A 72089-nucleotide genomic window follows, 5' to 3' on the forward strand; every position below is an offset into this window, starting at 1 on the left:
TTTAAAGTCATAGTGGCTGCAAACAGTACTGAGGTCTTACAGGATAATGCTCAGTATTTGTGATTTGAACATTAGGTGGCAGTCTTCCTCTTCCTCAAATTGTAGTGAAAGCAAAAGCAGCAGGTGCATAATATGAACTTCTGTGCACAATGAATTTCCCTCTAACTTATAACCAGACAGAATAAACATTCAGTCCAGCCAATATACAGTGGCTCCCAACATTATTTGGGCTCTTAAGCAACACTTAAAAATGTGTGAATGTCACAGCATTAAAATAACAAAATATCAAACCATGGCATTAAAGGGATAGTTTATCTAAAAATCAAAATCCTTTTATCATTTTCTCACTCTCCGTTTACTCAGCTTAAACTTGTGTGAGCTTCTTTCTTCTAACGAACACCAAAGAAGATATTTTGAAGAATGTTGGTATCCAAACAAGTGGAGGGCAAATTATTATTATTATTATTTCTTTGTGGATTCACTTTTTGTAATTTAATATAATGGGGGATTTATTTCACAGTATTTCATACAAACAAATACATTTGTCTCCCTTAGAATTAGGCAAGAGGGCCTCTAATTGTTTTTGCTTCATAATTTCATAAGTATTATTTTATTAATTCATTGAGCTGTTTTATAATAATTCCATGAATTAGATTTACTTTTAAAACACCTTCAGTAATCACTATAGGCAATCTGAGCAGAATAATATGTGAATATGTGGCTATCATGATATCATTTAAGTTATGAAACCGTGTATAATTCATAGAATTAGAATAATTCACATGCATCTCTGGGATTCTGTTATTTTATATCATCAGTCAATTATTGAAATGTATTATTTGTCAACTTACATAAATTAACACAGAATCACATTTACCATTTAATGATACCTTTAATAAATAATATAGACATCAGATGGATTTTACATATACTGTAAAATTCAAATGATGGTTAGGCTAAGATTCTTGTTTCAAATATAATAGGCAATTTTAACTGATAAAAGATACACTTCTCCTTCATCATTTGAGAACAGTCTCATTTCAAAAAGACACACTAGTTTCTTTTACCTGAACTCCTATTTCAAACATCAAAAACAGGGTTCCTTAAAAAAAAAGGTTGACCAGCTAAGCCTTTCTCTCCTGCTTTGCCTCATGTTCGAGACTGTTTTTGAGGCCGCAGCTAGGGTACGTTTAGCCTCCATCAGAGCCCCTGTTCCCAGACACAATACAGAACCAGGATAAACACCACTGTGGCAGGCGTACACCTGCACAAACCCACTCTCTCTCTCCGTCATACCACAAACACTCTGCAGCACAATAAAACCACGTCATCCATCACAGAGAAACTCTCTACTGCATCTCTTCATCATCAGACAAAAGCAGGGAGAGAAGATGGTAGAAAATATGTGTGTAGATGGATCCTGATGTATTTTTGTTTTTGCGCAAGGCCTGCAAACAAATGTGGCGATGGATTTACTGTGGTACAGGGAGAAAAATGGCCAGCTTGAGAAAATCTAGTGTCGTGTTGACATGCGAATCAATGCAGTGCTGCTGGCTGGAGACCAACACTTGAGGTTACACACCAGAATAAATCTAATGCAGATATTAATTGGACACCTGTACGAGATACACTAGGCCAGAAATTCAATCAAGCGAGGCGGTAAGAACATAAAACATGTTTTTGAAAGAAGAACAGAGAACAGCACAAATGGAGAAGCAAGTTTAAAAAAAAAACACCACTCTATAATTTTACCAGATGCTCCGTTATGAAAATAACTCAACCATAAGCTGTTATTTTGAGGTCATTGCATGCAATAAACTCCGGAAACAGTGATGATCTAAGCATGAATCCGTTGTGTATTTAAATACACGAACCTGCTTATAAGTGACTAAATTTAGAATAACTAAAAATATTGCCTCTTCTAATTTAACACAATTTTACCATTAGCTGTTTTCCTCTTTTTTTTTTATATAGGTTTGTACATTGATACCACATTAGACAGCTCTCTTTTTAATGCCGTGTTAGCTAACAATTTCGTCTTGTGTTGTAAAATCATCTGCTTAAGTCTACTACAGGTATAGATATACTACGATGCAGACACACAGTGTTCAAGTGTTCACAGACCTGCTTTGAACTTTCCAATATGATGCGCATAGAAACAGCCACTAATGAGGCATCTATTTATATAAATATATCTATGATTTTTCCAGTAACAAGCTACTTTTTTTAAACAATTAAGGTCCGTTTACACCAAGAACGATAGCTATTAACCTCCATTTTTCTAAATCAGTTCTTCCTAAATTCCTAAATCCCTAGTTCTTCCTCTCATGTCTAGCAATGAAAAAGTCTGATTTATTCTAGCGAATCAGTTCATGCTAAAAGGTTTTTTCTCATATCTGGCGTTAAAAAGTCTGATTCATTCTAGTGAATCAGTTCATCCTAAATGGTTCTTTTTCAAGTTTAAGTGACCACACCTGTAGCGTTTTAAAGTCTGATTCAATAAATGGTTCATATAAATGAACAGATTAAAAATCAGATTCAAAGATTTTAGTCCATATACAATACACGTGCAGGCTATAACTTAACCATGTAAATATAGTGTGCGATTGTTTTACTTATAAATTTACATTCAAATTTGATGGTGCAATTGAGTGTCCTTTTAAAGGCAACAAAAATATGGTTCCTATTAAAATCTGACATTGCCCTATAATCATAAAGTAACTACAGTGTAATTAGCTACTTTTTGTTTGTAGCTTGTCCTTTATTTATGTTGGATCTGGGAATATTAAATTTAAAACATTAGTGAATGCGTACATTGACATGAAAAGCATTAGAAGCTTATTCAGTCTGTGATATGGGAAAGTAGTACATAAAAAAAAAAAAAACACTTCGCCAGATCAACATAGTCTCACTTTTAACTCAAGTGTTTGGATGATAATTAATCATGGTTCAGCAGTTCTGACAGAATGTGTGATGAAAGTCAAGAAATTACTGGTGACTAAAAAAAAAAAAAAACAACCACAGGACAGCTCAGTGGGAAGACTGACGACATCAGGTGTGACATGCCTAAAAAATTCCCCTGGGTAAAGTATTTTAATACCACAAATATACACATAGTCAGAAGGTCTGTGGTTCCGTTGACTCTCATTAAGCCTAACATGTTCTGTACAATGTATAGCCTTCCAAACACAGAGCAGCTTTTGCCTGATAAAGCCCAGCAGGTGTATGATTCTCCAGTCAGATGGCTTGAGGGGGCAGTGTCATCACCATACTGCCAACTAAAGTCCTTGTGAACCCAGGATCATTCTCACCACAGATTTGTGTCAGTTAGAAATGTAAGAACAACATATTCCAGCAAGTCTAGAATTACATAATGGCAACTACATAATTGAAGCTCTAATGACTTTCTTACAATTATGTGTCAGAACATCTGAACTGACAACACAAGTGTTATTTTTATCAACACTAGTGGTTAAAGTGGATAGGGATGTATTGTGGGAATTGTGTTTTATGTAAAAGTTTCTTTGGAACATCCACAGAAGAAAAAAGGATTTGGAAATTTAGGGGGAGTAAATGTTGACTGTATTTCATGCTTGGGTATTCCTTGCTATTACTTTAAATGAGAACTGAAAGTTTTCAGAGTAGCAGCAATGTACCTTTTCACTTCAATGCTGAGATTCACACACTGGTTCAAACTGTGCATCACGTAGCTTACAGATGTGAAAGAAATGAGAAATTATAACACTTTCTGTGAAAGCAGTATAGCTGTGCTGATATTCAGATCAACAGCAAGATCGCGAGTGTGATGTTGAAGTTAAGATTACTGTCCCTTTAAAGTCACTTAAATTTTAGATACAACATTGTTTTTGTCGAACTGGGCTACTTTTACACTGCTGCCACATGTTGCTTTTTAGTGAACTTTCCTCACTCCCCCTGGAATGATATTTCAATGTAAAACCATGAAAAAAAAGTGAATGGGCTAGTTTTGCTTAGCAATATAATTGTTTTTGTTTTACAGACCTGGCAACCCTGCCACTAATGAACACTGAATGAATCAGTGAATTGAATGAATCACTTGAGTAACTGATTTTAATGACTCATCATTTATGGTCAAACAGTCAAACAGAGATGCGGAGTGATGCAAACTGTGAAAGGTCCAGTGCTGTTATCAGCACTGTTAAGTACAAGATGAACAGCACTGTTAAGTACAACAGTTGGGTCACAAAAAATCCCACTGAAGTGTTTCGTTATACCAGAGTTTTTGGTTTTTGATGATAATTTACAAACCTTTTAACACAAACCTGTGATCTACAGTACAAGGATGTCAATCAGCAGTACTCGCTTCTGTTAAAGCAATCAGTTTACAAGTTATTTTAAATTTATTGATTTTTTAAAATAATTGTGTTTAAAGAGTCATTCAATTCTGCAAAAATCTCCACCAAAGAATTGAAACAGCAGATTGCTCCAAAAGAACTCTTTAGTGCCTGCCCACCCTCACAAAGCACTGTGAAGGACATAATTGAGTCAATATATGCATACTTTGCAATAAAAAAAAAAACTTTTATTATTTCATTTATAGAGCAGTTATTTTCCTCATTAAATCTGTTAAATACACAGACTTGTACCTTTCTGACTGATTTTAAAACATTTTTTTTATTTCAAATCAAAGTTTGAAATTATGAAATGTCACCTTGTAGTTTGTTGGATTGGTTCATGGCTTACAACTCTTGGCTTACAAAGGCATCTTGAAATCTCTTTTGTAAAAATAACTGGGAAAAATACTTCCAGAACCAAAGCCTCCGTAAAAGCACGCAGGTACTGTTGTACTGGTATTAGCACTAGGAAGCAACTCTGCCAATTAAATTCTGACTGGAACTAACTGTTGTATTATGCTTTTTATTACACAGGTGTTATGAGGTGTTACCGAAATATGTTGTAGTGTTGAAGCCGTGACAGTTTCTGACAGTAATGTGGGACCGTGAATGTGCTGTAATGTGTGACAGTAAGTGAGAGGCAGTCAGTGACTCACATCACTGCTGTTTCAATCCTTTCAAACCACTGTGATGGAGAAAGGGGAATTGTGAGAACGTGACTTTTTCATATCCTCAGATAATTTTAAGTGATCTTAGAACTTCAGATGGCCCTCAGACACCACTTCCTCTACGGGTGACATTCTGACAGGAATCCTCAGTGTATGAGTGTGTATGAATGAGGTGAGCGTGTGCTTGAATGATCTCAGATTAATAATAATGCAACAGAGACATGATTTCATCATGAAGATTAAGTGTGGTAAGTGCGCCATAAACTTGACTAATAGGAGCATTATGAATATACAAAACTCTTAGCATTATCATAAAATGATATGATTTGTATCATGATTTCAGTATAGTGTATTACTGTAGATTTTAAAGTAACATTGAAGCATGAATAACTGTTTGTTCTCTGTTCCACATTGTAAACATGATTCTCTTTCAAATTATTCCTGTAATAACAGGTTTAGGTGAAGGCTATGAAGACTACATGGTACACAGAATCTATGGGGCATCAGGATGGGGCAGAAGAGGTCACCCTTTTCCCTTTAAAACTCTAACCAGGCCAGGCCGCTCTGTCTGGGGCTACGGTGAGTGGAATCTATTATCTGTCTCTCTGAACTATGAAATGCTGTTAGACTTTATGACAAATAAATCACTTACTCAAAGAAACTACACATTGAAAAAAAAAACAAGTGACAGGAATGCTTCATTTTAAATCTGCAAACATGCAAAATAATTTAGATAACATTTGTTATCTAACTTATTATATATATTGATATATTTAAATATAGTATTAGTATGAGGTTAGTGTCTTAGAGGCACTTCTTTTGTTGCTGTTGCATATAGATACTGTAATAAACAAAGCGTTTACTGTCTTATGACATCATTTGCATTATTCACAGCTATTTTTATTTATTTATGGCAATTGGTTAAAATTCTACTTAAATATTTGACATATGGATGAGACTGTGTTAGCAGACACACAAGGGAACACGGAGGTAAGTAAAAGCAATGGGAGGTTTATTGACACAGCCTGGTAAAAATATGGCAATGCAAAGAGTCCAGGTGAGTATCGGGGGAATAGCAAGTATTCCGAGAGTCTTATATCTGTGAGTATCAGTCCTCTTTCCTTTTTGGGGGGATCCAGAGGGAACAATGCAGCGTGGAGATGGTGGAACACAGGAGCAATGGAGAATGCAGATCAAAACACAGGAACAACTAACATGCCTCTAATTAAAAAAATACTTGATGAGAATTACGGGCATCTTGGCAGTATTGGGTTCATTTGGGCACTCTGTAGGAGAGGGAACTGGGGTATGCTCTGGACGGGAGCCCTCCTTGGGCTAAACATGGGGACAGGAGCCCTCACTGGGCTAAGTTTGGGGAAAGGAGCCCTCACTGGGCTAAACTAGGGGGCAGGAGCCCTCACTGAGCTAAACTCGGGGAATGGAGCCCTCTTTGGGTCGTATTCAGCGGCTAAAGCCAACACTAGAGCGAGCTCTGGGGCTGGAGCTGACACTGGAGCGAGCTCTGGACCGAGGATGAGGGTGGAGAGTAGATTTGGGGTTCATCGGGTCAGCGGTCTTGAGTCAGTGGCAGCCTGCGGACTTGACGTAGGAGAGGCCAGCTGGCCTGACGTGGAAGCATCCACCGGGTTTGACAACGGAGACGCTGGCGGGTTTGAGTGAGCAGCACCCCCGTTTCTGGGCTGACAACGAGGCTGGAGTTTTGGAGGAAAGGGGGATATTTGGGGTTTGACTCAGGGTCTGGTGGTGCCTCCATTTCGCCAACTTTAAGTTCAGATATTGTGCAAATGACCACCCGGGATCTCCTCATGAAATTGGATTTTCTGAGAGTCTTATCTGTGAGTATCAGTCCTCTTTCCTTTTCCGGGGGTGAACCAAAGGGAACAACGGAGCGTGGAGACGGTGGAGCACAGAAGCGGTGGAGAACGGGGATCGGAACAAAGAAACAGCTAGTAGGTAGACCAACGTAAGTAAATCAGGTATGTTAACATACAATGTTTGTCTTGCGATTCAAACTGTAGACTGGACAATATGGTAGTGAGAGGAGTGCAGGGATAAACGAACTGAAGCAGGTGTGGGCAATCCATGCTGGGGCTGATGACTTTGGTGACTGTGACTGAGAACAGGTGTGAGCCAGGGAGGATTCTGGGACATGGAGTCCAGAGCTGGTGACCAGTGACAGAGACTCGCTGACACTTTGTGTTTTATCTTTAAATATATTTGATTTTTTATTTATTTTTAAAGAAAGTACTACTTTTATTCAGCATAGATGTATTAAATTGATTAGAAGTAAAGTAGTGGCCAGATTTCCATTTTTAATCTTTTTTTTTTGCTTGTTTGCTCAAAGTTTGCACAAAAATATTAAGCAACACAACTGTTTTCATCAGTAATGTAACACTAAGGACTGGAGTAATGGCTGCTAAAATGAAATATATTAAATTATAAAATATATTAAAATACGGATAGGATTCATTATAATAGTGTAATAGTAATATTGTGTAATAATTATAGGTTAGGTAATAACTGTTGAAAAACTTATTTTGTATTGTAATAATATGTTTGAATGTATTTTTGATCAAATAAATGCAGCCTTGGTGAGCATAAGAAACTTCTCTCAAAGACATTTAAAAAATCTTTTCAACCCCAGACTTTTGAAAATGTGTGTGTGTATATACAAACTCTTTTTTCCTAACTTGTATATCCTTTTGGTTCTTCATTGTGAAGTACTGGAGTGTGGGCAGGGATTCGGTAGCTGTTATTGTGAGAGAGAAACTTGGATGGGGAAGTGTAATGTGCCTGAAAGAGGAAACGCTGAAAGCTTCAACACATCCTTGCACAAATAAGATACAGTACATTCATAAGATGTCCTTTCATGAGCTTCCTGTTTGACTCTAAAAACTGAAAAGCTTTTGTAATTTGTTGGTTTCTCAGAAATGGAAGAAAGACACGTGTAGTAGGCCTGCTCTTACTCAGTGGGTGATTAGCCAGACCATATGAAAGACACATTCACCTCATCAGCCCTTGATATACTGAAGCGTGTACCTCGAAGTAAATATTTCCTAGTCAAACAGAGTTAGGATATAATGCACCCTGATAATGAGAGTAGCATGAGTCGATTTCTCATGCGTGGTCCGAAATGGATCAGAATATGTCATGAATCATTGTGCCCCCATAATGATGAGCTAACATACGTACGAGTGATCTAATCTTAGATTGAATCCATTTGGAGATCAATCAATAAGAGTGCAGACAGGGGTGGAGCTGAGCAGAATGAGAGCTATTGTGCTCTATATTGGGAGCCATTTCAGACTTGACGCAGAACATGGTCTCTAAGCAACAGTATCAGATTTAACAAGTAACAGAGCTGTCTATCTCCATAGCAGTAGGTAAACAACTTGCATTCACCAGAACACATCCCTGAATGCACAATTCAATGAGCAGATTTTTGGATAGTCTTTTGCCATAGACCCACTTTGGTTTTATGGTTATATATGCATTTGGGATTGAAAGAAGCCCTTGGAAACTTGTTGATGGTCTGTGCATTCTCAATCTACAGAATTGCCTGAGGAGTGACTGGATTGGTGAATTAAACCGTGGCCACTGAGTTTTGCCACCTGCTGCTGCAAGATAAAAGAAGCAATAACTCTAACCCTCCATCAACATGCAAAATGTACTGCATCTTTAGTTTCTGTCAAGGCTGCTATTTATAAGGCTCGTTGATATGAAAAGATGCAAAAAAAAAAAAGGACAGATTTTGTGTCTATGTGTGTTTGAGACAGAAAATGTGTGCAAAAATGTGTGATAATTCTGTGCAAATGCATCTGTGGTTTGCTTCATCTCTCAGCAGCAGTGGCCCTTCGCACATGTCATGCTCATCTCTCTACTGCTGCTGTGTGCTGGCAGAATACAGACGAGCCTAACTCACAGTCACACAGCTATTTGTCTGCTTACTCCAACCTTTATGGATCTTTTTATATGAAGGCCACAGCTTGGTCACACTTTAGTGTGGGGACCAATTCTCACTAACTAACTATTAACTATTACTTTTGCCTCAGGAAACTCTTAATACTGCTTATTATTAGTTAGTAATGTAGTTGTTAAGTTTAGGTATTGGCTAGGATGTAGAATATGGTCATGCAGAACATTAATATGTGCTTTATAAGTACCAAATACACAGTCAATATGCTAGTAACATGCATGCTAATAAGCAACTATTTAATATTGAAAACTGGTACCTAAACTAATTTTTACTGTGCCTTTTATTTATTTTTGCTTTTATTTCAATTATACATTTTAACAGTAGTATTTTATTTTTGTTTTTAATTTATCTGTTAAAATATAACAGTCCATCTTAAAATATTAATAACATTTTTATTAATTAAATAAACTTACACTACTTCTGTATTTATTATGTGAAAAAAAGTTCCTGCATTTTTACACAAATTACAACTCTAAGTCTAGAGTTTCTAATTTCTAACACAATCCAAAATTTCAAACCAATTTTTTTTATACCTATTGCACTTAGTAACCTTAAAGACAGCAGTATCAGTGAAGCACATTCTTGATTTGAAATATGAGGCATGATGTGTGAAGAAAAGGCAAATATCATATATAAACTAATGAAAATATTATTGCATATTAAGTTTATTTAGGACACAAAATGCACATTAAATTAAAGTTAATAAAATGCTAATAAAATATAAATATATAATCAAACTGTTGTTATTTATAAATTTATACAAATTATAAATAATTAGTAGCCACATTAAAGACAATAGTGAGTTTGAAAAGGCTTTGAAACTGTTTAATTTCAAAAGTGGGGTGGGGGATAACAATATATATATGTATTTTAAAGATTTTATTGCAAAGAATAATCCGAATTTGGGTAATACTGAACAAAAGTTATATCTGCAAATGTGCCCGCTAAAGTTTCATGTTTCACTGAGCACACAGAAATTTAAAGTAAAAGTGAACAGATGATAGATTATGACATTTTAAAAACCTTGGCTTTGGGGCAATATCTCTGCTTACAGTGAGGACTGACACACTGAGTAATAATGAGTGTAATTAATTATTACAGGACTGTCTGTTAAGTTGAGGACAAGAGAAGTCTAAAGGAATGAGAACTAATTCTTTCACTCTCTGGAGGGTTATAAAATGCCTCCGATACCGAAGGCTGAGTTATTTTAGGGTAGGCCTAATTTACTACGCCTTCTCTCATCTTCAGCTAATAATCTGAACTTCTCTCTCTCAAAAAAAAAAAAAAAGAAAAAAAAACTTGAATTATTGGAATTAACTACAGTATAATTTTACTAAAATAAATAAAAATGACTCCACTGAACACTTTGACATTTGTGTAATAGGTCTAGCTGGAAGTTAACATTTCAAAAACTTTGGAATCTTAGCAGCGAACAATAAGACAGGTGCTACTGACTGCATTCCAGCTCTGTGATTCCCATTACCACACATACCTGTTTTGTCATCCTCGGGGCCCAGGTCACCACGCTCTGTGATTGGACGGCCCTTTGTTCTAGTCTTTTATGTGTATTGCAACTTCTATCCAGCGGAGGATAGAAAGGCAAGAAATTAGAAATTTGTGAAGTCGCTTTAAGTTTCCTCATACTTCAGTCACACTAATATTGTTCGTATTGTCCATGTTCTAACTATAAGCAATATAATTCCAAACCCAAGCACTGTCAAAGCAGAAAATATTTAAGCAAAATGAAAAAGAGCGTTGTACAGCCAAATCGCAGTGATGCTGATATTCAGACAAACAGCATGAATGCAAGTGTGATATTGCAAAAAAAATAAATAAACAAGAAATAATCCGTAGTAACATTTTACACATAATATTGATAGTTAATGTGTCTAATTTTGCCTCAGCAAGATAAGGGAGTCAGAACTTTATTTTAAAAAAATGTTTCAAATGTCAGTTCCAGTATGGAATGCATTGTGATCTGAAATGTGGTTTAAATTACATTTATTTATGATGAATCATTCAGGGGGAATAAAGAAAAAAAAAAAGGAAAGAAAAGACAAGAAAAGAAAAGAAAAATGTCCTTGGTGCATGTACCTTTACGTCCACTGTTGGAAAAAATAAACAGATACATGAAATCAACACAATATTAGTCACTTTGTCTATTTTTGCTGCGCCAGTGAAAATAGTTCCAAATGAAGAAATCAGAATGAACTGCTATTTACAGACACACAGTTAACAGCATTACTGAATTAATCAGTGTTTTTAAATTGCTTGAGTGAATGGTTAAATGACCCACTCCTAACTTGTTTAATTTCTAAACGAATATGCATCAAAATATGTTAGCTCTCCTACAATATAGAATTTCTACAAACACCAGAAACAAACCTATACATAACTGATACAAACACTACAGACAGTAAAACAGCAACAACTTTTTATTTATTTATTTATTTTTTAAATTTACAAGGGGGATTGATTAAAATTAAATCTTTCCCCAACAGCATTTTTGAAAAAACTTGCCAGCCACCGCCAGCGATTTTGATTAGTTTCACAAAAATTTAATGGCCTCCAGTTTATTTCGCTGTATGAATATTTGAATATGCAATACAACAAAATAAAGATCAGAGCCTCTACTTTAAAAAATTAATTTTTTATCAAAAACTGCATCTGGATAATATTCAGTACAATTATCGAAGCATAAATAAAATCCATCAACACCGCCACAGCTTGCACAACCATATACCACTTCCTGGATCAACATTATACTCTGTAGCAATATGCAGTTTTCATTTATATGCGGTCTATTGCTGATGATCGTATTACATTTACAGTTAAATTTATTCATTTAGCAGACGCTTTTATCCAAAGCGACTTACAAATGAGGACAGTGGAAGCAATCAAAAAATTTTTTTTTTAACATGCATCCGTTTACATAAGAGATCACTTGTTTTTTCGTCCTGTGTGTTTTTGTTCAGGAGGTTTTGTATTCATTCAGAAGATGTGTAATAGCGCCCCCGAGTGTATAACAGTGTAAACACTGAAAGCCATAAAAACTTGTCTTTGGTGGGGAAGCGTTGTCTTCTAAAAGATGAGATAACTCGTCAATGGCGGGAATTTTTTTACATGGATCTTGTATAATACTATGCTACCTCAAAATACCTTTTCCATAATTTGTAAAGTAATACATTTTGACATTTGCACCAATAACCATCACCATTGCTTTTCTGATATTGTAAACTTGCTCTGTATGCAGAGCACTCGGGTATGAGTCCCATGAAATAAAAGTAAAAAAAGAGCTCAGAGACATCCTCAGTAAATACGATTTTTTTTCTTCTCATATTTGTTTTGTTAAAACAATTGGTTAGATTTAGTGTAGGTGGTACTTTATTTTCAAGCGCAATAGAACTTTAGAGCGTTATTTACTGTTATTTATACAGATGTATTTGCAGTACAACTGTATTTCATTCTTGCCACACCCATTTATAATATATAGAATGATTATTTCATCCCTTAATCAATGTGTGCTTTGAACAAATTGGTTGAATTAATGATTCAGTGACTAGCCTATAAAGGTAGTCACTTGTTGCCACCTGCTGGCATATCAATGTAACCTGCCGAAAGGGTCTGGTTTGGTTTCTATTTTGAAATCTCATTTGTCCAAAAATCCTGCTTCATTTATTATACATCAGATATCTTCTGACTGTCTGAGATGTGCCACATTTCAGAGCAGTTTTGCTTTGTGGAAAAATTGCCTCTTGCCAGAAACTTGATTTGGCTAGTTCACACTATCTTTTATGCTGTTAATCTTGATGGTAATATTTTTATGTTGTCCTCTCTCTCTCTCTCTCTTTCTCTCTCTCTCTCTCTCTCTCTCTCTCTCTCTCTCTCTCTCTGTCTCTCTTTTTTGTTGTTTCTTTATGTAGATTTCTAAGTTGCATTGCACACTATCTTTAGTGCAGAATCTCATTTTATGTGCATGCATATGATCCTTTATAGTATCCTAGGATCTTATGTTCCTCTCTATATAAGCTTGTGGCACTTTTTGCATATATTTGCAACATATAGGCTATTCTACAGTCTTTCCATTTACGTCACTCACCTGTTTTTCTTTTCCTTTTTTGTCATCTACAGCTTGATTATAAGGCTGATAAAGGCAGTGGTGTTTCTTTCTCTGATTGCTGCAATGCTATATTAAGCCTTGCCACAGTCCAGCTGCCCTGGCCAGGGATGCAGCTAGTGGCTCTGATGTCATTTTTACTTGTGCAACTGCATCTGTTTGATTCTATTTGTAGTGGAAAGTCAGCAAATCTCATACAGTAGTTACCTCAGGTGGAGACTGTTGATTTTCTTACCACTGCCTTAAAGACTGCAAGAGAGAAAGAACAAAGATAGAGAGGTTTACAGCTTGTTAGTCTGGCTGACATTGTAGTGGTTGAATTGGAAAGTCCAGGGCAGAACTAGATCTAGGATGAAAGGAGCCGGTTAGGTTCTCTGAAAACCACTCCTAAACACAGCATGTGGTGTATATGCATGTGAATCACTGTGTCTATACATAAACATTCACTTCCCTTTGTAAATGGTGATTTGAGAGGGTAGCAAAACTCAAAAGCAGAATTTAATCATTTAAAAAAGGAAACTGATATGACTTTTTTACACCAAAAGTCAGAACCATAGTATTTGGACACTTAAGTCATACTTAAAAGTATTTATGCCTTTTAATTGTATAATAAAATGTAAAAACAAATAATATTTTGTTTAAATAAATATAAATGCTTTTAAATGCTAGCAAAAAAAAAAAAAAAAAAAAACACCTTGACACCAGCTGATATAATTTCAGAAATGATGACTTTAAGGAATAATGAAAATATTTCCCAAAAATTAAATATCTCTGAAAATGTACCCTCAGGCCATCTAAGATGTAGATGAGTTTGTTTCTTTATTAGAACAGATTTGGAGTAATTTAATATTACATCACATGCTGCTCCAATGGATCCTCTGCTGATAAAAATATTTGTTTAGAACGGTTTTCAATTTTAAACAATGCTTGATCTGTGCACATTTCTCTCCTGATTCAGACGAGAAGACTTTTTCACTTTGACAAAGCAATATTGCGGATAGAATACTTGTATTTTAGTCAGACGTAATGGCTTTACACATGGATTTTTGTGATGTTTTTATCAGGTGTTTGGACTCATTCTGACGGCACCCATTCACTGCAGAGGATCCATTTAATGCTTTGTTTCTCTAAATCTGTTCTGATGAAGAAACTCTTTTTTTTTCTTTTTCTGAGGGTGAGCAAATTTTCTTTAAAGTTTTCATATACCATATTGCCATTAATTTTGATATGATTATATTATATTTAGCCAATATATTTTTGCCTCAGTGAGACGTTTAATAAGGACTTTTATGTACACACTCCATTTATAATGTTTATTTTGTTATTAGATAGCTGTTTTGTGTGAAATTGTGTGCATTATAACAGTTATTAAAATAGTCTTTATTTGTGTTGAGCGTTTTGGGAAGGGAGAGTAAGGAGGCCTCAAGAAGGATAAATGATGCAAAGGATGGATGGGGTAAACGTGCTCTCTAGAAATATTCTGTAGGAGGTTACGGCACTGAGAGCTTCTGGCCAAATGAGTGGGCTGACCTGATGTGCCCTCTGATCTGTATCCCACTCCTCATAACAGGCTTCTGGGAGCTCCTCTGACAATTAATAATGAAGACCCATTACTCCCACACAACATCACAGGGATAACAAGAAGAGATTCTGTGTGTGAGAGAGAGAGAAAGAAAGAGTCATTTTAAAAAGGGAGAAATCGGAAGTACAAAGACATTGTTTGCCCTGTGTGAAAACGATGTAGTTCTAGACTAAATATGAATGTGCATTAATGTATCCCACTAAAAAAAGATTTAATATTCATCCAAATTAATTCAAACAGGGAAATGCAAACACTAACCTGTAATAATTAAATATGTTAAATAACTATAATAATTAAATGTTTTTGCTGCTGACCTTTGATGATCCAGTTCAACCATACTAATAAGCAAAATATTGAACCTTCTTCTCCTGTGTTCTACTGTACAGATGTGAATTAACTTTTCCTTCAGCCTGAGGTTTATTCATTACACTTTTTGGTGTGAAAGGGCTTTTAAATTAGCTATAAATAGAACTTCTTATATTAAAAACAATGTAACGCATTACTTTTCATAAAAAAGTAACGTAATTACTTTTTTAGGGAGTAACACAATATTGTAATGCATTACTTTTAAAAGTAGTTTTTCACAACAGTATATATATATATACTTTATACTTAATAATAATAATAATAATAATAATAATAATAATAATAATAATAATAATAATAATAATATTACATATTTATTTAATTAATGCAATTAATACAATTTAATATTGATACAATGCATTTGAGTGGACTGGATTCCAAAAATCACTTTGACAGTAATTTTGTCTTATATATTAATTAAACAAACTTTAAATTTAACACATATTTAAATTTATTTTGGCAAATTAACAGATGATAATTATGAATACGATAGTGTATAGTTTTTATATAGTTTCGTTTTGGAATTAATTATTCACATATTTTCCTTTGTAAATGAAAACACAACACGCTCATTTATCATCACATGGGCATAAATACAGTCATAAAGTCAAAACCTTATTGGCATAATTGTGAGGCTTTTATTTGCAAAATATATGGTAGGCTAGCAAATACTAGCATAATTATACAAATGTAAGTTAACTATATAATTAATTATAATTAAGTAGGTAAAGCTATACACAAATTAAAAGGGGATATATATATATATAGCATATATAACAATACATATAAAATATAGCTCTAATAAGTTAATGTAATAATAATAATAATAATAATAATAATAATAATATACAAATATGAAATTAAATGTTCAATGTTTATAAAAATGTTTTTCCATCTCTGATAATCCCGGTTTGCTATGGTCACACAGGTTCGTTTACGCATTAAACTCGTGGCCACGGGAAAAATATGTAGTTTCCTCAACAAAAGAAGTAGTGGCTCAGAGAAACTGATGTTGTTTCCTCAACATAGCATCTCGAGGCCACGACATAAGGATGTCATTACCTTGAAAAAATTATCTTGTGGCAATGACATAATATCACATTCCCACGAGTTAATATGACGTTCCTACAAATTAATATCTGGTGGCTACGACATATTATGACGATCCCACGAGTTATTATCTCGTGGCCACGACAAAACTAAGTGAACCGACCATGCCAGCTCCCGGGCACCATAGTAAATAGCTAAACATGAGACAATTCAGCAATATTAGCAAACGGTTTACAAAGAAAAAATAATATATATATATAATTCCCAAACTTACTCTAAACCATTGTAAAGCTGAACATTTTAAATGCTTCTAAAATGCCATGATTGAAAGTTCTATTTTTCTATTAAATATATTTCAATGTAAATGTTTTAACGGTTTAATGTTTAAATGTATTTTTTCTTTGATTAAAGCTGAATTTTCAGCAGTCATAACTCAGTGTCATAACTCAGTGTCAGTCTTCAGTGTCAAATGATCCTTGATTTGCTGCTTAATTATTTGTGCTCAGTTATTAATAATGGTTCTACTTATTATCAATACTGAAAACTGTTTTTGTTTTTTGAAACTGTGACACTTTGGGCCCTATTTTAACGATCTAAACGCAAAGTGTAAAGCGCATGGCGCAGGTGCACTCAGGGCGTGTCCAAATCCACTTTTGTTATTTTAACGAAGGAAAAAACGGCTGGCGCACCCAGGCGCATGATCTAAACGGGTTGTCCCTATTCTCTCAATGGGTAATGGGTGTTTTTTGGGCGTAACGTGCAATAAACCAATCAGAGACTCATCTTCCATCTTTGTGCAATGACAGATTTGCTATTTACACGGCAGAATTTGGCAAGCGCAAAGACAGAACGCATATCTGAGATGAAACGGAGCTGCTCGTGTGCGAGCAAATAGATAGCCTAATTCTGATACATGTGATGACTATCCATTATGACATGTATGTATTTATATATATATATATATCAGTGATGCGCGGGATGATCACCCGCGGTTACGAGTCATCCAAAAATATTTTTAATGATATTCGGGTCGCGGTCGGTCGGGTCCTTTGAAATAAAGATGCCAATTAAACCTTTGCAATTTATATAGTACTATATACGATTTTGAAATATATAGGCCTACACTTTATTGGCTGAATAACTGGTGCGAATAGAGTGACAACCTGTCCCGCTTTACGTTGTACAGCAATTTTATCCTTTGTCCCGCCTCATGCAAATTGAGCATCTGTCCCGCTTTTTCATTCGACCCTGCCTAATAAATACACAGATAAATCCATAGGTGTAGTGTTAACTTATGTCCAATAGTTCAGAGGAGAGAAATAAAAGCGTTAGTCGATAGGCTCAGTTGTACATCAATCAAACTGTTGACGCGCGCGCTGTTCGGTCAGGTTAATGGCCACGAAAAAGAGAAGATGCACTTTTAATAGCGAATGGACCGCAGCATACCCTTGATTAAGACCTGTAGATTTTCTGTGGGACATGGAGTAGAATACGACGTGAAGCGACATGGTGCATGTGAGTAGGCTACCACAGAAAAAAAGCACATCATCAAGAAACATGCAAATCAGTGCAATCGTTTTTCAATAAACCAAATGACCCACAGGCTGACAAAATTTGGGCAGCAGAAGTGACGAGCATTTATCATGCCGTACATGACTGCAGTAACAAGTTTGCCCCAGTCATTTTTCCAGATTCTGAAATAAGTTGTAGAAGTTGTAGAAACTTTGGGTGATATTTTGGGTCAGGTAGTGTCTTAATTTTTTAGTTGGTGGGTTTAAAAAGAAATATAGGCAATATATTACAGAAAGCTTGAAATGTCTACTTTTAAACTAAAATATTCAAAACAAAATAAATAGGCTACTCTCTGATTATGTAATCCATATGAAATGTGCATTTCTCTCTGGCGTTCATGGTGAGTCTGCATCATCAACTTCCATCTTTGCAGCGACACAGAAAACACCAGTTTATTACTAAACAATTAATTTAGACACATGCATAATCATTACTTTAACTGGTTCTTTGTGGCAAGCCTCATGTGTGCGGTCATAACGCTTATTATCCTGTAGGCTAAAGCCTATTTAAGTAATTATATTAATATAAAGGGGCGACTCATTTACTACTTTTAAAAAATGCGGGTCAGGAAGCGGGTCGGGTAAAATATTTTATTTTCAATTTTTTGCAGTCCGAGTTATGGGCGGGTTAGTTGAAAACATCGGTCGGGTGCGGGTTGTTTATACATTGACCCGCGCATCACTGATATATATATATATATATATATATATATATAAAATCTTATGCATTGCAATCCTTTCATTTTTAATATTTGGCATGTTTGTGTGCTGCTGTGCGTCCCTGTGTTTAATAAGCAGCATGTACGCTCTTTAAATAACAAAGAAAAAACATTGCGCCAGACTTTAGACCAGGTTTGAGCTGGTCTATGGCGCAGCTCCTTAAAACAGCAATGCGCCAGCACTGCACCTGAACACGCCTCTTTTGTAGACCAGCATGCCCATGGGCGCACAAAAGAGCGCAAATGCATTTGCTAATTAAACGATGTGGTGCTGGACAGGAAAATGGGAACGGCACCTTGCGTCGCATTGCACGGGTGTATTATAAGGCCCTATAACTTTTTCAGGAGTAGTTGTTGAATACAAAGTTAAATGCTTGCTCTACACTGAATGGTGATGTAACACATTCCACAAAAATATAGCAAATCACCATATTAAAATTAATTCTGAAGGATCATGTGACACTGAAGACCAGAATAGTTATGCTGAAAATTCAGCTTTGATCACAGAAATAAATAATTGTTTTATATATATTTGCATAGAAAACAGCTATTCTAAAATTTTTTACATATTACAGTTTACTGTATTTTCATCATCATAAAATTCTTCATTAAAACAAACAAACAAACAAACAAACAAACAGAAAAACTCTTGTCAAGCAACTGAAAGGTACAATAAAAACAGTCCACATTCTGCACTACATTCCAAGTCTTCTAGAGCAGAGCATTGTTATATTGACTGAAATGATGGTAGGCATTTAAATTTAGTGATATTAAACTGTCCATCTAAGAGATGTTTAAAAATAGTATTTACAAATTGCCATTTACACCAGGAAAGACAAATTATAATGTAGAATATGACGGTCAATCAATGATAATTACAAATATTAATAATAATTACAAATATTTCTGTATTGTGTTATATTTGTATGTTAGTAAGTGGTGTTAAAAATAGTTCTAATAAGCTGGTGGGTTTACGGTGTGGTCGGCCACTCTTTGCCAAAAAGTCCAGGGCCACGTTTTAGCCCCAGTCGACGTCTACTGCCTGCCCTGCCATTGCCTGTTTATTGGATTACTCTTTTGTCTGCCCTGGATTATACCTGTTTATTGGAGTTTGACCCTGCCTGTTTTGACTACGCTCTTAATAAAGCCATCAGATGAATCTTTAACTCCGTTCTTGCACTCCCTTTGTAACAGATAGCATGCAAGGAGAACTTGGTTCAGTCTGAATTTTTTTCTTTTTTTAAAGAATACAAATCTGAGGTTTTCATTCTGAAAAAGCTCAGTTATCATTATGTTGTCATGCAAACATGAGTCACCCTCAGTTGAGAATGCCATATATTCTTCTCTGCAAATATTAACAGGAAGAATTTGTCCTCTGTTTTGTTCACTGTGCTTTACACTTTTTCTAGGAAACCTGATTCACCCTGGTCATGGAAAGCCACAATGGCGTAGGTGGTAACATCCAGGACAATAGCAGTCAAGGAAATTTGTCTTTTCCTTTGTTGCAATGTATAATTTCCTGTTTTTCCCGAAGTTTTTGCACATATACACAAAATTAGATGGGATCAGATTCTATTGATGCTCAACTGAGTATTGCCTATGCTTTTTTCTCTAAAAGCATAGGCAGCATCTGATTTACTGAGTCAAATGAATGCTCTCAGATCATTTACTTTTATTTGACTCTTGCTACTGTACATGGTAAGTTTCTAAACATGGAGCTTAGAAAGTAACTTCTTCATTGTTAATCCTTCTGTCCAGTGATTTCATTAAGAAAACATCAATTAAATATTGTGTTACACATGGAGACTCAAGCCAAGGAAAATAATGACTATTAACATTCTCATAGACTGAGCAATTTGTTTGTAAAGCAGATAGTATCCCCCAAATAGTAACTTACCTAAATAGGTAAAGGATTAAGCATTACTGGATTGTCAGCGGGAGGGGGAAAAAGAAGTTGTGTGCGTGCTATAGCTTGTGAGGATATTGGGTGTGTTTCCAGAGAGATAGATTGAGATGTTGAGATTATTGTGAGAAAAAACCTCATATTAACTCAGCGAGGAGCCTCAGTATTCTACTGTTGTATTGTGATCTCTGATCTGTAATTGTGTGGCGCCCAGTCCATATGCTATATTATATTATATCATATTATATTATTAATAGAAAAAAAGAAGAAAAAAAAAAACCATGAGATTATTATGTTGGATTTATTGACTATTTGATTTGAAAGGTTTAAAGATTCTAAGATTGTTTTTATTATTTATTTATTTATTTATGTTTGTGCCAGATTGCATCTCTAAATATCACATAAAATCAAGTACACCATATAGTCAAAATTTTGCTTGATGAGCAGGGACAGAAGAAGACTGTTGACTGTTTATAAGACAATAATTTCTATAATAAAAGAAACAGACTAGTAAAGAATTCCCAGTTTTAGTGAGTATCAGCCCACACTGAGCCCCATACTGTTAATGAAAAGTATAACATAAACTATAATTCAAAATTTAATGTTGGGAAACACTGACCTAGACCCATCTTAAACCAATTTGAACTTATATTTACAATGTTATTTATATTAGTATATTATAAAGAGATTCTACCACTCTATTATTACTATCATCATCATCATCATCAATAATAATAATGATAAACCAAATGCTAGAATATTATTATACAATAGTGTCAGTTTATTTCAAAATTAATAAAAAATAAAATAAAATAAAATAAAAATTAAGGTCCTCCTCGTTTGGTAATTTAAGTGCCAATTATTTCAATATATAATGTATTCAATTTGTGGCAGGTGATGACCACATGGTACAGTAGTTGTCAAATATTTTCCAGTGAATGGCTGAGGTAGGTTAAGAATGTAGACTGTAGCAGGTTAAAGGTCAGAGAAAGGCTGTGCAGTTGTTCTAAACCCTATCTAGCCAGACTGTTATTGTGAGGTAAATCAATATGTTCCAGCAGTCATGCTCTGATTGATCAGAGGGATTTCAGTGAACTGTCCCTTCCCTCCCAGTGACACGCACAGCAACATGTCTATTTATAGACCTTTATCAATACAACACTGAAAGGACAGACAGCGAAGCCTCTTCAGAAGCAGGCAATGCACAGAGAATACCAATAGAAATGGGCTGAGGAGAGGTTTCTGATGTCATCACTGCTGCAAATGGCAGCGTTCGTCTGGGGGGAAAATAATCCATAACAGTGATTTGAAATTATTTCCACAGAACATTCTTCAAAACAGTAATAAATAATAAATTATTCAAATGGCAGAAATTTTTTTCACCTACTGAACATGTAATTTATAACAAAAATGATGCAATATGTGTTTTCTCCTTGGAGGTCTGTAATACATAGAATATTATTATACAATAGTGTCAGTTTATTTCAAAATAAAATAAAATAAAATAAAGAAAATAAAAATAAAATAAAATAAAATAAAAAAATAAAAATTAAGGTCCTCCTCGTTTGGTAATTTAAGTGCCAATTATTTCAATATATAATGTATTCAATTTGTGGCAGGTGATGACCACATGGTACAGTAGTTGTCAAATATTTTCCAGTGAAGGGCTGAGGTAGGTTAAGAATGTAGACTGTAGCAGGTTAAAGGTCAGAGAAAGGCTGTGCAGTTGTTCTAAACCCTATCTAGCCAGACTGTTATTGTGAGGTAACAGATAACATATACATATATAATGTGATCTTTCTTTATTTTTCTAAGTATTTTTGTCCATAATAAAAGACAATGGTGAACCCCCTTACTTTCACTTTCACTTTCATCTTTTGCATTTTGGAGAAGAAAGAAAGTCATGCAAGTTTGGAACCACATGATTGTGAGTAATGACAAAATTAAAACATAAAAAAAATAAATCAATAAAAATAGATGCAGTCCCTTGACAATGGCCTATGTGTGAATAGGGTTTCTCTTTTTGTTGCCGTATAATTAGACACTTCCACTGAAATTGATGAAGTAAACAGAAAAACACTTTCTACACATTATCTGATCCAGGCTGCAATGTGCTCTTACCATCAACCTACATGTCCTGCAAGAAATACCAGCGGAGGCTAAACCGAGTAACCTAATAAAGCCACAGCGCCTTAATCATCAGACGGAGCGGAAATATGCCCCGAGAATATAACCAGATGGAGATGCTAATTGGGTTTGGACCTCCAATAAACAGCGTTGATGCCTTTGGGCTTCTACGTGGCCGACCAAGTGGCTGTATGAGGATAGAAGTGGACTGAGGTGACGAATTCACACTAAGGGAGACTGAACAGGGCAGTGAGCAGAAGAGGGAAAACCTCAGAAGAAAGTGGGAGGAGGGAAGGAGATCTGATGCAAGTGTGTGAGCGTGAACCTGAAATGTTGCCAGTGTGTCTGTGAGGCATGTTGCCCCAGATGAGCCAGGACCCATGGGAGGACAGAGATTTCTCATTTGTTTCCAGGTACACCTACAGCACCGGGCTCCCCTAGCACAGGCAACCTGAAACGAGTACATCCTGCTGTTAATGCCACAAACAATTATGATGAAACTCTGAGGGGAGCAAATATGTAGCCATGCATAAACAGCACAGGTAAACAAACATATTTCTACATGGAATATATTTCCTGATCTTTTGTAGTGACTCACACCCACCCTCTTTTTCCTTCATTATTTAAATGAGGACCTGGGTTATTATTGTAAACGAAAAATAAAACTTAGGTAAAAAAATATATATATATATATATAAAATTCGATAATCGAGCCATCTTCACACGAATTGAACCATCTTCTGTGTCAGAGAAGACATCCCACCTGCCAAACTGAAAAAAAAAAACCCACTGCTGTATCTACTTAAAACTATACTGAAAAGTAAAGTAATATTTTATAACAGTTATTACTTTAATTTGATTAGCCATATAGCACTGGTATCACTTAGCTTGCATGTGTTTTTGTATTTCAAACAGACTGCCAGAAAAGGTTCTGTCACATTAACGTAATTTTGGTAAAAATTTTGCAGGTAAAAAAGGTTCTTTTTGAGTAGTGTAGCGACATACTGTATGAAGTCACACAGATCACACAGAAGTCCCTTTTAAGCCAAGCAGCTTTCTTATGGTCAGTGTTGCACACTTGAATCCGTTGTCTGTGTGTGGAAATATTTTGGAATCTGCGTAACCAATTTGAATCCATTGCAAAATCTTTGTGGGGAAATCTTAAAGTTTTTTTTTTTCTGATTCCAGTATGGTTTGTTTGTGTTGTTATTGTGACCCTATAGGTGTGGTGTGACCAATATATTCTAATAGAATTAGAATTGGATTGAAGAAAACTTAATAGGCTAGTTATAGTCCTTGGTATGAACAGGTCTTTATTATGTGGAGATTTTTAGTGACTCTGCATGTTACATTGTTTCGCCGATAGCTAGCAACAGTGACCTTTTAAGTCATTGAATCATTCACTCAAATGATTCATTCAAACCACTGATTCACCCTGGAACAAAATGCCAGTGTGTTGCTTTGTTTGAAAGTATTTTAGTTGATGGAACAAAATTGGACAAAGAAACTGGCGATTCTGGGTCTAAAATGTAAGCTAGTCATTACCTTATGTTACTCATTACCCTCTTGTTAGTTGTAAAGTTGTATAAAGGAATATCAGAGTGTCTGTGATGACTTATGTGGCTGCGTTCCTACAACTGAATCACATTCAAAGTCGACTGATATTCCGACTTAACTCTTGCTACTACTACTTTCATAGTGGGAAGTGATTTGACTGCTTGGTTTATTCTCTTTATGAACCATTTTCTCATTCGAAGAGATTCAAAATTAGTTGTTTTTTAGGTGTAGCTAATTTCTTTAGATATTTTAAAGTTATTTTGTGTCAAAAAGTACATTACTCTATGTCTCTCTCTCTCTAATGCACAATCACACACACACCATCATTGAAAAAAAAATATTTTATTGGTCAGACAGTGCACCTAGTCCATTTATTGGATCTAAGAGTTGCAGAGAGAAAAAGACAGACATAAGAGACAAAAAAGAGACTGAGATCTTTGAAGCAAAGTAAAGCGAGCAGACACTCTGGAACTGACACCTCCTCTCCTACACAAAGTGGTCGTCATCCAGTATGGAACAAAAACACGCTGCAGTCTGATCTAATTAACTAAAGAGCAATATTTGCTCACCCGGAGGACAGCTAATGCAGCACTGCCTTTATATGGAACGAGGCGAGAGCAAGGAACCAGCAAAGATTGCAGAGCTTTTAGAGTAAACACATTTTGTGCCCTTGAAAAAAAAATGTTCTTGGACGAAAATGTATGGACATAATACAATTGAGTCTCGGTGTGTGTTGCTTCAAGTAGTCAAATTTATTTCTGATGCAAAAGGCTGCAATATATAGTACACTACCATTCAAAAGTTTGGGATTAGTAAGACTTGTAATGTTTTTTTTTTTTTTTAAGAAGTCTCTTATGCTCATTAAGGCTGCATTCATTTTATCAAAAATACAGAAAAAACTGTAGTCTCACCATTACATATTGCCTGTTTAACTGTGCAAATGCAGAGCACAATGTACAGTACGTGCTGCCTGTGATGCCACACAAAGCCCACAGTGGTGACCTTCCCTTTTGATGTGCTCTCTTGTTTTCTCTCTCTCTCAATTACCCTGTTTTGTTGAGAGCTCTCGTTTTAGCTCGCATTTAAATTCAGAAAACGCTCAGGAGCTTTTGTCTGATCCAGCTCATGTCGTGGAGGTCACAGTGCTGTCTTTGGCCAGGCATATCTGTATGTTTGTGAGTATGTAACTCCAGCTTACACTTTGACGCTGTACACTTAAATGCTTTAATAAGACTACAACGAATAAAGGTCAGTCTTGAGGTGGAAGAGCTATAACGGGCCCCCTGCCACTTCACTTTTTTCTGTCCCCCTATCAGGGCTACTTGCTTGTTACAGACACGAAAATACATAACCTATTCCATCATAACCAGCATGGTACAATTATCAGAGTGTAGGTTATCTGTGTGTAAACGACGAAGAGTATTTTTGGATGATGCAGAGGAGATGGGGTCTTTGAGGTGATCTGGATCTCTTGAACACTCTGAAATACTATGAAGACGCAGACTCTAAGCGATAGTTCACCCAAAATGAAAATTCTGTCACCTTTTACGCACTGTCATGTATAGTGGCAAACCTGTATGCTTTCCTCTGCAAAATATAAAATAAGAAATATTTTGGTTTTGTGTTACCCCATTTACACCACATGAGAAAAAAAACATGCTTTGATAAATCATAAATATGACAGAAAATTAATACATTATGAGTTACCAAGTCATACTTATGTGATAAAAACTTGAAATTATGACATGCAAAAATATTTAAAAAATGAGATAATCACATTCAGTCATAATTTTAAGATTAAAAAAATATATAAGTTTAGACAAAGTTTTGACATGGAAGGCTGAAATAAAGTCGTCTTGATGTCATCTTATGTCAGAATTGACTCTAAGATTAATTTTTAGACTTTTTATCTAATCATGACTTAGTATGTCATAGTTGCGACTTTTTATCTCATAATCAAGATTTTATTATAATGTAAAATGTTGTCATCATTTTGACTTTTTATCAAATAATTATGATTTTTTTTTAAACTTAGTGTGCGATTACTTTGAGGTTATCTCATAATTAAAATTTACCAAAACATTTTTTTATGGGCTTTTATAACATTAATTTCTGTATGGAGAAAAGAAAAAAAAAATCTCAAAATGTTCCACAGAAGACAGAAAGTGAAGAACTAAAATTTTGTAATGACAGGAGGGTGATTACATGATGACAAATTTGTCATCCTTTTAGGCAAACTATCTAACATGACCTTATGTAATCTAGATGTCTTACACTTCATCTCAGCAATCCAAATCATAGGTCAATTCAGTGGTCCTCTTAGATATTAACCTTCCTGGAAGTGTAGTTGGTTTAATGTGTATGTTTGCAGTAGAAAGTGCCATTAACTGACCATCTCAGATAGACGACAGACTGCTGCACAGTACATACGCACTATTTATAGATGCAGGCTTATTTCTTGAGTTACAAGCACTTAAGCTCTTGCCATAATATTTTACTTCTATTATTAACCCCTCACAAGCACACTTGTTTTAACCTCCCCTTGAGCTTATCCTAAAAATCATTAGCCATTATACTTGAGGTAGTGCAGTCAGTCCCTCTCTTTAAAAGCTCAGTCTTATGAGACCAGAGGACAGGGGAGCACTGGTGTTAGAATGAATAGCATTTCTGGTATTTCTCTTTCTTTCTCTTGGTGAGATTTTTGTGTCTTAATAATCTCCATCAGATATTTCGTTGATGTGACGTGCATGTCTGCTGTTAAGTGAACAATGCCATTAATATAAATATTGCATACTGAGGAAGTTCAACATACAAAATGGCATTTCGGAATTGCTGATCTTAGGAGAATCAGTTTTGTTTCAAGGAAGACATGAATCAGAGTTTAGTGCAGTGTGACAACAGAGAGGGATTGGAGTGAGAGTTTTAAATAAAGATCGACCGCCACACAGATGGCTCCCACTTTGTGCTCATTCATCTTAAACACACTTGGCCAGCTGGGAACTCCCTCCTGAAGAGCAGCCCTGGCCTCAATGTACAACCTGTCTGGTCTACAAATGATCACACAAGAACAAGCTAAACAAGTTCAGCTTAGACGTGCATTAGTGTATACACTAGGAAAGAATGTATTCTACTGAGAACTTTATTTGGCAATGCAAAATTTCTTTAGAGCACCTTCAATGAAATATGTCATACAGTACACTGTTAAAAACAAAAGTTCTTTGTGGAGGTCAAAAGGTTCCTCTGAAGCCCTAAGGGGCTGTGGTGATGGAAAATATATGAGATGGGAGGAAAATTTATATTTCAATGATTTTGAGTTTATTTTACAAAATTTTCTGTCTCATTCAAAAGTGTGCAAGTGAATGCAAAGTTTCTTGGGGGATCGCAAACATTTTGCCTGAGAATGGGAATTTTTATTTCCATTTGATTTTTTCCCCCCTCTCACTATGGCTTCATAGTAGATACTTCTATAGCAGTGGAGTTCAAAATATTGTGAAAATCGAGATTTATTTTTTCAAAATATATTTTCATGGTTGTCAAACTTATCATGTCAACAATAAAGAATTCTATAGAAGATAATATATTTTTTAAAAAACAAATCACTTAAGCACAATAACATTATAAAAGCTAATTTAATAATACTAATTTAATAAAACAACTATTTAATTTCATTTAATATTTAAAAAATATAATTTAATATTTAAAATAAAATATTTAAAATTTTCTTACACTGTTTAAATCAGTTATCACAGATTTTGTCTATGAAAATATACTCTTGCGATTAAATTTTAGTAAACTTTTGTAATAAAATTTCTAATTCAATTATATATATGTTATGTAATATGTATATAATGTATTATGTATATAATGTCATGTTATACTATTTTTTTGCTTTGTCTTATCCAAACTGCATTCTTATTTTAATCAATATAATACACCACACATGGTTCATTTTGCCATTCATTTTGAATTCAAGATTTGAAATGCATGTACACTTTTGACAACCTTAGAAATGTTGCATTTTCTTCTGCATGCTGAGCACATATACCCTTTGAGAGTGTCAGCAGCACGGCTCAGAACAGCAACGTGTCAAGCGAAATGTGGGGTTATATTTATATCTCTAGAAAAACTGGTAGTGTGTCTTTTTATGGAGGCCAGAGGTATGATAATTGAAGAGAGATAGAGTGAGAAAAAAAAAAATGAAAAAAAAGAGATAAAGATAGTCAGCACACTAAACCGAAAGAGAGAGAGACACATAGACATGCCTTCTGGCTGTAGATGAGGGCCACAGCTGTGTTTGGTGTGGTATTTTTAAACGCATCAATGCTGCTCCAATCCCCGCACCGCGCCTGACCTTTTTATAGCCTGAGCCGGCCATTGTTCTATTTCTGTCACCTGTGGGCCATGCTCTTGTTGATTCACATGCAAATCAGCCTCCTCCTCTCTGCAGCAAGCAACCTGACGGAAAACGGGAAGGAGAGAGACAGAAACAGGAGCTGAATGCAACTCCAAAGAAGAAGTGAGCCACCTTGGAGGACAAAAAAAAAATCTGTTTGTGAGGAAGGGAGGACCAAAAACAGTGGATCTGACACATCGGGGAGAAAATAACAAGCAGTTTTTTGTCGGGACCAGAGGAAGGCAGAGTGTAGAGAGTGTGAGAGACTCTCCTGCTGATTTTCAGAGCCACTTAGGTGTCGACTGGAGAAGAATCGAAGAGATGAGCAGAGCAGCGGAGGAGTGAAGCTTTTTAGTGTTAGTGAGGGAGAGCTCTGTCACTCTTCGGGTGTCGCTTAAGAGGAGGAGGAGGAGGAGGTAGGGGCGAATGTTCCTGGTCTCTTGAGAGAGAGAGAGAGAGAGAGAGAGAGAGAGAGAGAGAGAAGAGAGAGAAAGAGAGAGAGAGAGACCGAGAGAAGAGGAGGGGACAAGCTGACAGCAACACAGGAAGAGCAGGGCTGGCAGACGATGTGCTGCTAACTGAAGTACTAATGCTCCAGACCATTTACGAGGCCGACTCCTGTTTCTCCGCAGACATCATCGGGAAACACCGGCTGCCTCTGACCCGTCACGACGCTGACATGCACAACATCAACAACTCAGGTGACTCTTTTTTTTAGATCTCTGTCAGCCGGTCTTTCTTATGTCTCTATGATTGTGATATAAAGGACCTCACATCCTGAACTCGTGGCAGCATCATTGAGAGAGTTTTATCCTGCAGAATTGCAAGATTTGAAGTGCTGTACGATTGTGTTTGTGGTGTTACTATGCTGTGCGTGGAGAAAGTTTCAGGAGAGCATCGTACTGTGGATGTCTGTCAGTGAGTTTAACCTTAAATCACTAAACTAACAAAGGGGCGACTCAAGGTAAGTGTAATTATCCTGTCAGACATCATTTCGGCAGAAAGTGTAGGTTATAATGGGGATAAAAACAGAACATGTACAGGATGTTATGCGACTTTAAGCCTTTTAATTCAGGAGAGAGGAAACTTCCTGACAGAAATACGCTGTCAACATGAAAGGCGCATTACTTTTCGCATTCGCCAAAGACAATCAACCCGTTCTATTTTTGACCTGATACTGTGCGCCGAGAGCTTGGGTCTGAGATCACTGAGCGAGGATATGTTTGCTTTTATTGTCTAAAATTTGAGCATGACTCATTTTTGCTCTTTGCTGTTGTTTCTGACTTGTGGTCGCTGCCAGAGAGCTGCTCTCACAACCTCTGACCGGTTAAAAATGTGTTGTTCTGGGAAATCCATGATATGAAAGTTGAGGTTAATGGGGGCAAGGAAGTGCATATATAATAAGATTAAGTCATTTCGGTTCCTGAAAGAAGGGTGGAGGATATTGCTTCACTTCTTTGTACTTATCATTGCTGAATCGTGGGAGGTTATCTGCCTAAATTTTAGCATCGTTGCAACATAACTGAAAGTACGCCATTTTTTTTTTACTCACAAATCAGCACACACACACTGCCTAACGCAATCCTGTCATTCTAAATATAGTCCTAACCCTGATTTGCACAAAGACAAGAGAAAGACTGAGCTGTTGTCTTTAAGAAGGCTCAGTGGAGCAACCTGTTTGTGGCCCCGTTCCGCGCCCTAAACTCCTCCACCGAGCAATTCAATTAATGCTCATCTGTCCAGTGAAAGCCCTGTACAGGCATGCATGGCATTATAAAGAAGTATGCGGTTAAACAACAGCCATCTGCGTGAGGAAGGCAGGCCTGTTGCTCACTCTGTGGGTCAGCTATTCTTAGTATGTTATTTTCAGCTTATAGCATTAGAGTGCTAAGATTAGCCGCTGTGGCGCTCTGCTATCATCAGGGGCACATTAATGCATGGACTTCAAGGGGCTGAAGCCCAGGGGCCTACACTGGAAAGGGCACCCACTGGCTGCAGGGAAATTATATATATATATAAAATAATTATTTATATGGGAGTTTGCAGCAGTGACAACAGCGTTCTGTAAACAAACTCACACACTAATTTTCAGCGACGCCCTGGTTGTAGTAGCCTGTATAGTGAATGGCTCAGTTTAGGTTCCCCCAACACAGTTTGTATAGTTGGTATGTTCCACGTGTTCCATCGATATACTGTAAACGGAACGTACAATGCATTCGCTAGTAAATAACCGCAGCACCAGAATATCAGAATAACACGCATCTTAACAGAAACACAACACTGCTGTGTGAAAGGACCGGACAACATTCTGTAACGTCTTACAGTAAGAGTTCAGTAACTTCAGTAATCTGTGTTCCATAAATAGTGCTGCTCCAAAGTCTCAATTTTAAATCTGGGGATGGAAAAATTGGAATTGTCCTATTGCTTTAATGTGATCATTACTTTATACAGCTGTAATTTTATTAAACGTGAGCACGTCAAAATAAAGACGCAGTTAGCAATCACCACATAACCCACATTAAATGCCAACATGCCTTGTTGTTTTGATCTACTGATGATGAATAGTTCATATTTTGTGATTTATGGTGTTTAAATCATACCTGTAAACTTGTATTTCAGCCAGGAAGGTTTTGATGGCATTTCCTTTCTTATTACCTCCGAATAATGCCTCTAATAATGCAGTGTTTACTTTATGTAACGCCTATTTAATTCTGCTGTTCCACAAGCGCCACCTTGTGGCAAAGAGTGAATTTGAAAGGATTTGCAGAACAGTGTTTTCGCATATTAACAAGACAAAAAACGAAATTTGACAAAATTTTTAGGAAGCTTAAAAAAAAGAGGTTTTCTGGGGTCTGGGGGCCTTTTGTTATCTTAAGGTGACCCTGGCAATCATACCATCTCCACAAATTCTTAATATAACTGTACAGTCGAATAGTTATTAACAGAGAGTTTGGTCACCGTCAGGTGATATGTGGTTAGGATTTACATCTGTTATTGTTGACCAGTGGTCTGCTTGGTAAAAATGTCAGTTTCTTCTTTTTGTGTTTCAATTCTTCCCTTCTGCTGGATGCAAATAGAACTGCCACCAAATTCTTAGTGTGGAGTATCTGAAGTAGTTTCCATAACATTGGCTGTGATCTTTTCACTCGGTGATCAAAAGACGAACTGCAATTAATGTTTTGTAACTGAGGCAAATAGGTCAAGTTAAGTGTTCCTTAAGAGTGCCGATTTAAGGATTTAATCTGTAACACTAAACAAGCTCAAGGAAACAGGTTCAAAGCAACACTTTGTGATTGAAAATATCTGATCAGAGTCGAGCCAGAAATCTATGGGAGCGATGTTGCTGTTGGAAGATGCTTATTGTAATGCTAATGTGCACTCGCTGTCAGTTTTAAACCACTGAAGCTCGTCTTTGAACAAATGTTATAATCATTCTGCCAATTTAGAATAAAGTAAACGTTGAAGGCTAAGTATGCTGTTGAATGAACAAAATATTTTGAATGAACGGTTTGAAAGGCCTTTTCTGTCAGCTACTGTTGGCTGTGAATTGTTTTGTAGTAATTTGTTCTGGTTTATTTGAAATGTCTGCATCAATGAAAGCATAATACAAAGTGTCTCAAGTTTAAAGAACTCATAAAGAGAGTCTAATCTATTCTAATACACATGCATCAATTTTATGCTGAGCGATCAAGCAGTCGCTTAATGTAGGTGATAATTAGTGACAATTAAATGATTTGTGCAGTTTTTTTATATATTTCTGAATAATAAAATAAATGACTGTCCATGCATCATCTTCTTGTATCTGTAGCCATTCACACTGTCACCCCAGGCTATTATATTTAAATAAATTAGTTTAGGATTATGCTAATGACAGTGAGAAAAGAAAATTATGTGATAATGCGGTCTATGGAGGACTATATTGTAGAAAATTTAACCCTTTGTAATGCTTATATTATGAATGTATTATTCAACATAATGAGTGGAATGACCCTCTTGCTGATGTTTAATAATATTCATGGCTGTGCTTATATTTGTCGTTGGACGGGGAAAACATTTACATTACATACATTATCAAGATTTAGATTATTGAAATAAATAATTTGTATAGGTGTACCAAATCACTTTTACAGAATTTCAATATATTTAATTTTTAATTCTTACAGATATGCATTTTGTGTTCCACACAAATACATTATATATATTTTGTGGACATTTTGTTCCACCGGTATTTAATAATGCATCCAAAAATAAACCCTAAAAGCATATTTTTGCTGAAAGGGATGATCTGGATTCCCCCTGTCCTGTTTTTGCTGTAAGGAATAAGCTTCTACTTAAAAATACAGCAGCGTTGCCTGCTTTAGACACGCCTGAAGCCCAGAATAACATCAGCCGTAATGAGCACTCAGTCACACAGCATACACAGCCAAAAAAGCATCACTCTGTTTTTGCTAAGAAACACACTGTATACCCTCTAAATATAAAAACCTGTTACTGACAACAGAGGGTAAAAAATAGAATTCACTTTAACTGTGCCGGAGGCTAATTTATAGGGCACCTGATTATTTTGCAGCTTGTTATCTGTTCTCTGTATGTAAATGATGTACCAGCCTCACTGTAGGGAAGATTAAGAGATGCAAAATTTGAAGCATACTAAAATGTTGGAATATTAATGCTCTTTTTTTTTTTGTACACAACATTAAAAATGTCATAAACTCACAATTGTGTAACTCTCAATTACACTGACTCTATCAAGCCTATTTGTACTGGAGAAAACAATAATAATTTTCAAATTAAAAGCTAGCAAATCGTGTATGACATTTCTCCCAATACATACGGTCATGTATGTATTCAAGGGTAATTAAGAGTCCAATTTAGTACCTTTTTCATTTAAAGGGGTCATGAGAACCGAGAAATCAAAATTCCATATATCTTTTGACATATAAGTGGTCATTGTACTAAAAAAACAAATGCTGTGTTGAATATATTGGATAGGACAGTAATGCTGCACCACACATAAATAACTGTTTTTATTATATGGTCTCTATTGCTTTGTCTGTTATCACAGATCATTTTTATATGTACTGATTATTTATGCATTTTAACCTAAATCACAGCAGCGTCCATCTATGAAGGATGTTGTCTGTTGGGGGGCAAAACAGGACAGAAAAATAGCCTATCAGTTCTAAATTATGATGTTTTTTGATGGAATCATTTTGAGTGGGAGTGTGTGGGAGGTTTGCTTTTATGGCTGGATGCAGCACTACAAACCCAGCGCTTTGATCATCTCTGTAATCAACAGTAATTAGAAACATCAGTTTAGGAGAAATGCATTGCTCAAGGGATTATGGGAAATGTAGTACAGCAGATGAGTCCCCATATATCTCTGGGGAAAAGGAAACCGTTTGGACGCAGGGCAGGATGCCTGTCATCCCTTCCTGCTAAAAATAAAACAGGGTGCTTTCGGTCTTGGAACTTGTGTTTACTGATTCACTGCCACATCTGCACCACCATTCTCATCTCAAGTCATACCGTTCAGTTGAGAACTTATAAGTAAAACCACAACTAAAGGCAGTTCATGAAAGCTAAAGTGGTTGAAATGTTTATGGTGGTGGGGGTGGGCAGTGGAATAGCTTACGTAAATTTGACAGGGTGCTCTTATTTTTGCCGAGTTAAAATTACCAGATGGCACCACATGTTTGACAGTCTTTCACACATTCCCTATATTAAGATTGTGCTCAGAAAAGCAGTTATATTTAGCCCAGTTACTGCTGTTTGCGATTCTTTTTTCAGCTCAACTGAAACAGCTCATACATCAACAGCTCTTCTTGGCTTCATTACACATAATGTTCTTACAAAGGCACGAGGCCAAAACATGAGGTGTGAGTATGTTTGGTCTCATAACATTGATTTAGCGCTGTCAGGTGATGCAAAAATGGCCCACGTCCCACTGTAGTCTCAACAAGTGCCTTATTAACATAATTAAAATAGAGTGGCGGGGCTGACAAAAAACATGAACGTCATTACTGTTCTACAGCATTCAGCCTGTTGATTCATTTTTACTCAAAGATGTATTATGGAAGCACAGTGGACTGAATCATTTTAGGTCTTATCGAGTGATGGAATCAGCTGACGTTTGGTGCTCTCACATGCTCTATGTACTAAATATGAATACGTGAATACTGTACTAAAACACAGACAATTTTTTCTTTGAGTGCACTGCAATTGAATGAAACAGTCAGTGTGACCTGTGAATGTGACTAGTGAATTAAAACATTTAGAGCAATCACTGATTTACGAACAAATGACTCTCATGAATCGGTTTTTCGCGGTTAATCAGAACCTTTTAAGGCAACCAGTGTAGCCTACAAACTGACCACCAACCAAATTTTTTAGATGCCATTTTTATTTTTAACTCAACTTTCATAAAATAGAATGCACAGGACTGTGGGATATCATAGGCAGTGAAGGATATATCAATGCTGCATTCAAAAATTAATCAGATAAAGGTATCTCTGCAGACAGGATGTGACACAATCATTTAATTATGTTGCCTTCCTATCTGCGTATGCTGACTACATGCTATAATTCCTGAACAAATTACTCTAATGAGGTGGACCCTTCAGTGAATTTTCAAAGAAATTCAGTGCAACCTGTGTTGTCTGATCCCCGAACGAATGACTCTATGAGCTGATTTTTTATAGTGAATCAAATACAGACTGTAACTGGTTGTTCATATGACAGTGTATTTTTAAAGATACACATTATGTGTTTTTTGGTAGTATTTAAAAAATTTAAAAATAAACATACAAACAAATGAAACGTTTACCACATTTTTTTGTTTGTGTTTAGTACTGTTGCATGTTCAATGCATAATTAAAGCCAATTACTGGATTGTATTTATGCCGCCTCTAAAAAAAGCAGCATAAAAAGTGTAAAAACACCTTCTGCAAGAACTGATTTGAACTCATTAATTAATTTATCTCAGCATTTGGAATTGTGTTTTTCCCCACTTATGTATTCTTAAAAGGTACTAAAGGGTTGTTAATGGAAGTGTTAAGGAACCAGAACTGTGAGGAGGAATCAAACCAGTTCCCATCTTTAGACCTTATCATTTAAATAAGAAGAAGTCTTTTGACCTCTGGTGACGTCAACGCTTCTCTTCCCAACAATGCGTCTCAATGGTGTCACGCTGTCTGGGACAAGGTTAAGTTGTGTTATCCAGAGTGCCATTTGGTCTAACCTGCTCATTCTTAATCTTGCAACCGCCTGCTACCAGTTGGTTTGGGAGGTGTGAGCGGGTTGACCTCAGGTTTCATTGCAGAGAGCTTGACGGGATGGTCGGATCAAAGTGTATCTTTTTAATGACGGTAGTGGGGTGAGCAAGCAGACAAACATAAGATAAATGAGATTTCACCATGGTGAGCGCTCCAAGCCAGCAGGTTTTCTGAGGCTATTTTTATCTCCATTAGGGCAGCGAGCCCAATGCCTGTGACTCATTGTTGAAGCTCATTGGCCAACTTCTTGAATGCTGTAAGAACACAGATTAATTAAATCAGAATTATTATTCGCCCTCATCGTTCCAGGATGCTTAGGGTCATCTGTTTGTCTCACTAGAGAGAGCTGCTCCTGGCTCTTCAAACTTGGCTCTTTTCCAAGAAGTGCCGTAACAACAACAAACCAAGGTGATTTTTTGTTAAACACCCAGAAGTTGGCTTCAAATGCTAGCTTCGACCTCAACCGGAGCTGACAGGCATAGGCGACATGTATCAGTGTCGACAGAATGAGGGAGCGCTTGTGTGTGTGTGTGTGTGTCTGTGTGTATGTTTCTGTCTTATATAAGGGATGATATAATATCCATGGGTGCTCTCAGGGAGGAGACACCACACAGCGCAGCTCAATATCTGCAGGAAGAGGAGTCAGTATGATGTCGCCAGCGTTGCCATGGCAGCCAGTTTGGGTGGTGGATTGGGTGTGTGTTTTGTCATAGTCTAAGATTGCACCACTTGCTTTTATGTTGCTATTTATAATCAGCGGTTGCGCATGCAGACATTTTTGATGATGGTGAAGAACATTATGTTCAACTAAACAAGCAACTGTTTTACCATTAATGAGTGAATTGCTGAGTGTGTCACAGTAAGTGCCTTGCTATGGCAACTCATTAGAGGAATATTCTAGGCTTAAGAGACACTGGTTCATGGATAGAATTCATGGTTTAAAGGATTTGCCTGTGCATGTGTGTGTGTGTGTGTGTGTGTGTGTGAGAGAGAGAGAGAGAGAGAGCATTGAACAGGTGGCAGTGTGTTATGCCAATAACAAGCTTTATGTGGATTAAAGTTACGTAGCTAATGAGTAGTCTCTTGCATCTAGTGTGTTTATTGAAATCCTATCTATCTTTCTGTCTGTCTGTCTGTCTGTGTCCGTTTGTCCGTCCATCCATCCATTGTTCTGCCTGTCATTTTATCTATTTTTCTATTGCAAACGAAGATATTTTAAAAGATTGTTGGTTTTGTCCCCATAGTGAAACACAATGGGATCCAAAACAACATTCAAAGTTCAAAATTACATCTTTGTTATATTTAGCTTGGACGAAAAAAAATAAATTAAAAAAATTATTATTTTCTTTTGTGCTCAACAGAAGAAAAAGCATGATGCAGTTTTGGAACAACAAAAACTTTTAATAGAGATTATATTACTGTACTTGCAACCATGTTCAATATTCTTAGTTATTGATTCTGTGCAGTTTATCAGCCATTAGCTTTATGAACTGAAGCACTTATTAAAAACTGGCCAACTAATCCATCATGCTGACTAAGAGGAAAAACCATTTGACTTAATCATGTTTCCAGACTTGCTTACTCAGTTAAACTTAAAGTGACTTGAATTCTGTTTTTTTTTTCTTCTTTTTTTACTTCTTCCCCAATTGTGTAACAACCACTGTGTGCTTTCCCTCAATGCGAAACTTAAATTCACTGGACCATAAGTATATCTTGACCAGCTGTTCTGTAAACTTCTTTGTCTTTCTTCTCCACACCCATAGATCATTCTGTATGTATACACTTTCAAAAAATTCCATCTCTTAGTAATTGCTTTTCATTACAGTCTGCTATGATGAGCATCTCCTCTTATACGCTTTGTGATGGACTCTCCTCCAGGTTTGCTTTTGATTTTTGTCTCGTGGATATATATAGTTCTTAGGGCGTTGGGGATGCCCTTTGCTCTTTGTACCCAGTGTATTATTAATGAGTCACAGCTTGAAGACTACAGCGACAATTTTCCATAATGGGGAAGGTGTGATGATGGCTCTAAGGAGGGAGGATGGTGGTGGAATAAGAGGCAGGAACACAAACATCTGAAAAACAAACTGCGGCACTGCAGTCTCCATTCAGAGGGGTGAAAAAATAGAGTTGTTTACTGTATCTCTGCATACTGTATCAGTGAAGCTCATAAGGGGCCATACTTTTGATGACTTTAAGATACAGTATAGTTAGGGGGAGGGGGTCAGCTGAGCACAGTATGAAAAAGGGAAATGAGGTCATTGTTTGTTTTTATTTTTTGTCTAGCAGGTTGGAAAATTTCAGCTTAGGCCTGCTCATACCAAGCTATAGGGATACCCATGAAGTTTTAAAATCACTTGAGCTTTAAGGGTCTACAACACAACGGTAATGAAAATGACACTGAGAAACAATATTGTTAGAGTCAGTTTCATTTATTTATTATTATTAAAAAAATTGTTTACACCTTATGAACATTTAAAAACATTAAATCCAACTTGGCAACCATTTTCACAGAACATGGTTTAAGTGCAATACGCATAAGGGAAAATCTTTTTCAAAAATCTACAATAGTTTAAAACATATGTGCCAGGTTCTTAGAAATGTACTCCTCCTTCATGTAGGTTTCATATGATTTGGAATTTTTTTGAATAATATTTTCAAGAACAGTTTAAAAGTAATGTCAGTTTAAAAGTGTCATGTGGTGTAACTTTCAAGTGAAAAAATATTTCATACTTGAATACACATGAATGAATAAACTGTCAAGGTTAAAAGTTTTTTTGTTTTGTTTTTGAATTTACAAATAATTTGACTACCGGAATTATCTATTCATGAATGTCATTATGTTTTGTAGTGGTCAGTACATGTAATTGTCTTGATTTGTCATTGAAAATGCCAAATTTGATATGATCTGATATGACATAATAATATCCTGTTTTATGTTTTTTCTATCCCCCCACCTGACTTTATTGGTCACACCATGACACATTTAGGCTTTCCCAATATTTAGAATTTCAAGACGGGAGATATTAGTATGTATTCAAGACAAAATTAGTATGTATAACTGATAGCTCAAATATCTCTGAATGATTCATAATAATAAACCTTCAAAACAGAGCAAAGACATTTGTACTAAATCTTCCTATTCTCACTGCTTTTTTCTCAGTGGACATTAAGCCAGAGGTTCCACTGGCTCTTGATCCGGGCTCCCCACTGGACCTACGTACAGACGTTAGGATGCAGGTTTCGGCCTCAGATCCTACTGTGTGGGAAAGACAGCTTCAACAAGAGCTGCTCCTAATTCAGAAACAGCAGCAGCTTCAGAAACAGTTACTCATCACTGAGTTCCAGAAGCAGCACGAGAACCTGGTTCGCCAGCATCAGGCCCAGATACAAGAGCATTTGAAGGTACCAACCCTACTGACATAATGTGTGGATGCAGCACCACAAGTACAATACAACCATACAGTCCAGCTTGATAAATACATGTAAATGTGCTTCTCAGTTGCAGCAGGAACTACTTGCTATGAAGCAACAACAAGAGCAGCTGGAGAAAGAGAGGAAACTAGAGCTCCAGAGTCAGGAGAGAGAACTGGAGAGACATCGCCTTGAACAACAAGTCCTGGTCCTCCGCAACAAAGAGAAGAGCAGAGAGAGTAAGAGCTCATCATCATGATCACCCACACAACACTCAAACATGAAACTGACCATATATATATACACACACACACACACACACAGTTTATACATATATATATATATATATATATATATATATATATATATATATATATATATATATATATATATATATATATACACATAAATAAACCTTTAAATACACACACACACACACACACACACACACACACACACACACACATTGAGTATGAATCTTGACAGGTTTCATACAATTTACTCACAAATAGATTAATTACAACTTAAATTTAGCAAAAAGTGCTTCACTCCTGCTGTCCAGAAGAGGGAGATATTCCTTCATTTGTTTAAAGGTGCTCAAAAATGTTTAGCCAATGACATTATAGAGGCATCTGAACTGGAACTTTTGAGAAGTGTGTGTGGGTGAATGTGTAGGAGAGATGCTATTGTTTGAGGCCCATCCTGCTGTGTTTGGGAATGGCGGTAATAAAATAATTTCTCTGACCTTGAGATGAGGCCAAACATTCTTTCTGTTTACAGTGTCTGTATCACGCAAACCACAGAATGTTAGTCGAGCTCTGTCAGAAATGTCTCAGATTTATTAATCTAAATATAATTTGAAGAAACCCCAGGATGCTCATGGTTTCCATGTGTGCGTCTCCTGGTGTGACAGGTGCAGTGGCCAGCAATGAGGTCAAGCAGAAACTCCAAGAGTTTCTGTTGAGTAAATCCACCAAAGACAGTACATCTAATGGGGTCCCCCCAAAAGTCACACAGAGTTCCAAACTGTGGTACACGTAAGTAACCTTAACAAACCTCAAACCATTTTCATTTACTGTTTTCAATGATCTGAACTTTATTTCAGACTTTTCATTTTAAATGGATGGCGCACAATGATAGCACAAACATTTAAATATATTATTTGAAAATTTAATTTGCAAATAGATAAATCTAAATATTATTCAGTATTTAAAAGTTTGGAGTCTGTAAAATTTGTAATGTTTTTCAAAGAAGACTTTTATGCTCACCAAGGCTGCATTTATTTGAACAAACATACATTAAAATTATAAATAATATTATGAAATAGTATTGCAATTTAAATTACCTGTTTTCTATGTGCATATATTTTAAAATATAATTTATTGAATTTTCAGTAGCTATTATTCAGTCTTGAGTGTCACAATGTCTGTCAGCAATCAATCTAATATGCTGATTTGCTGCTCAAGAATCATTTCTTATTATTGTCATTAATGTCAAAAACAGTTGTGCTGCTTAAAGGACCACTTAAACAGTTGAGTTTTACCGTTTTCTAATACATTCAGCCGATCTCCGGGTCTGGCAGTAGCACTTTTAGCTTAGCTTAGCATAGATCATTGAATCTGATTAGACCGTTAGCATCTCGCTCAGAAATGACAAAAGAGTTTCTATATTTTTCCTATTTAAAACTTTACTCTTCTGTAATTACACCATGTACTGTTTAATATCGGAATGATATTACGCAACGCCTGAAAATAGTCCTAGCTAGTTTGTGTAGTTATGGGGACTATTTTTAGGCGCTCCGTAATATCACTGCACATACTGCACCCATAGCACGGCAGCAAAGTTCCTTGATTATTACGCTGGAATGAGAGTAAAGTTCCTAGCCATATCAGCATAGAAAATCACAACTTTTCATTTTCCATCAGTCTTAGTACACGATGTAACTACAGAAGAGTCAAGTTTTAAATAGGAAAAATATCGAAAGCTAAAAGTGCTACCACCAGACCCAGAGATCGGCTGAATGGATTCGGATATGGTAAAACTCAACTGTTTAATTCTAGGGGAGTTGGAAAATGAGCCTATTTTCAAAAAAAGCGAAGTGTTTCTTTAATATGCAGTCCCTCCCCCAAGATTCTTCAATGAATAGCATGTTTAAAAGAACATAGTTTATTTAAAATAGATATAAATAAAAGTACTAATTTCTTTTTAAAAAGGCTTACTAACTCCAATCTTTTGAAATGTAGTGTATTTAAATATAGTAAAATGTACATAAAATGTATAAAATAAATAAACACAAGACTAGATTTCAGACTTTCCAAGGTAATACAATTTAGGGGATTTTAGCTAATAATCAGTAATGTGATACTAAGGTGGATGGTATTAGAGCCCAGAAGAGCTGTCAGCTGTATTTATGACTAAGTTCAGGAGTTCAGTTTGCATCTCCTTTCTATTCAGGGCCTCCCATCACACCTCTCTGGAGCAAAGTTCACCTCCTTTGGGAGGAGCGTCCTCCTCCTGCAAGATCTCCCTGCCATCCCCACAAGACTCCCGGGACGACTTTCCTTTGAGGAAGACAGGTAGGTTTCTAAAAGTTGGCTTCTTAAAACTGTCACTATTGTTTTGTAATATCACCATTAAGTGCATTGCATTCAAGAACTACTACAGATTATATTTAATTTCAGTTTTTGCTGATGAGCTAATGCCTTAAGAAACATAGGAGGAGTGTTAGGATTTCTCAGAATCACAGAATCACAGGATCACTTGATTGGCGACGCATAAGCTCGTATTTGCATTATTTGAGGGATTTCTTTTCCTCTAGGCATGCTATAGTGCCACAAATGTCCTAAAACTCTAAAGGTATACAATTTTCAGCTATATAAGAGGCTTTTCACAGAAAACACCACAGGTTTGTTGACTCCGTGTTAGAGGGAGTCTCGTAGGAAATCAGTAATAATGTGAGTTATGACTCCCACTTGGCTGGCCGGTCATGAGTCCTTGCAAAGGCTGAACTGTTCATAACTGTGCTGTTAAGTCACGGAAATTACATTACATTCCTTCCCCTTTGTGCCCCTATGAATTATGACGGTAAACAATTATACCTGCTTAAATGCTTTACCATATGGGTTGGCATGTTGTGTATTTACATAATTTAGGGATCAGGCAAGTGAGGTTTAATTCTAAATTATGTGGACTGTGTCTGCCAACTGTAAACTAATCTAAGGTAATTATGTAGGTTTTTCTGTTCAAATAAGCACATGAAAGAGATGTGTTTATTGTCTTAGCTTTTGAACAGTAACCTCCAATTTTCATCATCAATTTCTGCTTCACTCCACTGAAAACAAGCAAATATCCTGAGAACTAAAAGGAGCGGAAAGGGATCCAAACTGCCTGCTGAGAAAGCAATGGCAGTCCTATGGGAAAAAAATAAAATAAAGAGAGAGAGAGAGAGGCCTTGAGCTGTTGCTGTTATGATAACTTGCAAATATCACATAGTCCCTATCACACCGTCATGTGGTTTTGGTCATGTTTTCATGTCTTGTGCTGTCCTGTTTTATGCCAAGGTCTTTTATATTGAAGTGTATTTTCTGTTCTCTTTGTTTCTGTGTTGACTTCTTGTGTTTAGTTCTTGTTCTTTTGGCTGACTTGTTAGTTACCCTTGTTAGTTGTCATAGTGATTCATTAACTCCTCCCCCCTATTTAGGCTAGTTAAAGGAGTAGTTCACTTCCAGAACAAAAGCTTACGGATAATGTAGTCACTCCCTTGTCATCCAAAAATGTTCATGTCTTTCTTTCGTCAGTAATAAAGAAATTCTGTTTTCTGAGAAAAACATTTCAGGAATTTTCTCCATATAATGGACTTCTACGTTGCCCGCGAGTTTGAACTTCCAAAATGCAGTTTCAAATCAGCTTCAAAGGGCTCACGATCCCAACCGAGAAAGACGGGTCTTATCTAGAGAAACGATCGGTCATTTTCTAAAAAAAATTACTATTTATATACTTTTTAACTTCAAACGCTCGTCTTGTCTAGCTCTGCGTGAACTCTGTGCATTTCGGTTCATGACAGTTAGGGTATGTCGAAAAACTCCCATCTCATTTTTAAAAACATCCTCAAAAATATTAAGAGAACTTACTGAATTGACAAACTTTCGGAAATAAACCATTTAGTAGAAATGATCAGTTTAAGTTCAGTATTTGAAAGAAAATGAATAAGTGTTTGGAACTACCCATTCTTTATGTGTGATAATCTTATCCATTGCCTAAACCTAATGAAACCTATTTCCTTCTAGTTGGATTCCAATCTCTGTATAAACCCATGCAAGTTCCCCTCCCCCTCTTCCTGCCCGTCTCACTTAGAATCCCCTCAAAGTAGGAACGCAACAGGAGCCACACAAAGATGCTGGTCGCTCCACATCCTGGATTTCATCTGAATCAAGAGGTTAGGTTAGCGCTGTGGAGAGAATGAACCAAAACAAGACAAGTTTAGTGAGTGCTACAGGAACTGACACTTTTTTTTTTATTTAAGAAGTAATTATTCATTTCCCTTGGGTCCTTAGCGCTGTGTCATATGCAAAACTCAATGTGGCTTTGGTTTGATCACACTGTTCTCAATTGAACTTGTAAAGACAAGCCGTCCATTTATCTCCAAAGCATCACATGATCAGTACTCACCACGTATCTTCTGTGTGCCGCGCTCTGGACCGGAAAAGATCTGTGTGGTGGCACGTCACACTGTTGCTGGCAGGAATAGTCCAGCTTATTGAAGAGAAGAAAAACCTTCTTAGTCTTGACCCAGATAACAAACATGTGGAGCAGGTGCAGCTGAAATGAGACAGATTTTAGTTTGTGTGTGTTTTGAAAGGTGGATATTTTGGGCCTTCAGACCAGGCTTGCTTTATTACATCAAGCCATTATTCCCCACTGGAGATGGAGGGATGTGGGAAGGGGGAAAAAAGAAAAGAAAAATGAACCGAGATGCAATTATGAAGTAATATGGTTATGCAAGTTGCATAATATAGTCCTTGTCTCCTGAGTAAACAGGTGTTTGTATTTTTACTAATGAGAGAAAAAGGTATCAGACAGGCTGCAGGCGGGATCAGGTGTGTGCAAATAAATGTTGCCTTTAGAAAGTTTGACGAAGCCATTCTTCAAATGAAATGCAAAATATGCACAAAAACTAGAGAAGCACTGAAATTGAAATGCCTGACTGATAAATGAACAATATTGTATATACATATTATATATATATATATATATATATATATATATATATATATATATATATATATATATATGCATGCTCTCAAAGAGTAAAATTTTTACCATAGTCTATTGCTGTCCCTTGAAGTTAATGGTAGATGATGATCTGAATTATACAATTTTGAATATTTAAATATAATAAATTATTTATTTATAGTGTATCAAAGTAAATATTTGTAAATGTTTATTCCCGATAAATTTTTCTGCACATGTAATCTGATTATTAATACGGTGCCGATACATTGTGTATAAAAATAAATAGTTATTGTCAAGGTCCAAATGTACCTTCTTTCACACCTTATTGTGGCATTAGTGTAATAATGTGTGGAATTACTGTGAATCGCAGACATGTAAGAAAAAGTTCTTACCAGTCATGAGACTGTATTTTGCGTATCTTTTCTATATTGAAATATAAAGTAAATATGTGTCCTTATGACAGGTGGATTATTTAAATTTCCTTTTTTATATTTAACCTTTTATATTTAACCTAATTTTATCAAATATATATGTATATATATATATATATATATATATATATACAAGTCAAATATAATATATATAATATAATACATATACTGTACATCCATGCATGAATTAAGTTACCATAGCTAACAACAAGCAACTGTGTTTTCTTTATTTAGCCATTTTTACTTTACATTCGCATTTGGCGATTGAGTTGATTGAGTCTTGTTTGCACATCTTATGAGATATGATGTTTTTTGGCCATTTCTCGGACTCATACTAAGCCACACAACTCTGAAGGGAACTTTGTTTTTGGGTTGAAACAACACAATAAACAGACCTCAGCAGTATGTGCCTTCCAGCGCTGCTTTCAAATGTAATAATATGATTGATTTATGGGCCTGTTAAGTCTTTGCCTCATACATATTCCTGTTTGACTTGGCTTCTGGTTCCAGGCCGTATGTCAGTGCAAGGAAAAATCAAGCAGGTGTCAGGCCTGTCTTGCTGTCAGAGTGATGACTGCTGTTTTTTCCCATAGTTGTGGAGTAGAGTGATGTGTTCTCCCATGGGATCACGATCACAGCCTCCTACTAAACCCACCAACAATCACTCTTCCACCTCCACAGCAATAGGGTAGCATTCCCGTGGTGACAGGCTGTAGCGCTGGATAAAAATAGCAGGCAATCAGGACAGTGTGGGGTGCAAGGCTGTTTGGAGAGGGCTCCCTGCAGCTCGCTCTCAGCCCACTCCACTAGCAGGATTTACATCCCATTAGTGCACTGTTAGATGGGAGCAGAGAGTCCTGCCTTTGCTTCTGAAGATCCCTGAAATAGCAGCCCAGTCTGGGGCCCAGTTCTCTCCCTCTCGTTCTCTCCTCTGAGACTATTACTTACAGCTGTGTCTTCCCTTGACTCGCACTTCTCATACCAAGTCATCCTATATGGTCATATCCATTTGGTCAAATGTCTTTTTAGTATGACAACATCTGTCTCTCTCTCTCTCCCTCATCCGGCTGCTCCCTTCAAGTGTCTTAGCATGGCAACAATACTCTTCTAAAATAAGCAAAATCTGTAACTGTAAAAAACAAAAAAACAAAAAAAAAACATCTAATCACATACTTGTCAGCATTTAAAAGGCAGTATTTTGAAAATTAATTATTATTTAATAACAATAAGTGAATGATATATATATATATATATATATAAAATTAAAAATTAAAAATTAAATTTATGCATTTAGCAGACGCTTTTATCCAAAGCGACTTACAGTGCTTATATATATATATATATATATATATATATATATTAAATGTTAAATTAATAAGTTATTTATTTATTATTTATTAAATATGGTTTATAATAAAATAATTATCAATTATCATTTAATATATGCATTTCATTTTCTATCAATGTTATTTTTTCTTATAAATTATTTCTTATATATTTGATCATTTTTTACATTTATCTAAAATATTTTTGTAAATATTCATATAGTATAATGTGCATTGGCCCCAAAAAGTGTAACTGCATAAAATCACAATTGGTTTTGTTGATTGTGATATAAATGTATGTATATGTATGTGTGTGTGTGTGTGTGTGTGTGTGTGTGCGTGTGTCTGTGTCACATGCATCTTCTCTTGCTAAACAAGTTGTTTTGTTGTATTGTTGTATATTGTTGTTTGTTTGCCAATGTTATGTCCATTTTAGCTTGTAAAGCAAAACCAGTAGAGAACCACTGATCTAGATTATAAGTTGCTTACACTGGATGGTAGTGTTACCATTGCACCACGGGGAACTGAGGGGAAAAAATAAAATGGCACTCGTAATAATGAGACCAAATTTCTGTATTTTTGGCTGCTAGTTGTAATGTGGGTGTTTCCCAAAGGGAGGCACTGTACTGTATGTGGGTGGCTGGCTTACTCACGCTCTTCCCATCACAGAGTTGTTTAGAAACAGATAACTACACATCATGTAAACAGACACTTCTCCATAATTCAACAAAACTTAAATGATGACAAATTACTCCATAGGGTGTCATTTGATATAATCATGTAAATTTCACGTCACTTGCAGTCTTTTTTTGCACATTTTGCATGAATATATTTTTGGATAGACCGTGTGTGACATGCTACATTGACTCACCAAAACATCTGTTAACATCAAATTTGTCTGTTAATTTATGAACTATTATACTAACTATGAAAAAACCCTCTACAAATAAACACTGCTGAACTCTTGAGCGCATGTAAAATTTATAGTTGACCTCATAAAAGATCTGTAGATTGAATTAATTAGAGTGGCTATAACTATTATTCTAGTATTACGTTTTTCATATTAATAATATCTGGAATATTAATGTAATAAATAATAATTTATTTAGATGAATTACATATCGTTTAAAAATAAATAATAGTAAAAACAGTGGTGTTGTCAAATACATTTATTAAAAATATATATATTAAAATGTGAAAATCAAATATTATAATGAAATCATTCATTCTGATTGGTGCTCAAGACACTTTTGTTATTATTATCAATGTTGAAAATTAATTTGCAGCTTAATATTTTTTGTGGAAGATTACATGTATTTTTCAGTTTTCTTTGAGCACAAGAACAACAGTTAGTTGAAATTGAAATCATGTGCAACATTATAAATTAAATGACTTTTGTTTTTTATCAGTTTAACGTCTTTGCTGAATAAAAGTATAATTTCTTTGATAAAGAAATCTTTCTGATCCTAAATGTTAATTTATATACAAAGTATTTTTTTTAATATAATATAATTTAATATAATATAATATAATATAATATAATATAATATAATATAATATAATATAATATAATATAATATAATATAATATAATATAATATAATATAATATAATATAATATAATATAATATAATATAATCAAAAAATGTATTCTTTCTTATTTTTCTGAACATAATTTTTTCACAGTGTATGGTCAGCCTGACTCTTGCCAACCTTTTTTTTTCACCTTAAAGCCTTTGTTGCTCAGGCTAATTTACTCCAGATGATGAGGAAACTATGATCTTTGAAAACAATCTGTAAATGCCCACAGATCTAATCACAGTCCTATAACATCACAGTACAGGAATGCTACTACACAAGGATGTGGACTCTCCTACTTTCTGACACGCATAGCTACAAATGCATCAAAACATTTCCATAACAACACTTGGCTGAAAAAAGATTAGACTAAACAGTTGGATATGTGATTAACATGCATTATTATGTTTTCTCTCCAGTCTCAGAGCCCAATCTGAAGGTGCGGTCCAGGTTAAAGCAGAAGGTTGCAGAGAGGAGGAGCAGCCCGCTTCTCAGGAGGAAGGAAGGGAGCATCATGACACCCTTCAAAAAGAGAGCCCTGGAGCTTCTGGGTAGGAGTGCCATCCCATAATGCATTTAAATATTTGACGACGCGCCTGGGGCATAAACAAAAAGACCTTCTACCAGTTGATTGTTCGCTGTCGGTTTCTCTCCAGTAATCACAGCAGCCGTTCACTGTGTGTGCAGCTCAGTGTGCTGATCCTGTTATGTAACAGCTGCTCTGGCAGGTGTCATACAGAGGACCATCCAATGTGGTTTTGAGCCTTGGCCGGTCAAATGATTTTTTCCATGGTGTTTCAGTCAGTTGTGTATTTATAATGTATCAGTGGCAGCAGTTGGTGGTTGGTTTTGGAAGCATGGTGGCAAGATTGTCATCCAGTAAATCCAGTAAATGTAAATATGCCAAATGCGACATAATCCTATTGCTGCCAGCCAGATACCAGTCAATATCGCTTAAAATATATAGATAGATATATAGAATAGATAGATTAAAATATTGCAATATACATTTTTGGGGGGGACAAAATCAGAAGAAACAGGCTGGAACAACTGTCCTGTTTCCATAATGAAGATAAAAGCTTCATTAAAAATCTGAAATATTCAAATATCAGTGTTGCACAATGACAATGATATGTATTCAAAGTGCAGGTAAATATACCTGTAATTTACATTTGACTTTAAATTTAGATAAAACTGTTGTTTAATTTGGTATAAACATTTTTGTTTTCAAAACCATATGAAGAATTTCTAGATCTGTGCAGTTTATAAATTACATTATCGATGATGTCTATTCTTGCACTCATGTCTGTTTAAATGAATCTTCCCCAGAATCCACAGCCAGCAGCAGTGCACCAGGATCAGGGCCCAGTTCACCCAACGGGGCCTACAGTGCCTTGGGGGCTGAAAACGGACCCTCCTCACTACCAGTCACCACACGTACAGAGGTACTTGCATTAAACTTGTTTTATTACAGGTACGAAAGTCTATTAACAGTTAAGATATCTCACAGCAGTTTCATCCAAGCTTTCCTGAAAGATTAAAACCTGTACGACTAAAAGAGAAGTTGATGGCCACCTGGCTGCACCCATAAATTTCCTCGACACATGCCCAGCCTGTCCTCGTGCTGCTATGAAAACACAACTGTGTCTCTACAGCCTGTGACCTGCTTGTCCGTCTCACTCCAATGAAAACGGCTCCCAGCACGGACAATAAAGAGTCAGTTCACTTCCTCCCTCAAACTCCTGCTCTGAACCGCTAACCTTTACTGGCATAACTATGTGGTTTTCTTTGCCTGCAGCACTCGTAAAGCTCAGGACAAGAAAGAGAAGATATATCTCAAAATTAAGTTACGTTCAGGGCTCACCTATGCATATTCTCACTATTACCATCAAAATAGAGTGCAGTTTCCAGATTAAGCTCAATCAACTTATATATTATATATTAATCACCACTAACTTAATTCGAACTTTAGAGTGAGGAATTAAGAATGGAAGTGAAGGGGGGGGGGGCAATTTATAAATATTAAAATAATCAGTTTCAAAATTATAGGCACAAAACTAACTAAGTAACTAATAAATATGCATATTGATTTCATAATCATGTGGATATATAATCACAAAATTTTGTGCCAATACAAACAAGTTGTTCCTTTAGGAATATGGAGGACTTCTCCCCTTTGCCCAAGTTCATTAGCTCCCTCTGAGTCACTTCCTGGGTGCCTCATGGCTTGGATCTTCTGGGTCCCTGTGGCCTTTGCTCACAAAGAGGTGCATTCTGGGCAAATGTAGCATATCTCTGTGAAGCCTCAGCTTAGCAGCTGTGTTATTCTTCAACATCACTGTTTACACTCCCATGAACCTCCAATGCAATAGCCGACAAGGAATGCTTATTGCGCTGCGATCCAGGGTCGAGGTGGTGGGTGGTTGAGCTTAATTGATCCACCAGCCGCTGGTAGCCAAAAAAACATTAACAACACAAACACGCCCGATCCCTGTTGTATTGACATAAGCTTGACATCTCATGGATCGTAGCAATGCTACCCGCAGACACCGCGCCAGTTTCGAAAGCTAGCCGTGTTTGTGATCCGTTACATTGGGTATCTTCTTTCAGTGGGAACTGGTCCCCTGGGATAAATAAGGCTGGATATCCACATACAGGTCAGTGAATAGGCAGGAGGGATTGGAGGGTAAACAATACAGCCCCTCTGCCACATGCTGATGGGCCACACCACTGGGTGGAGGAAGTACAGTCGAAAACTGATCAGTAGTACTGCAGTGAGACTGTTTTTCTCTGATACAGTTCAGCTGGAGAAATTATAGCAAATGGAATACGATTCTGCATTTGTGGGCTTCTCTGTGACCTTGGTTTTTACTTCCATCAGTGAAGCTTCTACAGCTCTGCTGTGGCAGGAACAAAACAGTCATTCGTTTTAGTACATTAAAGTTTATTGTTCTGTTGCTGTTGGTCTTTCCAATGGTCCATAGTGGGATTTCAAAATATCTGTCTTTCTCTCTCTCCCTCCTCCCTTCCCTCCATCCCTCTCTCTCTTTTTCCATCACAGCGGTGGCCATCACAGCCGAGGTTATTAGGGCCTGAAAGCTCAGTGTCTATGCTAAATCTCTATACGTCTCCATCGCTGCCCAATATCACCCTGGGTCTCTCAGCTGCCTCTTCTCCCATCAGTGTAAGTCAACCAAAGACATGCATCATTTTTCATAACTTCCCCTGTTAAAGCCAGCTCACAGAAAGTCTGTTTTTTTGGCAAGAACAACATGACACAAAACCTCCCTATGAACTCGGTAACACTCAATCAGACTGTAATGAGTATGGCTGTAGAGAGCGAGTGTGTGTGTGTGTCAATTTATTCAGGCATAAATGCTTTTCAAAAGAGATTTAACCCTTATGTGCAAAACTACACGTTATATAATATTTTAGTAAAAATTTAAATAATATAAATAATATTTAAATATTGCAGATTTTTTTGTATAAATATCATATGTCTCTATCAATTCATATTATTAATATTTATACAATATTGTATATATATTATATTTACAAAACTTTTAGTTCACTGTCAATTAATGATAATGTGTGATATTATTAATTTACCAATCTGGAATGATTAAAAAGTTTTAATGTTTTGTATATATTAATGTATTATGTAAATATTTATATGTTTATTTAATTTTAATTAAAACAAATTTTTGCTTAAAATTAAATATGATATATAGAATTCAATACTGTATTAAGTGCGAATAGTTTTAGTGCAATACATAGTGTGAATTTTTTTATACTTTAATATTACTTTGTTGACCCTCTTAGTGCAAGTTGTCACTTGACTGTAAGGTGAAATCAGAACATTATTATAAAAAGTTGCATTTAATCTATGTCTCTTTGAAACTCCAATTTAGACTCACCAAAAGTGATTTAATTCTGTTGAATTTAATGTGGATGTTTACACTGATAAATGAGGAGATATGTAGTTTATGGTCTTGGCTCAGCTGCACATTGCTTTGACTGTTGAAAGACTAGCCATCACTGGCTGACTGGATGATATGTGTAGCCTCAGGGTGCTGGCCTTTGACCTTGGGGGATTTTATAGGCCTTAGATAAATATTGTGCTTAAGTGTCTGGTGTCGGCTCTACTCCAGCCCTCCCCAGTCACCTCATCCATTACTGCTGTTTAAAGTCCAGCCAAACCAGAATAATCAAGTGTAGCTCCAAATAATATTTAATCTTGAGTTAATTTGCAGTTAGTTTATTGCTCCCTATCTAGAAGATTAAATACATATGTATATATATATATATATACTGTATTTGGCTATAAGAGACATCCAAGACCATTCCACATATCCCCTTGTTTCTCAGAGCACATACTGAGGTTTGAATCAATAAAATTGAATACATTTGCGAGTGAACCAGTTGGAATAAATAGACCATATCCTCTCTATCGCCTGTCAGGCTGCTATAGGACTTCAGGAGAAGCATTTTGAAGGTGGTGGCGTATCAGCGTTCATTCAGGGTTTGACCACCCAACTTCTGCGTCCAGTGCCCCTGTCTGTTGCTATGGAGACCAAAGTGAGCAGCAGCCACCAAGCTCTCCTGCAGCACCTCCTCCAAAAAGAGCAGCTCCGCCACCAAAAGATCCTCTCTATTGGTGAGAACATCAGAACCTGCAATATATAAGATTATTACAGAATACTTCAGAAGATTCAATAGAATTTTTTTCAATACAGTAGAATAAATCTTGTAATCAGCTTTGTGATCAAATCGGATCAGCTGATCCAACCTAAAAGAATGATTCATTCATAAATTGAACATCACTTGCTCAAACATGGAACATGCTAAGGAGATCTAGAGTGAGTAAACGGTGATAAATTTCATTTTAGGGTGAACAGTTCAGTTTAATGAAATGAGAGGGTGAAACTTTTAACTTGTTAGATTTGTGTTTACCAGATCCATACATTTTGTTACATAGGTCAAAGTCCTGTGCATCCTCCTTCTCCGCTGGCCATGATGGAAAGCTCTCCGAGTAGCACCCGACCCAAACTGCCTCGTCACCGGCCCTTAAACCGAACCCAATCGGCTCCGCTGCCCCAGAGCACACTAGCTCAACTTGTGATTCAGCAGCAACACCAGAACTTTCTGGAGAAGCAGAAACAGTACCAGCAACAGGTCCACATCAACAAGGTACAATCACTAAACCAACCTGTCAGTGCAACAATCATTTTACTGCTATTGTGGGAAGATGAAGCTGAATGACTACGTTGTTATCCTAAAGCACACAAATTTTCCTTGAAATACCATTCAGTTCACATGGGACCTAAAGTTGGACAGCCCATCTCCATTATGTTAGGGAAAAACCTGTTCTGGGTTCAGAAGCATTAAGTCATCAGTTGCATGCTAACACCACAAAATTGCACAGGGACAAGTTCAAATAGGGACCAATGAGGATAGAATGCATACTTTTGTTCCCCTGTGGAAATATTTGTGTTTCTGTGCACTAGCAGCCGTGACCTGGCCATCCGTTTAAGTGCAATTATTCTGCAGCACATGCAAGGTTTACAACACGGGAGGCTCGCGCTGTGAAAGACTCCATTGTTAGCGGGAGCTTGCAGATTGATCTGCCTTGTTATTGCTGAGAATGCTGTGGGAAATTCAAGGTTACAAGTGCAATTTTTAGACATGAAGATCAAAAGTGTCCAGAGAGCACTTGTTTGAGCTATTTATTGTTATTGCCTTAGTCACTAGGGCCATGTACAAAAAAAAAAAATGCTGTCTGGTCTGGGTCACAAATGACTGGTATGGTTGTTTGACTGCAGTTCGAAATGTGCTAACTGATTTGTTTTTTATGTTCAAATCATGTGAATTGATTTGAAATCCAAAAAAGGTATTAAATGCAGAGAGCATAAGAAGCTGTTTAAAACAGGTTCTTAGGAATATAGTCTTTGTGTTCATATTGGTGCCATATGAATTTGGAAACATACGTATAAGTCTCAATTTACTTATTCTTAAAAATGTAATGTGGTTAAATTTACTGTACTTATTCTTAAAAATGTAATGTGGTCAAGAAATAAAACCTATTTTACCTACACGTTGAATACATGCGAGTGTATGCAAATAATTATTTTCATTTTTTGAAAGTAAATTCTTGAATTATTAATTCACACACATCTTAAGATTTTCATATTACATGACATTTTACAATCTGAACTAATGGTCAGTCTGATATTTTTAGGATGGTTTTACCTTCAGACAGTTATGAGATATCATTTCGTATTGTATTTTTTGTTTCTGCATGTTGGTTGCATTATATTTCTCTGATTTGGCATTTCTCTGAATTTTCTTTTCTAAGAAAAAGTAATATATTATTACAGACTATTTAAGCATTCATTTTCAAGAATTTAATTATTTTAATTAAGCTCTTTTTTCTTCATTATGACATTGGACAGTTGTATCACTCTGACAGGTCTACCTTTACACCCCACCAAAAATATCAAAATTAATTTTAATTCAGAAATTCAAACATGCCAAAAATTCAAACATGAATTGAACTTATATGCATTTTTAAATAAATGAATAGATTCTACAAAACAAATTAGCTTCATTTAATTGACCCTGCTATATGTTCCAGAGCAAAACTGAATTCTGTTTGTACCATTAATTAACAACTCATAAGCAACTCCTGATTATTAACAAGTAAATAATCTATTATTGGACAGTCTGTAACCTAAACTGTTGTAGCTAGGAGAAATACATGATTTCTGAGAGAAATGAGGTCATGAATGTTGAGAAATCAGGGATTAGTTTTCTGGTTTAACAACTGAATGTTTTACCTGCGCTAAATAGGGCACCTGTGTAATTTTGCATCCGCTTACAGGCTTAAGTGGGAGATATAAAGGATATATTTATATGAGGCTCACTGTTTGGCTGTTATTCCATCTTGTGAATGAGTTTGTGTTGCCTGAATTGGCATAAGGACAATAAATGGCTCATTGAGTGAAACAATTATCTGACAGAACATCCAATAATAAATCATGTTTCCTTCTCCCATAGATGATTTCGAAATCAATTGAGCAGCTTCGTCAGCCAAACGCCCACCTGCAGGAGTCAGAGGAGGAAGAGGGAGAGGATTTTTACGACCAGGCCATGCAGCAGGACAGATCGCCCTCTGGTGGCGTCATCCGGAAGCACAGTCCCGATAGCAACATCTATGCTTCACCCCCAGTCATCCGGGTGAAAGAGGAGCCCAATGTCAGTGATGATGAGACAATGGCCAATCAGAGCCTGGCTGACAAGCAGAGCTCCTACATTCACCAGGTTAAAGGGAGGGTGGTAATACAGGCCATGATATGAAATGACAGATACGTCTTCACACTTATACACGAAGGCACAGGCTAACATACACGCGACATGCTTACACGACACCGAGCCATTGCTTTGGGAGCTTCAGAACTGATCTCATTCGTGAACTTGTGAAGTGATCTCTGTATTGTGCGTTGTATGTTTTGTACATAATTGAATAAGATGAGCATTTCGCTAACTTGGTCTTTTAAATGCTAAGAAGCAGTTTTTGATTGTTTGTTGAAATGATAATTTAAGAAATCCTTTCTACTTTCTACCCACCCTTTGGAAAACAGCAACTCAAAGCTCTTGTAGGATATTTATGTGATTTTTTTTTTCCCATGGCACTATGGATTTCTTATAGATCTTTCTTTGCTTTTTATGAATGTTATTATAAAGATATGTCACAGTTTGTATATACATATATAAAAACTTCATAATTTGCTGGGAGACTCCCAAATTGTATGAAAACAAGTCAGTAACCATGAAAATCCACACAACAACAGAATAAAATGGTTATTCTAGGTTCAACACAGGTTAAACTCAATCGACAGCACTTGTAGGGTAATGCCGATTACCACAAAAAAAGAAAAATTATACATATATAATATTTTTATACAAATGTTAGTTAATTGTTCTATTTAAATTTGTCTATTATTTGAGCTATAAAGTTCTTGTCACCATATTTATGTCATTTTTGGGTTTTAGACATTCTGTTGGCAGCGAAGTTGTAAAACTCAATATATAACTTAGCACTGAAAAGGTTAGTAAGCAAATTTTCATACTTCTATCATGTTAACATGACACAGCGTAGTGTTTACATACTATTGAAATGGTAAGTATTTTAACAAATCGGCCTTAGTAATTTTTTTGCATTGTTGTAGTAATCGATATTGTGCTAAGTGCTGTCGATTAAGCTTAACTTCTATTGAATCCTGGAATAGTCCTTTGACAGTTCGAACAAGCTCTAGAATGACATTCTGTGTTCCCTGTTCTCCCGTCGCCCAAATCGAAGGCTGTCCTGGATTGTGAGCTCTGCGCCTTGCTGAATTCTGAGAGTTGTAGAGGAAATGCCTGGTGGAAGCCAGGAATCAGAATGATTCATGAGCGCAGGAATGCTGGGAGAGGACAACTCCACGCTGAAGTCAGAGCGCCCAGAAGTGAGCTCTGATTTACTGTTGAGGTAAATTACAAAGTGAGTGAGGAGACGGCGGGGGGAGCCCCCGTTTAAAACCAATCATTTCCTCTGTATTCCCACGTGATGTGTTTACCCTGACATGCAGGCTTGATGTTACTTCGGTAGAAAAAAAAGGTAATCGTTCTGTTCTCTCCTGAGGCAGTTTTGCCATTCGTTGTCCGTCTTCATGAAGTACTCGGTTCAACTTGCGTGATAGTTTCAAGAAATGTACTATCGTCATTTTTTTTGTTGGCGAGCCATCTTTACTGTGTTTTTCTTTTTTATATGTCAAGCATTTGGTGTAAAACTGTTCAGTTTTGTGACTGAGATCCTCTGAAAAACATAAAAAAATAAAACAACTCGAAGAGGAAAACGTTGTTGTGAGCCATCACACTGTCTAGAAATAGCCTGTGAGTCAACCTGAGCTGGCCTGTTTCGTTCCTGTTGTCTGTTCCACTGTTCTGGATGTTAATAAGAACTGTCCGCTACCGATAGAATGTCTCATTTAGTACACGTTTCCTTCTGTCAAAGATCACCTTTTTTAAATAAAGTTCTTTTCCGTCCTGTACTTCTCTGGACAGTCTTTTCACTGGGTATGTTTAATGAGTGAATTTCCTAAATAAACAGAATTGGAGTATGTAATGCAGTTGCTCTCTGACAAACTTTCCCACACTCAACCAGAGTCCGGCTTCTGATTCCGAGGGCGATACAGAGGTTTTAGTCTCTGACTTTGAAGGCTTTCGGAACGGGGCTTTGAAGTGAACATGAGAGGTTCCCTAAGTCTGCATTAAAGCTGTTAAGATAAAGTGAACTTCAAGACGGTGATATATAACCTGGGTTAAAGCGACCAGGCCAAGTTTAACCAATTATGCAGGGTAGGCTTAGCCAGAGCTCGGACGATTCTCTGAACCAGCAATCCAAACGCAGTGTGCCACCAATAATAGTCGATGTATTGCTGTATTTCAGTTTGGCCAACTCGTATCTCAAGTGTTTTATTCAGTATTTCGAATCTGGAGAGGTGGACTGATATCATATAACACAATAAGGGGTAAATCTTTTCAACACTTGAGCTGCAGGTCTTATTATCTTGAATGTTCAGTATTAGTGACTGATTGCCCATTTTATGTGAGATGTTCTAAAAGTTTATTTGGCAGATGTTACAGAACATAAAACAATGTATTCTCAGATTTATCAGATTTAATCAATATAATTAAATTGACATATAAATGAATATAAATAATTATTTCTTGCTCCATTATCACAAGATTAATTAATTAAATATAAAATTCATGTCTGATGTCAAAAAGAGTTCATGGACACACACCCTTTACAAGTCACTGGCTGAGAAACCGATATTCCTGCCTCATGCAAATAGAAATATTTTAAAGACAAGGAAAAAAAAAATCTGTTTATTCAGTTTATTTTTTATATATATAAAAAGTTGCTTTCGTCAAAAACTTTGGATTTTTTTTCCTGTTATTAAGTTGTCTTTGCATATTTAGCTACCATTCGCTTTAACACTTAAAAAAAAATCTGTCAATGTAACATTTTATGTTAAATTAGGATTTATATTAATTTATTTAGCTGTTTAGTAAGCGTCAACATAGTTTAGCTTGCAGGTATGAACGCATCATCTAACCAAATAAATATAGCAAAGATTTACAGTAATAAGATACAAATTACTTTTTTGGCACACTTTACAGTGTGATGAATAGGAAAAAGTAAAGTCTAGTATTCTTAGTATCTGACAGTCCACAGTCCATAAAACTGTTTTTTTTTTTTCTCCTTTAGTGGACTGGTGTGGATGTACTGATGCCAGTGAGATGGTGGAATTAGATGTGTGTTTTTTGTTTAATTTATTCCTTTTCATTTGCCACAACCAAACTCAAGGTGTGATACAAAACTGCTGAGACTGTCCTGGCAGCCAGTAAAGGAAACATTTCTTTTCAAGAAAGAGTAATAAAACGCCCACCCGGGATCCAAATTTATATCAAATAAAAAGGAGTGTGAACTGTAAAGGCTCCTCTCTGGCGTGGAATCATTTATTTTGGAGACACGTCCATGCCCAGTTCTCTAGGGCCCGGTGTTGGTGTTATTTTTGCAGCCTGTCAAACCAAATGTACATGGTGTGCCGTTCAATTGTTCGGATGCTTCCAAGTTGGCTGACTGTGATTGACTGGCAATAAACTATGCTTTGCTTAACTGACAGATCATGGGCATCACATCAATGGAGAAATTCTGTCATTGGATTCATCATGAGACATATAATATATCTGCAAAGCAAAATATAAGAGTGGTAACTGCTTGATGGGGACGCTGTGGCTCATTCTGGGTTATCATTACCCATTATGTAAAGCTATTTGGTGGTTTTGCAACGTTTCACGTTGTATGGTCAAGACCTCATCCAGTAGACGTCAGTGTATTGCAAGCAGCCAGAATGGGAGAGTAAGACACTGGGACAGCAAGCTCTCGTCTCGCCCTTTGCTGTTTGGGAGAACTGCAGTTCCCCACCCTAAATGATTAAAAACGAAGAAACGTTGCCATAAGTTTGATCCACAGAAATGTTGTCTGTCTCACTGACCAGGGTCATCCAACCCGTTATCGTGACTCCAACAGCATTGATCACCCCTGTCATGTTTAATGAGGCAAGCGAATGTAGAAAGGGATGTTCAAAGAGCAGGCGGCGTGCAGGACCTGCTGTATCTCACAGTCAGATTGGTCGGGCTGATAGGTGAGGGTGAGGAAGAGCAGTGGCCCGGGATAAGGGCTCCCCTGGGAAGAGCTGACTGCACTCCAATCCGTGAGGGCCAAAGAAGGTTTTTGGACCAACATTATAGCTAAGAATTTTGTTTTAAGAACAGTTTGTAATGTTGCCACTAAGTTTAACATTTTTGCTTGTATATTCAAGCATTATGGGTAACATTATAAAATGTTTTATTTTCTCATTATGCAAATACACCACAAAAGTGTTGCATTTAAACTGACAATGTTTGACAAACTTCAACCAAACAATATGAGTATATTCAGTATGAGTTAAATATGATTGGACAAAAAAGTCTAACAACAATAAAACAGAGGCACTTACAAACCAATGAAAAAAATTAAAATTAGCTGAAAATTGACTCTCTGTCAGGTCATCCAAGATGTAAATGAGTTTGCTCCTTAATATGTACAGATTTGGATAAATTTAACATTACATCACGTGTTCACCAATGGATCCTCTGCAGTGAATGGGTGTGGTCAAAATGATGAAAACTTGTTTTTATCAGCTGTTTGGACTCTCATTTTGACTCCACCATTGATGAATTCATTGGTGAGCAAGTGACGTAATGCTAAATTTCTCCAAATTTGTTCTGATGAAGAAACAAACTCATCTACATATTGAATGGCTCTTGAGAAGCAAATTCAGCAAATTTTCATTTTTGGGTGAAATATTCCTTTAACTCACTGACATTTAAAGACTGTTACATTAAAAGGGGAGAAAGAAAATGAGACTTTGATATGCATGGCCAGGCATTTTTTTTATTTGATTTTTTTTTATGTGCCTTCCTTCCCAGTCTGACTGTGTGTGCTCCAGGGCTCATAAAGCAGACCTTTGGCTGGGGACCTCTGGATTTAGTTGGGCAGGACATGTTTGTAAGTGTTGCTTGAATGCACCGCCAGTCAGAACAGCACCCAGAGGACCCGTAAGTCTGTGATTTTTGCTTGCTGCTGGCAACGTGAGTTTTATCCTGCTTCCAGCTCAATCCTGTATGTGTCATTCGCAGCCTGTGTGATCATGGAGCAGAGAGGCTGCAGACACCGCTGCCTAATAAAAATAAAAATCATTCCATTCTGACTTCAAAACTTATCATCATACTACTATAATTCTCTTTGAGGGATCCGTCTTGTTGGTGTATTCAGGCGTATGTTATGATATAATGTGATATTCATGCACAAGCCTGTCATGTGTATAGTAGTTTCTGTAGATGAACAGAGAAACAGTGCAGGGATTCAGACACACACAAAAAAAACCTCAGACACACACACACACACACACAGCATAAAACGACTTTTCTTGCCCTAAAGTTTTGAAACTATTGGTTGGAATATGATGAATGGACTTGTCAGGTTTGGTTGCATTTGAGCAATGATTTGGTGATAGCGCAGACCTTTTCGCAGCAATTTTGTACAGCAGGATGAGAATGACAAGTTCCTATATGACTCCCTTAATCTGCCTGCAGAGAGAAAAGTGTTCATTATCCACCACATGTCAGTGACTGCTCTCTGAGGAGAACATTTGGAAGATAAGGCCGATAACTCAGGCATGTAGTGCAGCAACCTCACTCTTTAAACATGAAACACAGGTCCAAAACACTATTACTGTCACTACCACAATTCTCCCTTGAGGAGTTTAAATAACGTCATCACACAGCTGGTAAAAGTAACCTGTGGGGACAGTGTTTTACGTTGCTCTTGAAGTCACTGCGTGATTCTGGGGTACCATAAAAGTCACTGTAAAGTTCATGTTCGCCTGTCTTGGGCTGAAGCTTATATTAAATGTAGCAGGTTTGTCTTACTCAGTGGGGCAAAGTTGGCAGAGATAAACTTTTTTTTGTGCAATGCTGAAATAGCTGGACATCACATCAAGGGTGCAATATAAATCTATTAGACCCAAACTCATAATAAAAATATTTCTGGTCAAAAATGTGTTTTTTTTTTACGCCTATATGGTGTATTGTACACCTATATGTGCTTTTGCATGCATATAGCAAAGCATATAATGCTTTTTCCACTGTTAATGCCAATGAACCAATATTTCAGTAGATGAGTTAAAACAAAGGTGATGTATCTGTGTGCTGATGCTATTATCTGCTTCACAACCCTTGGTGATAGTGTGTCCATTTATTTCTTATATAACATATTTATGGCAACACAATTGAGGACATCAGTTTATTACTAAGAGAATATTTCTTAGCGTGCTTTTTTAATGAAAGTACATATTTATTAGACTTTTGTGCAAAATAATAAAAAAAACATTACAACCTTTTGTTTACTGAGTTATCGCCCTTGAGACAACTTGCCTGTGTGACAACCAGCCACACTCTTTTCTTTATGGTTTTTTACATTCCCTCCAAGTTAATATGATTATTAAGCCAAAGGAAGCAGATCTTAGATAAGAGATTTTCGGAGACTCATTTAGATTTTGCCACATTAGAATTTGCAGGTCTCCATTACAGCATGATGAGGCCTACCAAAAATTTGTACCCTATAGATGCCGAAGCTTTTGCTCAAAGCACCACTAGTTTCCAATGATGAATAAGAATTCAAATACCAAGCAAAGAAAATCACTATCAATCTTCTGTTGTGGAAGTGAAAGTCAAGCCCATTTAGAAATAAACAGTGTGAGTAAAGAGTGTTCACATCTGTTACATGAATTAACAGAGCTGACTAAGCACCCCACCATCTGCCCAACACCCTTGGTTAAATGAGCTGAAAACTGTTTTAAAAGGCTGTCTCCTGGTGTTTTCCGCCGCAAGCGCAAAATACAGCAATGTCACACCAAACAACAGTTTTACAGATATGTATTGCTTATACTTCTGAAAAACGGTGATGGAAAAGCATTTAAAAGCTCAGGGTTGGTGAGATTTTTTAAATGTTTTTGAAATAAGTCTCTTATTCTTACCAAGGATGCATTTATTTGACCAGAAATAGAGTAAAAACAGTAACATTGTCAATAATTATCGCAGATGATTTATTTTGACATATTTTAAGTTGTAATTCATTCCTGTGATGGCAAAGCTGAATTTTCATCATCATTACACCGGTCTTCAGTGTCACATGATCCTTAAGAATTCATTCTATAATGTTGTCTTGCTACATACAATTTCAGGATACTTTGATGAATAGAAAGAACAACATTTATTTGAAACAGAAATAAATCTTTGTTTATTCTTAATTCATTGAATGCATCCTTAAAATAAAAGTATTAATTTCTTAAAAAAAAAAAAAAACTGACACCAGTCTTTCAAACAGTAGTGTATCTTGTTGCTATGAATGCTAAGCAGTTATACATCAACTGGGGTGATATGAAGCTAACACAGCCATCTTGACTGAAACACAATCTCTGGTGAGGATGGCGATGACATGCCAGTCTGGGAAATGACCCTTTATTAACGGGGATCAACTGATTTGAGTCGTTGGATGCCACAGTTCTCAATGTACTGCAGTTAACACTGACCCTTATTTACAATTTGAAACTCAGCTGGCACCGCCAACTCATAGGGCCTGAGGGTACATGACAAATTTTACCGAATGCCAAGAACTTTGTGAATTGGCGAGGAAACAGGTGCTTTCTTCCACAGCTGCCCCCTGCATAATCAGAGCTCTAGTATGGGTCTCATTCATATCAGCGGAGAGACTGACATTCTTCTGACTGGAATTTTGCTTAGGCCTCATAGGAATGTCGATTGAATGCTTGAAGTGTCACACACGACACTGCCAACACATGCCTGCGTTGCTGGTTGTGTTCTGGTACTTTGGCAGATGGGAAATGATTTTTTTATCCACAGGCCTCAAAATATTAATTATTGAAATTGTAACATTTATGGAAGTCCACAGCTTTGCAAAAAAAAAAAAAAAACACAGACTCCTGCCAAGGGAAATAAAGTAGGTGTTAAGATTAGTTGAAGTCCTTAAGGAGGATTTACTGATTTACTGAGTGGCAGATGTTTTTTTCAATTTACTATGCAATCTCAGGCAGAAAATGCAAAGAAACTGCAGCCTGCAAACTAAAAATAGTCTTCCAATTTCCACCTCCACCCACATGCTTAAACTTTCACCTGAGGAAAAAATGAAGGCCTGGAAATCTTGGACTTTTTTCCATCCGTTTATGTCTGTTGTTCCTTCAAAAGACCTCAAGCACGTTTGTTATCGTTTATATCTTGGACGGAATCGTGTGCTTTTCCCTGGATACACGACTTCAAATTGATAACAGATTGCTTGGGATCCTGTTCTGTGCTGAGGGAAGGCACTGTGTTTTCTTTCTTTTTTTAAAGGTTGGGGTGGGGGTGGGGTGTAATAAATGCTTGAGACACTGTAATTTTTGTTTGAATGAGGAATGAACTTCTGGCCTGGGACAAGATTCAAAAGCCTGAGAATGAAATGGAATTGTAACTTTGCACCATTGGAATAGCTGGTGCGGCATGATTAAAGGTATAATTTACACCAAAATGAATTTTCTGTCATCATACTCACCCACATGTCAATTCAGACCTGCAGTATTTAATTTTCTGTCTGTTGTAGATTGAAAAAGGAAATGTTGGGCAGAATGTTCAAGCTGTTTTTATCCATACCGTGAAAGTGGAGGGTGACCATGGTCTGTCAAGTATCATCAAATTAAATCAGTTTGAATATACGCATATTTAAACTTTAACACACAAAAACCCATGGTTTTATGGTACTTTTTGAAAATTTTGGGATTTCAGCATCTCCTGGATACCGTTCACGTTCACTGTAGCCTATGGAAAAGAGCAGCCTGAACATAAATATCTCAGTTTATGTTCCATGGATGAAAGAAAAGGATTTTGTTTTCTTGACTGTTGTTATTGAGTTATTTTGCATAATACATAATGTTTCACAGCTCCTAGAGATGAGTTGTTTTGACAGACGGCCAAAAGATTAAAAAATATATATATAAAAAGGATCAAGAGAAAGACAACGTACTGGTTTTAATAAAATGGTGGTATCCGCCAAGAAAGACTGACAGTGCAATCATATATCGCTCGCTTGATAACTGTCAGCAAAAATGCTTTTTAAACCCACCTTTGCAAAGGTCTTGAGTAAAGACCTTTAAGTGGCATTTCTAACACCAACAACACTGGCTTGTAAGGAATTTGGTTTTAAATCAGTAGAGATTTCATTTTGCATGAAGAGAACATTGTTTTAAGATATTCATACATTTATACTTCTCGGCTGTATATATATTATTGTATAAAAGATGAAAGTTTGAAAATGGTGTTGAGGAATTACTAACTTAAAGTAGAAGTGCTGCTAATGTAGCTACAATTTTTATGTATGCCAGTAGTTATGCAGTTTTTGCAACAATTTAGCTTTTGTGCTAACAAGCTAATTTCCCCAACAGTTTGTGTGATAGAACACTGAGTGAGTTATTACCTTAACACTGAGGAAATATTCAATGTGCTCTCCTTAAATATCTTCTTTTTCTCATCTAGCATTTCATCGGATTTGTTTCATATACAGATTCAGTTCAGTGGAAGGTTCATATAAATATACTGGTTCGTGAAGAAATGATTCACTAAATCTGTTTTCAGCTTAGTTTATTGCTGCCTTCAATTGTACCACGGACACTTGCACCTCTGAGTCAGGTTTTCATTATTACTACGTCAGGCATTACATTTTGAGTTTCCCTCTCTTAAATACAACTTCAATTGTAATTATATCAATTTCTGACTTCACTTGAAGGGCACATTATTCTGATCTCTTCACATATCTATTTCCTCCTTCTTCATCTGTTGATTTTTTTTTTAGTTGTCTTTTAAGTAGATCTTAAAAGCAACAGCTCAACTTTGAGTATTGCCACCAAGTGGATCCACCAATTAGTTAGGTCAATTCTATAGGCACATGTCTAGACAACACAGTCAGTTTTTAGTTAACTACTTGACAGCTACTTTAAATCACAAGCAGTCTACTTTAGGAAGCTATAGTTTCAAATAACCTTCCAACATTACTCTTAAGTGCAAAGCATTTTATGCCAAGTCTTTTATCTTTCCCTTCTGCGCTCCAGGTTTTTCGATCTGACTGGTGTGTGTTGGCCAGCCTTGAGCCCTGCAAACATAATGCTGTTTGTAATGTGAAATACAAACAAGGGACAGCAGTGAGGCATGACAACTATGTGTTTCTGTTGGAGGGAGCACCTCACAAGAAAATACAAAGGAAAGAAGAAAAAAAGAGAAGTCTATGCAGAACCATGTCCAGAAGGACATCTCAGCTGGTCCCAGCACAAGACTAATGTTTTGATAAATTGGCTGCACCAATGCCAGGCCTCCACCTATAGTCCCTTGACAGGTCACTCTCTCGCTTTCATTCCTCTTGCTCTCTCCCTTGTAACGCCAGAATGTGTTTGCTCAGGTGCATGGTGACACAGTTAGAAGTGAAGCATGCTCCGCCATCTCCCCGTGCATGGCCAAAAGTTGTGTCACGCAGGGAAGGTAAGCTCCCAGCCCCTCCACACAGTGGGTGGGAGAGAAGCAGGAAGCTGCAACACAAATACAGGCCAGACAGATAGTGAAAGATGAGGGAGAGACAAGGTGCGAAGGGAGAAAGAGAGTGAGGAAAGAGGAGGAAATAAGCAAAGGAGGTGAAAAGATGGAGAGTATGTATACACGCTAAAAAGACCAAAATGAGGGGGATGAAAAGCAAGAGGTGGGCGACCACCCGTTTAGACTATGAGCGCGGGGGCCGGGTTATGGGTTTTAAAGTTTATGGTCTGTGGAACTCGCCTTAAAACAGCACAGTTCTCCGTTTATTTTATCATGCCATGCCGTCTCAGAACCTCTGTCAGGAATTCTCATTTCGTGAAGACTAATCACAGTCTAAACAAGACATCTGAGTCAATAGGCAACCCCACTGTATTGTTTACTTTTGCTTCCAAATAATCCCGACATCAGTTTGAGATGGAATTTTGCCCCTGGGCCGTTTATTTTTTGAGAATAAAAACTGGCAAAAAAAGAGAAATCAGATGCCATTGATACTTTTGAACACAAGTTTGGTAAAGTTAGTTATGGGTTGATGTTATAGTAAAGGATGTTATATAATGTTATATTTCCTTCCTACATGCCATTTGAAACCTGTGTTTTTTTTTCATGTGAAACACGAATATAGAATCATTATACTTTCCAAACAATAAGTGACCAAGAGATGCACCAAACTCCAAAAAGCATAATTTTGCACCAGAAGTTGTCCATAGAGCTTGTGTGCTACAATAGCTTTGTGTAAAGGACAGGCAGATATACCACTTTTATGCTACACATTTTCAAATACACTCAAAACAATTCTTGTAGCCATGCAGCTATGACATAACTGTTTCAAGACAAAAGCAATGCTCAAAAACTGTATACTTATTTAAAGTACTTTGGCAGCATGACAAAATAAAAGTAAAATGATTGTGATGGGTTAAAGCATTCAGAAAGGACTATTATTGAACTGTTTGATCAGTATGTTGGGTCAGGGCTATATATCTACACTTTTAAAACATTGGCATCTATGGTTCCATGAAGAACTTTTAAAAGGTTAGTTCACCCAAAAATTTAAATTATGTCATGTCCAGAAGGGTAATAAAAACATCATCAAAGTAGTCCATGTGACATCAGAGGGTCAGTTAGATTTGGTTATTTTTGGACCAAAATGTATTTTCGATGCTTCAACAAATTCTAACCGACCCTCTGATGTCACATGGACTACTTTGATGATGTTTTTATTTCCTTTCTGGACATGAACAGTATACCGTACATACATTTTCAATGGAGGGACAGAAAGCTTTTAGACTAAATCTAAAATATCTTAAACTGTGTTCCGAAGATGAACGGAGGTCTTATGGGTTTAGAACCACATGAGTGTGAGTCATTAATGACATTAAATTAAATTGAAATGTATGCATTTAGCAGACTCTTTTATCCAAAGCAACTTACAGTGCATTCAGGCTATCAATTTTTACCTATCATGTGTTCCCGGGGAATCAAACCCCCAACCTTGCACTTGATAGCATAATGCTCTACCAATTGAGCTACAGGAACACTTGAATGACATAATTTTCATTTTTGAGTGAACTGACCCTGTAACATTCATGGAATCTTTCCATTGCACAAAAAGTTCCCTTTCGAAAGCTACAATCGATGCTGCGCTGCTCAGCGCATTTGGAAACATCTTAATCGTGACCAGCTGTGAATAATGTGTGTAACACGTCAATAGAATTGACCCAGAGGTAATATAGCCTCGGTTGATGATCTAATCGGAGCGCGCCTGCAACATGGGGCTATAAATAGATAAGCCACAGGTGCATCATCAGGTGTTTTGTCTTCAGATCATTCTGTGCATGTGTGCGTCAAAGAAAACTCTTTCATCTGCTACAGATCTTCGTTAGGATGAGCAAACGAAACGGTAAGTGGTGTGTTCCTCCATGCTCCCGTCCCATGTCTTAGCTGGATACACACGATTACTGGTTTGTTTGTTTGGGGGAAGAGCACGTGGTTCTGGCTTTAGAGACGGGCGAGTGCGAGCATTGTGAACTGTTCTCAGTGAAGATTCTTTGCTCTCGTCTGAACTATTTCCAGACCGCACCCACTTTTTCATCGACGGGCATGTCCCTTTCGCTTGCTGTGTCACCTGATCCACGCATCCCTTCTCGTGATCTTGAAGCGTGCCCTGGTGCTTCTTCGGTTTACAAGGAGGATGATATATCTCTTGGGTCTTCAGACCACGAGCAGCCCGCCTCTGAGCGTTCCTCTCGTGAGAAAAAATCTGTAGAGGAGCTGCTCGAGGTGGTTACTTGTGTGGTGGACAGGTTACAGCTTGACTGCCACGTGAACAAGAGACCCCCAAATGTAGTAAGCTAGAGGATAGGTTTCTGTCCGGTCATTACTAGTGGGTAAAGCTTACAAGCTGCAGGTCAGGCTGGTGCTGCGCTGCACACTATGGCAGTGTTACAGGCATACCACGCTGACCTGTTGAAGGACTTGAGTGTGGGCAGTACAATCGACGAGGAAGCGTTCGCTGAGCTTCGTCGAGCCACAGATTTGTCTCTCCGTGTGACCAAGCAAATGGCCTGTGCCATCGGCTGTTCTATGTCAGCTTTAGTCAGCACAGAGAGGCATCTGTGGCTTAATTTGATGGGCATTAAAGAGAAAGGTCGTTTGTTTCTTTTAGACTCTCCTATCTCTCCATCTGGCCTGTTTGGCGATTCAGTTAATACAGTTGTCAACAGGTTTTAGGAAGTGAAAAAAACATGAAGTAGCATTCGTTCAGTTCCTTCCTCGCTGCACTCAAGGGGAGGGGCCATCGGCCACCCAGCCTCGCCCCGGTCCTTCAAAAGCCAGGGAGGTTAAAAAGCAGGGCGTGGCGGACTGTGCTCCACCGCGTAGGGATTGGGGACAGGTTCGCCGTGCTCAGCAACCTCCCAAGCCAGACCTCAGGACTACCATTAAAAAGAAGAGAAAGTCCTGATGGTCTGGCGCAGATCTGGTGGGGGTAGTCCCTTACAGGATGGGGCGCGTTCGAGATCATTTTCGCCCTTCCCTGTTACCCTCATAAAACCCTCTCCATCCCCGCCACCTCTCGTGCTTCAGGGGGCAGTGGTTTCCAGCGAAATATTAGATGTTCCAGTGTTTCCTGCCATCATTCAGGTCACGGAACATCTAACATCCCCCTCAAAAGGAAGTGTTAAAATTGGTACCACTCTCAGAGAGTCTGGTAGCGTGGAATCTTCTGCCAGGCATTTCTGCGTGGGTATTAAGCACAGTACAGATAGGATACAGGATCCAGTTTATTAGTTGTCCTGCACATTTCAACGTTGTGGTCTCCAATTCTGAGAAACCGGAGCTGATGCAGGTACAGTCACAAGAGCTGCAAACTCTTCTGAGCAAAGAGGCCATAGAACATGTTCCTCTTCCAAAGAAAGAGTCGGGCTATTAGAGCAGATACTTCCTGGTTCCCAAAAAGGGTGGGGGAGTGCGTCCAATCTTAGATCTTCGAGGCTTAAACCGTACAGTCAAAGCGCTCAAGTTCAAGATGTTAACCATCAAGACGGTCGTGTCGCAATTCCAACATCACGATTGGTTCATCACGATCGATCTGAAGGACACATATTTTAACATAAAAGGTTCTTCCATTCAGCCTAGCCTTCTCACCTCACACGTACACAAAATGCATGGATGCAGCGCTGGCTCCATTACGACTCCAGGGGATTCACATTTTGAATTACATCGATGATCAGGTAATACTAGGTAAATCACAAGTGATGGCGCTACAACACAGAGACATCGTGTTAGCTCATCTAGTTTCTGTAGGGTAGAGACTCAACACCAAGAAAAGTGTTCTTTATCCAGCCCAGAGAATGACTTATCTCTGGATCGTTTGGGATTCGATCACGATGCGGGCACAACTGTCTCCCGCTCGCATCGAGACCATTCGGCAGACCATGAGCAAGGTCAGGCTAGGCCAAGATCGCACTGTTCGTCAGTACCAAAAGATGTTAGGTTTCATGGCTTCAGCATCCACGGTGATTCCTCTGGGGCTGTTGCACATGAGACCATTTCAGTTGTGGCTAAAAGCCTGAGGATTTCATCCAAGAGCAAATCTTCAAAAGCAAATAAAAGTGACGCGCCGCGGGCTTCATACACTATCTCTGTGGCTCAGACCCCGGTTCCTTGCCTCGAGCTGATGGCCATATTTCTGGCTCTGAAATATTTTCCTCCATCAATTGAGGGGCTGTCATGTCCTAGTACGGGAAGTCCACTGTACTTCTCTCTGAGTCACCCAGCCCCCCTGAGTCTGGATGCGATGGCGCACACATGGCCCAAAATGCACCTGTATGCATTTCCTCCAGTTTCTCTGCTCCCGGAGAGTTCTAGCCAGAGTTTGCCAACAAGGGTCTTGCCTTTTGCTGATACTGCCACGTTGGCTGAACAGAGTGTGGTTCTTTGAGATAATATAACAGAAGGTCCCTCCTCTCCGGAAATGCCCATGGCGAGCCGTCGAGGAGGGACATTATGTCTCAGGCAGAGAGCATGATATTCAATCCCAGGCCCAACCTGTTGGAATCTTCATGTTTGGCCCCTGATGGGTACCAATTGAGAAAGACAGGGCTTTCGCCGGATGTTATTGATACCCTTCTAAGTGGTAGGGCTTCCTCCACTAGACAGAGTAAATTGGGTGTTTTTGAAAGGTGGTGTGTTGTACACAATGTAGATCCAGTCAACTGCCAGATTGCTTCAGTTCTGGACTTCATGCAAGTGAAATTATCAACAGGCACATGCCCTGCCACTCTTAAGGTCTATGTTGCCACTCTTTTGGCTGGCCATGCCTTGGTTGACGGGATGCCACTTGGGAGACACCCTCTGCTCTCACGTTTCCTTCATGGGGCCAGACGACTGAGGCCTACAGTAAAAATCAAGATGCCTTCTTGGGACTTAGCTATAGTTCTCGAGGGTCTTGTTGAAACCACCTTTGAACCTTTAGAATCAGCGTCTAATAAACTTCTGACTCTAAAAATGTTTTTTCTCATGGCAATAACTTCTTTAAAGAGAATTGGGGATATGCAGGCTCTGTCTATCTCTCCATCATGCTTAGACTTTGCCCCAGGAATGGTGAAAGTGATTTTGCATCCTCATCCTGATTACCTACCTAAGGTTCCATTTTCGGCTGTACATCCGGATCATTCTAGAGGCCTTCTGCCCTCTGCCGTTCATGACGCCGGAGCAGGAGAAATCTTATAGACTGTGTCAAGTCCGTGCTCTTCAGACTTACATCCACCGCACTAACCAGTGGCGTAAGTCAGAACAACTGTTCGTCTGTTGTGGTGGTGGTAACAGAGGAGCAGCTGCCACCAAGCAGTCTCATTGGGTCAGGGATGCTATTGCTCTTGCTTATGAGGCGTGCAGTCAAGCTTCACCTATAGGTCTTAGGGCTCACTCCACAAGCGGGGTCACCTCCTCTAGTGCTCTAGCAAGGGGTGCCCCCTTACAACAGGTTTGTGATGCGGGAGGTTCGTCCTCTCTGCACACATCCATAAGATTTTATAGTTTGGATGTTCATGCTACTACGGGCTCTCATGTCCTTGAGTCAATGTCACAAGATAATATCTGAGGCCTTCTTGTGGTTTTGTGAGCACATCTGCACAACCATAGGGGTCCAGACTTTTTGAGGCACGGCGGCGTGGGTATTCTCATTCCCAAAGCATCGATTGTAGCTTTTGAAAGGGAATGTTCCCGGTTACTTAACTGTAAACTTGTTCCCTGATAAAGCGGAACGAGATGCTGCGCTGCGTTGCCGTGCTAAAGATGTCCCAGGACTGCTCTTCAGACAAAATATGATGATGATGATGCACCTGTGGCTTATCTATTTATAGCCCCGTGTTGCAGGCGTGCGTCGATGACGTCATCAACCGAGGCTATATTACCTCCGGGTCAATTCTATTGACTTGTTACACACATTATTCACAGCTGGTCATGATAAAGACGTTTCCCAATGCACTGAGCAGCGCAGCATCTCGTTCCACGTTCTCAGGGAACAAGGTTACAGTTAAGTAACCGGGAACGTTCTTTAGAGGAAAATGGTTCTTTAGATTAATAAAATGTTCTTCACACAATGAAAAAAAAAATGGTTCTTTGAAGAAGCATTCATTGAAAGGTTCATAGGGGTACCCAAAACGATTCTTCTATGGCAACCCTTTTTGAAAACTTTATTTTTATGATTATATACCGAAAAACCTTCAAAGGCCTTGCTAATCGAGCTCTCTTTATTAGCAAAACCAGTAGCAACAGATGTATCTCTTTTTGAAAACAAATGGCAAATAAAAATATGCACAACCGAAATATCAACAAGCTCAAAAAAGTGAGTTCAGTGGTAACTTTAAGTAGTTTGATTTTAGAAACAAATTTTTTTTTGCATTCATATGCATATTTCCAAATGACCAAGACCAAAGAACTGCAGTATATAAAACATCCAAGATGTGGTGCAAAAATCTAAATAAATAAATAAATACATCCTTCGTTTCATCAGCTGTTATTGATGGCGATGGGGCATGATGAGCTTGCAGGTCTTTGTTCAGCAAACCCAACCAATTACTCAGCTCTGATTAATAAGCTCCGATTAGCACATCCTAATGATATGACAGGCC

General features: G+C 37.2%; 1 protein-coding gene across 3 annotated transcripts; it reads left to right on the forward strand.

Annotated features, from left to right (window-relative positions):
• The first annotated feature begins 5258 nt into the window (after window positions 1-5258).
• Window positions 5259-55625, forward strand: LOC132102844 (histone deacetylase 9-B). 3 transcript variants are annotated; one of them, XM_059507526.1, is made up of 12 exons: window positions 5259-5289; window positions 5495-5620; window positions 38861-39102; window positions 39200-39350; window positions 40025-40148; window positions 41566-41687; window positions 48096-48227; window positions 49006-49121; window positions 50738-50860; window positions 52138-52333; window positions 52655-52866; window positions 54733-55625. In XM_059507526.1, exons 1-12 carry the CDS (start codon window positions 5274-5276, stop codon window positions 55030-55032), a joined length of 1860 nt encoding a protein of 619 aa, XP_059363509.1. In that variant the 5' UTR covers window positions 5259-5273; the 3' UTR covers window positions 55033-55625. The 3 variants fall into 3 exon arrangements, with proteins under 3 accessions (XP_059363509.1, XP_059363510.1, XP_059363511.1); XM_059507527.1 differs by lacking the exons at window positions 5259-5289; window positions 5495-5620 and adding an exon at window positions 28912-29124 and having other exon boundaries at window positions 39200-39357; window positions 40023-40148; XM_059507528.1 differs by lacking the exons at window positions 5259-5289; window positions 5495-5620 and adding an exon at window positions 28912-29124.
• The last annotated feature ends 16464 nt before the right edge of the window (window positions 55626-72089 follow it).

This window comes from Carassius carassius, chromosome 24, assembly GCF_963082965.1.
Source record: "Carassius carassius chromosome 24, fCarCar2.1, whole genome shotgun sequence".
Classification (NCBI taxonomy): Eukaryota; Metazoa; Chordata; class Actinopteri; order Cypriniformes; family Cyprinidae; genus Carassius; species Carassius carassius.

Bases quoted from the DNA above. Each gene is read 5' to 3' on its own strand.
- LOC132102844 (XM_059507526.1), top strand. The intron at 52,334-52,654 runs GTGAGAACATCA...TTTGTTACATAG, and splicing joins CCAAAAGATCCTCTCTATTG to GTCAAAGTCCTGTGCATCCT. The intron at 52,867-54,732 runs GTACAATCACTA...CTTCTCCCATAG, and splicing joins AACAGGTCCACATCAACAAG to ATGATTTCGAAATCAATTGA.